Source organism: Chiloscyllium punctatum, chromosome 21 (genome assembly GCF_047496795.1).
Source record: "Chiloscyllium punctatum isolate Juve2018m chromosome 21, sChiPun1.3, whole genome shotgun sequence".
Lineage (NCBI taxonomy): Eukaryota > Metazoa > Chordata > Chondrichthyes > Orectolobiformes > Hemiscylliidae > Chiloscyllium > Chiloscyllium punctatum.
In genome coordinates, this window is record NC_092759.1 from 62,269,153 (window position 1) to 62,341,241 (window position 72,089).

General features: G+C 40.7%; 1 pseudogene; it reads left to right on the top strand.

The window, feature by feature from the left end:
• The first annotated feature begins 11,522 nt into the window (after nucleotides 1-11,522).
• Nucleotides 11,523-29,919, top strand: LOC140492675 (Ig heavy chain C region-like; annotated as a pseudogene).
• The last annotated feature ends 42,170 nt before the right edge of the window (nucleotides 29,920-72,089 follow it).

Here is a 72,089-nt window from a genome sequence, read left to right on the forward strand (position 1 = left end):
TATTCTGAGAATTCTATTTCTGTGTTTATTTACATAAATGCTTAATTGGCTTCAAGGAAGTGGTGATGACAGCAAAGCCAGATGAACAAAGTGATTTGTTGGTAAGATTCAAATCGAAACAAGTATATTTTAAGAATATTGACCATTTGTAGAAGTGAATACAAATTTATGAAGACGAATTGCAACAGATTTTATTTATTGAAAACTTTTATTTTGGTTAAAAATTCAGTGCTGAAAATTCTGCATTTAAACTTCAATGTTGAACTGGATCTACTCTGAATGACCAATGATTTATATTGTAGTCCGTTTAGACGGTGCAACATCACTCAAAGTGTGTGTTAGAACATTCACGTGAAATACTTTACATGAATATCAGGAACTGCCGCAACAATTACATTTAATTGATATAGTTGTTGTGAGGTTTTGTTACACGTATTATTTTCTGTTTAGGGTCAGCGATGAGTCCCTATCCCCAATTGTCCATTGAATAACTTGCTAAAGCCACTTCAGAACACAGTCAATTACTTCCCAGTGGGTCTGGAATCTCATGTCGGCCAGACCATGGAAAGGTGACAGATGCATTGGCATTTGTGCAGCAGCTGTTTATGTATTTTTCCATTGACTCGGGCTACATGGTCACCATTTGGCTTTCTTTCCGATTCCAGGATTTCTTTAAATTCAAATTTCACCCTGGGCAAACGATGGTATTCCAAACCCTGGCCATTCAACATCAAACTGGAGTTCGAGAATACTGGTCTCATGATATCACCACTGTGATCCTAATGTGGGAAATGCACAGAAAGCACAGAAATGCAATAAATCTGACACTTTACTTCATGAACAAAAGTTGGAGTGCAATACTGGCAAGAACTCTCTTGCTGTTCACAGCAACACCACAGGAGACTTTGCATCCAATCATCAATCTTAAATGTGTACCGGACTCTGTCTGAACAGCCTGACTCACCATAATTTGCATTTTTGAATTCTGCAATGACTTATGAAAATGTTAGTCACATATCCCAAGAAGGTGGTCATCAGCTACCTTTTTGAAGGCCTGCCATCTTACTCGGCTAATTATGGTTGATCTTTCTTAAGCTTTATTACAACTAAATGGCTTCTCAGTCGAGACTGTAGTGCTGGAAAAGTACAGCAGGTCAGGCAGCATCCGGAACAGGAGAATCGGCGTTTCAGGCATGAGGCCTTCATTAAGATACCTGATGAAGCTGTTATGCCTGGAACGTTGATTCTCCTGCTCCTTGGATGCTGCCTGACCTGCCGTGCTTTTCCAGCACTACACTCTCAACTCTGATCTCCAGCACCTGCAGTCCTCACTTTCTTAGTCAGGTTCGGCACAGGAAAGGAACTTTTTGTTGAACAGGTAGGCAGGCCAGGTAGGAAAGTCACACATCCTCCTCTGAAAGACAATACTGAACCATGTAACATGTTTCAAAACTTTGGTAGGTCTGTGATTATCATTCATTACCTCAGCATTTTCATTTCATACTCTTTCATTAATTGAAGCTACCATGGTAGAGATTGATTCTGGAACTTTGCTCCAAACCTTTCGATTGCTTATTACATACCCATAATGCCTCCTCAACCACTTTCTCAAACTGTCATGTTAGCTTCAATGATTTTTTTTATTGACTCATGGAACACGGTGGTTGCTTTCAGTTGTCTGTAGGTGTCCTTCAGAAGATGGCAGAAAGCTGCCTTTCTGAAATAACATGTTCCAAAATGGCCTGAGGAAGGGAGTTCCAGATTTTGACCCAGTTACAGTAAAGGATCGATGATATATTTCCATGTCAGGAGTGGTTTAGAGAGGAGCTTAAAGTGGTACTGTTCCCAAGTATCTGCTATTCTTGTCCTTCGAGATGCAAGTGGTAGTGAGAAGGTACTGTCTAAGAAAGTGGCTAAGTTTCTGCTGTGCAGTATTTTAGATAGTGCATACGGCAGGTATGCCTGAAGAAGGGCTTTTGCCCGAAACGTTGATTCTCCTGCTCCTTGGATGCTGCCTAACCTGCTGCGCTTTTCCAGCAACTCATTTTTCAGCATACGGCTGGTACTAAGCATCAGATATGGAGGCAATGGACACTTGTGGATGTGCTGCTGATCAAGTGGGATGCTTTGTCCTGGACAATGCCTAACTTCTTGAGTGCAATTGAAGTTGCTCCTATCCAATCAAGGGGCGAGCTGTGCTATTACTCTCCTGACTTCTGTCTCTTAAATAGTCAATTGGCTTTGCAAGTCAGAAGGATGAGTTACTCGCTGCAGTATTCCTCACCTCTGTCCTGTTGTTACAACCATTGTATTTATATGGAGTGTCCAGCTCAATTTCTAATGAACAATAAAACCCAGGATGCCAATGGTGAGGGATTCAGTAAAGGTAACACTATTGAATGTCAAGGGGTTTTGGTTAGATTCACTCCTATTGTCAATGGTCATTGTCTCGCAGTTTTGTGGTGTGAATGCTATTTGTCACTTGTCAGCTCAAGTCTGGATATTGTCCAGATTTTGTTGCGTTTGAATGTGGACTGAGGAGTCACAGAAAAGGTGCTAGATCAATGCAGATTTCACTTCTGACCTTCTGATGGAGGGAAGGCATTGCTGAAGCAGCTGAACATGATTGGGCCAAGAACACTTTCTTTAGGAACTCCAACAGAGATTTGCTTTGGCTGAGACGACTGACCTCTAACAAGCAGAGCCATCTTCCAATGTGGGAGGTTTGACTGCAGGCAGCAGGGAGGTTGTCAACTGATACCCATTGAATCTAGTTTTGCTCGGCTCCATAATATCACACTCTGTCGAATGTGACTTTAATGTGAAAGGCTGTCACTCTCCCCTCATTTCTGGAATTCAGTTCTTTGTCCATGTTTAAATCAAGTCTGTAATTCAGTCATGAGCGGAGTAGGCCTTGCGTAACCCACATTTTATGTCACGAGCAGGTTATTGCTGAGCTAGTGCTGCTTGATAGCACTGTGGAAAGCACTTTCCTACACCTAACTCATGATTGAGCATGGACTGATGCGGCAGTAATTCACCAGGGTAGTTTGACCTGTTTTCTGTGCCCAGGACATGCCTGGCCTATTTTGCACATTGTCCATGCCAGTGTTGTAGCTGTAGCGGGAGTGCTTGGCTAGCACAAGTCATCAGTATTATTGCCAGAATTTTGTCAGGCTCCATAGCATTTGCAGTAACCAGTGCCACTCGCCCAACAGTGTCTTGATTTCACGTGGAGCGAAGCGAATTCTCTGCTGACAGGTATCTGTAATATTGGTGATCTATGGAAGATGCTGAGATGGATCAGACAATTGGCACATCTGGCTGAAGGTTGCTGTGAATGCTCCAGCCTTACCTTTTGCACTGATGTATTGTTCTTTCCAAAGCAGAGCAAGGGAATATCTGTGGAGCTTATTCCTTCAATGAGTTGTTTAATTATCAACCTTAATTCGCGACTCGATGTGGCAGCACTGTGGGCTCAGACCCCAGCTTCCTGAGTTAATGGTCTAGCCACAATATCGAGGAGAAAGTGAGGACTGCAGATGCTGGAGATCAGAGCTGAAAATGTGTTGCTGGAAAAGTGCAGCAGGTCAGGCAGCATCCAATGAGCAGGAGAATCGACGTTTCGGGCATGAGCCCTTCTTCAGGATTCCTGAAGATCGCTTATCCTTTGTATTTTGTAGATTCCAACAATACATCATATATTCGCTTAAATTGTTAGTCTTGAAAATGCTTTACTTCACAGACTTTAGGATATAATGTTCTGTTTTCAATTCTTCTCTCCGACAGGCAAGGTCATTGATGTCATACTGGCTTTCCTCCTCATTAATTGCAAAACCAAACGTTTTTCACCTCATCTTTTAACTTACTGATCAAAATTGCTCCATTCTTGACTAGACCTTTCATATACGCTGCAAACATCAAAGGATCCAGCACCAAGTCATATAATAAGCCACTGGACACAAGATGTCTTCATAATGACTACCTTCGAACATTACCTTCTGCCAACAAATAAACCTTTGATGCATTTACCAAACTGCACCAGATCCCATGAACCCTTACCTTATTGAAGATGCAAGATCTGGTCAAAAACCTGATAGAAGTCAAGAAGCATTACATTCACTTTTTACACCCGATGTCACATCTCATTGCCTCTCCACAAAACAGAATCAACCACTTCCGATATGATATCACTTCCACAGTGTCAAAAACAAACGGACAGATTGCAGTAGGTCTCAACATTGTATTTAATTCCATTCCCATTTTCCAGAATGAAACAGAAGAGACACAAAATTATTTCAGCTAGAGTAAATTATCTGTCAGAGAGATAAGAAGAGTTACCATGCTGAATTTTATTGCTTAAACTTTACTTTTCCAACTTTTAATGAATGCTGTCTCTTCGATTTACTTATTAACTTCCCTCAAGCTTTCTACTTTTAAACATAGGTTTATGAGCGAAACTACATATTGTCATTTAGCTCCTTTCACCCGATGTTAACTCTTCCTATCTCTCTGACGGATAATTTACTCTAGCTGAAATAATCTTGTGTCTCTTCTGTTTCATTCTGGAAAATGGGAATGGAATTGAATACAATGTTGAGACCAACAGCAATCTTTCCGTTTGTTCTTGACCCTGTCAGTGTGTGTTCACCCTCAGAGGTAGGAAGAAAGTTTGTGCTGATAATACGGAAAGTAGTGCCTGATGTATCATTCTCAGCTGGCGTGCAACTTCCTGTTTCTATGTGCCAGCAGCCAGCCACACATCTCACTCCTGATCAGAAAATAAACCCAGGGGATGCAATCTGGCGGAAACATCTGCCAATGTGGCCTATGTCAGGACACAGAGTGTGAAGCGATCACATTGAAGTGACATCTGCAAATCGACATTTCGATCTCTGTTTCATGGTCTGATTCCAGGACGTCATTGGACGAGTCTCTCGACCATCTAACAAGCTCATTCGATTCACTAACGTCTGGAACATATCGATATGCACCTTTTCATGTCTTTGATCTTGTACTCCTTGTTACTCTGTCTTCAGATTTAATGTTCCCAGTTTTTGATTCTGCCTTCGGTATCCATCACCTCCCCAGCCGAATACATGCCTAAATTTTGATCAACTAAACAAATAATACAGTTTTGTACAGACAGGTATGTCGGTGTGTCAGATTAACAGAATCAATATATGGAGAGATCACCTTGTCAGTATCTAACTCTGACCGACATTGAATTCAAATAAACCACAGCACTGTATGGTTTCAAACTTTGCAAATCCTCTCTCTTTGAAAGAGCTTGTTCTAACGGTTAATTATTTTCTTGATTATTTCAGAAACTATGACTAAAAAATCCCTGTTTTTAACAAAGTTTCAAATATTATTAAAAGTTGCAGCACTGGCATTTCCTACAGCGAGCATTGTGGTGTTTAACTGTTCTGGTCAAAATTTGCTTCAAGCAGAAGACCTAATCATTGGTTTCTCTGAGTTCCCAGCCATTGCACTTGCAGTTCCATAATAACTGCAAGCAATTGATAAGCCCCAGAATGAACAGAATGTCCAGGCCCTGCACATATCAAAACGCAATGATGTCGGCCTCGAAGATCTCCGTTTCTTCCTGTCACGCCAACCCAAGCAGTACATGCTCAACCTCAACTACATTTCCTTTCAATCCTCCCACTTCCTCCAAACCAAAGGGGTGGCCATGGACACTTGTATGGACCCCAGCTATGCCTGCCTCTTCGTCAGATATGTGGAACAGTCAATCTTCCACAGCTACACTGGTACCATTGCCCACCTTTACCACCGCTACATTGATGACTGTATCAATGCCACCTCATGCTACCACTAGGAGGTTGAACAGTTCATCAACTTTAATAAGACCTTCCACCCTGACCTAAACTTCAGAGGGACCATCTCGGACACCTCCCTCCCTTTCCTAGACCTCTCCACCTCTATCTCCAGTGACCAACTAAACATTTACTACAAGCCTTCTGACTCCCACAGCTACCTGGACTACACTCCTCCCACCCGACCTCCTGGAAAAATGCCATCCCTTTATTGTAAATTCCTGTGCCTCCACCGCACCTGCTCCCAGGAGGACCAGTTCCACCATAAAACATCCCAGATAACCTCTTTTTTCAAAAATTGCAATTTCCCCTCCCACGTGGTCGACGATGCCCTTGAAAACCATTCCTCCAATCTCAACAGGGAGCCCTCCTGGTCCTCAACTTCCAATGCACCGACCTTGCATACATCATATTATCCTCCGCTGCTTCCACCGCCTGTAAACAGACCCCATCACTCGGGTATATTTCGCTCCCTACGCCTATCCGCATTCCGGTGGCACCATTCCCTCCGCGACTCCCTCATTAGGTCCATGCCCCTCCACCAGCCCACTCCCCACCCCTATCACCTTCCCTTGCTACTACAGGAAGTGCAAAATCTGCGCCCACATCTCCCCCTCACCTCCGACAAGGCCCCAAATGATCCAGAGAAATGTATCTATACTTCCACAAATGTCATCTGCTGTGTCTGTTCCACCTGATGTGGTCTCCTCTACATCAGGGAGACAGGACACTAACTTGCTGATCATTTCAGAGAACATCTCTGGGACACCCATGCCGACCAACTCCACGGCCCCGTGGCTGAACACTTTAACTTCCTCTCCCACTCCACCAAGAACAGATCAGTCATATTCTGTTCATTTCCAATGAAGAAATACGAAATAACCGAGTCTGAATTTGGGATGATATTAACAGGATTTATTTCGAACGAAGCATGGACAGATTATTTTGCCATAACAGGTGGAGAGATTCACTTCCTGAAAAAGCAGCTCAAGTGATATAAGCTGGCACCAAACCGAGTTTGGTCAATACTGAGGCAAGAATACAGCATACAGTCTTGAGTGAAGTAAATAAAGAAACTATCTTAACTTCGGAACAAGATACAGTTTATTAAATATGAACGAATACGCAAGTATTTTAGGATATAATAGAAAAGTGATTTAAAGTATATTGAAATGCAAACAGAGATGTGAATTTGTGTCTCTACATTCATTCTAGCTAAATTAATCATTTCAGAAATGCATTTGTTAAATTTCATGAATCATTCGTTGGTCCATTCACGAACCTTGTTAGGTCCTTGTTAAATTCTGAACCATCGCCTTCCAGGTTCACAGTGGTTGCGAATTTAATGTTACAGCAAATTGTGAAGTTGTGCACTGTATGCCAATATCTTAGTTTAAAATATAAGCAATCACAGCTCCAAACATTTCCAAAATATCACTATGGATCTTCCTTGAATCCAAAAAAAATTGTCCCTTTGATCAAGGATTTCTAAAATTTACTCCCATATCTGTTATGAAGGACGTTTTCAAATAACCTGAAGTGCAAATGGTTCCCATCAGTCTGAATACAGTAACATTTCATGTGTTACCCCACACAAAAAGAAATCAAGCAATATTCACGAGTTGCTCTAAGCAAGTCTATGATGGACTGTTTTATCAAACAAAATCATTTCCAATGTTGTGAGGGCTCGCCTGTCTTCTGTGCAATGGTCTGAATTTTGTGTCTGACTGCAGATGACACTGGCTGATCTGGGTATAAGTACAGTTTGCGCCTTTCACATTGTTAATGTATATTGCTGACTTTAGTTGAATAAAGTGATGTTGTCCCAGGCATCGTCTGGCACCATTAATTAGACCATTAATTTCCAAATCACGAGCTAGACTATCAGGTGGAGTGTATTGTTCTCATTGAAATGAATGCTTGGAATATTTCTGGTATGAAGAGTCTTTGAACGAGACAAAGTAGGAAAGATGAATTTAGAGTAGTAGAAAGTTTTCATGACAGAGAGAGATCACTTCGCCCATCGCACCTGTATCACGTGAAGACAGAGCCTTCCAGCCAACACCCAATTTATAGCATGTTGTCCATAACCCTGCAGGTGATAGCACTGTAAACATTCGGGAACATTGTGTAGGGTCTAATCCATTATCAACATAGATATGATCTCCAATGCTGTAAATCCTGGCTTCTGGGGAAAAAGTAGGGGCAGAACTGTATCAATATTCAAACAGTTGGTACAGCCCTGAGGAGCTAATAGGCCCAATTCTAAACGTTGTTTCTCAGGACATTTTGACAATTCTTGACTTAATATCATTGTAAACTGACATGAAAAAAATGCAGACATGTTCCCCAGAAATGCTGACAGCAACATACCTTTACTCAGCCAAGATCAGCAACATGAATTAAGAAAGTTTAAAAAAAAACTTTCTTTTAACTGATTATCGACAACACGGATTTCACAAAGTGCAAAGTACAGAGGGGAATGGTGGAGGGTTGGGTGTGGGTGATGTTCATTTTCCCTGATGTCTGGTTGCGTTTGTGAGCAACAGCTGAACCTGCGAACCAGATTCAGGATGGTATGGCAGGTATTTCAGCAGATATTGTGTACACGGCATTCTCCCATAAATCAGCAATGACACAAACATTTATTTTTGATGGTGTTTGAAGCCAAAGAAAATTGAAAAATATGGTGGGACAAGTTCCTTTCATTTCTTTGAACTGGTATCAATGGACACTGTCTGTGGACCTGGGGTGGCAGGAGGATCTTAAACAGCAGAATGTGAGGGAACAGAACCAACGTTGGTAATCCAGATAGACTGGAACCTTTATCACTGGAGGGTGAGAGTTCGGGGGGGGCGACCTCATATAAGTTTATCAAGCCATGAGTGGAAAGGTGAATGGCTCTAATTGACATGATTCATACTGGAAATGTACAAAGCTTTCGTTTCAAAAATATCACATATCAATAAACTCCACCTGATAATCTGGCTAGTGATGTGGAAATTAATGGTCTAATTAATGGTGCCAGACGATGCCTGGGACAACACCTCTTTATTCAACTAAAGTCAGCAATATACATCAACAATGTGAAAGGCACAAACTATACTTTTACCCAGATCAGTCAGTTTCATCTGCAGTCAGACACAACTTAAAATTCACACCATTGCACAGAAGATAGACGAGCGCTCACAACAGTGGAAATGATTTTGTTTGATAAAAGAATCCATCATAGACTTCCTCAGAGCAAATCATGTGAACAAACTAGTTTTTTTTATGTGTGTGGGGTAGTGCACGAAATGTTACTTTAATCCGATTGATGTAAACCATTTGCATTTAAGAAGTTATTTGAAAACGTCTATCACAGTAGATACACGAGTAAATTTTACAAATCATTGATCAAAGGGGACAATCTTTTTTGGACTCGAGGAAGATCCATAGTGATATTTTGGAAATGTTTGGAGCTGGGATTGTTTTCAATTTTTGACTAAGGCATTGGCGAATTTTCCCTATGGTGGGGGATTTCAACAATAGGGAACATGTTTTTACAATGAGAGGAGAAAAATTTAAAAAAAACATATCAGAGACAACTTTTTACACAGAGAATGGTTTTTGTGTGGGATGATCTTACAACCTTCAGAAGACATTTGGATAAGTAAATGAATATCAAATGTTTGGAAGGATATGGGCCAAGTGCACACAGGTGGGATTAGTTTAGTTTGGGATTATGACTGGCATGGACTGGTTGGACCGAAGGGTCTGTAATCATGCTGTATCACTACATGACTCTGACTATTTATCAATTTTTCTCAATATTAAACAGTGCTGTAGTGATCCTCGAATGAACTGTTGATGTTAGGGTTGTGTCTGAGACTCTGCGAATATTTCCTTCAATGAGAGGAGGGACTAGTTCTCCAAGTTACATAACTGAAAAATAAACTTTCCTCCAGCATTGTTGCTGAGTCGATTTGTTTCTGAGGAGGCGGTGGTTATGGTTTGCAGTTTGCTTTCCACCAACTGGTCAACAGTGAGACAAAATATCTTTGATCCACTGCAGAAACTCCACCTGCTTCCAGTAAATGAAACTGGGAACTCAAGGACCTTTTCTGCAGTCAGTTTAATTGCTGCCAACTATTGTATCTGGCATATTAAAGGGAAAATGAATAAACTAAAGTAAAATCCTACCAAACAAACGATATTTTCCCATTTACTCAAAATGGATACATTTCACTTGGCATTTCTTCTTTAAAAAGGAAAGTCACTAAATACAGCATTCACTGTGTGACTGTCAGAAAACAGGACATTGAAGGCAGTGACGTTCTGGTTAGTTCAGCCTGTTATTGAGTATCTTTAAAGCTCCTGAATATGAAGTTAATAGATCCAAAATCCCACATTGCAGTAATATTTGTTATCATCTCAAAGTAAATTAGCAACATTGAATTGGTTCAAACTCACAACACTTGTTACACCATTCTCGGATTCATGCATCTCATTAAAACTGAGTGTAACAGCGAAATTTTACTGATTTTCATGAGTTATCTGCCCCTTTCAGAGCTATCAGTGAGCAGAGACATGTACTGTTTATAACCTACATCCGTGGTAATGATTATTGTAATACTCTCTAATTTAACCAAACATTCCTGATGTACCCAGACTGTTAGATATGGATCTATGGACTGTTCATTAGATGCTCTTTCAAAAGTTTACCTCGGTATTATGTATCACTGCCAACTCACTTTTTGTTTCTCAGGCACACAGCTTTCCTTTATTATGCATTTTAGGGTCGGAGCAATTTGAAAAAAACGATGCAGGGAGAGACATTCTGCAATGTAAGGAGGTGCTTCTAATCTCCGGGTCCAAACTGTTTAGTGACACACACTCACCTTCTGAACATAATCACTTTAGACATGCTCCATATTATGTTGCCTAAACTGAATTTAGAAACGCAGATTAGAAATGGTATCTTATTTTGTAAAGTGAGAGGGAGAGAGACTTTGAGTGACAGCAAAAATAAAGTCACTAATTTTGTTGGTTAATACTATTATTGAAGTTCTTTTTAGCTTTATCTGCTTGTGGTGGAATGTAGAATTAAAGGGAGTTAACTTCTAATTGAATATTCTAAATATAATCACTTTGGACACGCTCTGTGTTCAGTGGTCTAAATTGAATTTTGAAATGTTTAGTATGAATTACATATTATTTTGTAGTGGGACAGAGACTGGCAGTATCTTGGGAAAACAAGCTCAATTGTTTTACTAGCTGGTAATATGTTTGAACTTTGATTTTAGTTTTATCTGCTTGTGAATGAATGTAGAAATAAAGGGAGCTAACATCCAAATGAATTTGTTTTTTTTTAAACAAAATACTTGCAACTATCATGTGAAACAGACCTGAAGCTACTCAATTTTACTTCCACCATTTAAATAAAAACACTCCCAACGAAGCTATTCAGCAAAATAAATATCCCAAGATGTGTATATGTCCATGTTTCAGCGTAACCTCGTAAATACATGATCCCATGTGTTCGGGCTGAGACCAGGATCCAGTCTGAGCCTCCAGCAGGAAACCAAGAGGCGGAAGCTGTAAACCTGCCCTTTCCGATGGCCATATAAATCCTGGGCACTAGACCGTAATTCAACACTCCTGGATCGGCCCTGTTTAGAAAGATCTTGACAGAACCGCTTCCCACAAGTTATCAGAATGATTGCGTCTACAATTTTTCTCAGTTTATTCCTTACTTTCTTATCATGTGAGTGTTTTTTGTTCAAGTCTTGTCTTTGTCACTGTCTCAATGTTAGTCTACCGCAGGAATGTAAAAGACTCAGCCATCATTTAATCTGTATTAATGCTCATGGTTTATTTGTTTTCTTTTCTAAAGGTGTCCAGTCGGAGGTTGTTTTGACCCAGCCAGAGGCAGAAACTGCCCGTCCCGGAGGCAGCCTGAAACTGACCTGTAAAACCAGAGGCTTCGATCTTAGCAGCTACGGCATGTACTGGGTCCGACAGGTTCCCGGACAGGGTCTGGAGTGGCTGGTTAGCTACTATAGTTCATCCAGCAGTAACTATGCACCAGCGATTAAGAATCGATTTACTGCGTCCAAAGACAATTCAAACAACATTTTCGCGTTGGACATGGAGAACCTGAAGATCGAAGACACCGCCATCTATTACTGTGCAAGAGACCACAGCAAGAGGAACCAGGCTGGACCCGTTCAAAAACAGCTCGACGGAACATTTTGTCAATTCCATCATAAACTGACGGTCAGTACGAGTTTTAAATGCAATTATACCAACTGCGATCTGAAGCAGACCTCAGGCTGCCTCTTACAAAACTATCAAAGAGGAAATGTACCATTTAAACTAGCAAACTGGTGACACAATGGGACAATGTTTTGGGCATGTCATATGTACTGCTAACACTTCCATCAATTAAATGCTCGGATAAAATGTTAGTTTTAATATATCTGACAGCTCAAGAAATCACTGCTAATTGTTATGTCAACTATGGCATTAATTCTAAACATGATCAGTACTAAATGGCTCTTTCAAATGAAAATTGAGACCTAGAGTAAAGAACAGAGAATGAGTGTACTGTTCTACATCATTGTGATACTACAGTGGGTACAACTGGGGTGACACTGCAATTATGATCAATACAAAAACCTATTCAGCCTCCACTGTTTGAAACTAGTCAGTGATTACTTCTACAAACTGCCTTAACTTGCACTGCAGTATTAGTTCTGTGCGGTTTAATGCCAGTATCATTATTTAATTTGTAAAAGTGTTGGGTAATTATCAATACACCGTTGGGAATTTTGAGAATCAGCTCATGTGTTACTCTGTGAAGGATAAAACAGTATTAAAGTTTATCAAGAATGATCAGAATTCACAAGCGCAATTATGTGATGAAGATTTATCGTGACTTTATTTTGCCTGTGGTTCTGAAAATTTAAAATGATGGTAGATTTTTGATTTGTTTTATGCAGAGCTAGTTATTGTGTGACCCAGTCCAGAGAATGTAACACTGTGACTATCTTGAATACTGGGGCCAAGGGACCATGGTGACAGTGACTTCAGGTAAGAACTTTGAACTTTCCTAGTGACTTTTTAAAAACTTTCTATTCATGTGACTAATTTCTGAATTAATTGAAACTCAGATGCTGTGCTGAGTTTGGTTTGGGTCGGATTGATTTTTGTTCACACTGATTATACACTTCAGTTAAGGCTCAGCAAATAGTTAAAATGGTGATGATAGAGTCAGTTGCTCAGTGTATCTCTTTTTTTGATCAGATGGGCATTCTGTGTGGCTGGGTTACTTGAAACACCTAATGTCTCTTAATCTGTCAGCTATAAATAATGTTTAATGTTAGTGACCCCCTGACTGTGAGTTTTATTATCAACAACAAACGCTAAGAATTCAAAGATGTTCAAGATATTACCAAACATGATTAAAATATGCTAAAATATCATTATTCATTTCTTGATTATATGTTCTTACCATGATTATATTTTCTCATTTATTTTGTTATTTTTGTTGATGACAAGCAGGTTAGAAACTCATACAATTTTCTTGCGGTGCTATATTGCATTAGATCTGAGTTTGTTTTACATGATTTTGTTGAATTGAGTTGCTTGGAGTTTGGCTTTGCTTTAGTTGATTCAGTTTGAAATGTGTTAATTGTATTCTGACTTTGATTTTACTCGGTTTTGTTGAATTGTGTTGATTGGCTTTTGAAATTGTTTTATTTGATTCTGTTGAATTGAATTGGTTGGATTCTGATTATCTTTCATTTAAATCTGTTGTTTTGAGTTGATTGGATTCTGATTTTATTTTCCTTGATTCTGTTGAATTGAGTTGATTGAATTCTTATTCAGTTTGTGAAATTGATCAGCGTTTTCATGCTTTCTGTAATTGGTGTTTTCTTTCTGGTGAGGAGATTGACTCTCTGGATTACTGTTCATTACCAATATTTATGAAGTTCTTTTGCTTTTCATTAATCATTTCTGCATTTGTTAAACTTATATGACACATTTTTCTCTGCTTGATTGAAAACATTACATCCATTTGTAACTGAATACCAACTTAAGGAAGAAACCCGGAAGTGTGAGAAATGAAAAAAACGAGTTTTTAATATATTGACTTTTTAAAAAAAACTCAGTACTAATTGTAAACTAGCTGAATTTTGTTTTGAGTAGCCTCATTCAAAATAAAATTTGGGACTAAAATCTGAAACGACAGAATTGATCAGATTATGTAATTGAAACTAACTTAAAATTATAATGTGGTAATATTTGTCCATTCAAGTAATTTTGTTTTGACCATGAATTGATTAATCAATATATGCCTTCAACCGCTCTACTGTACTTTGCACAAGATTGTCATGATCAAGAAGGGTGTGCAGGTTGGAAATAAATTGAACTGTTGCCAGAAACGTTACAGCTTTAAGTGTTAAGTCCTCTCACAAACAAGGTTGTTGTTTTGACTTGTTATTTCAATTCAATGTAATCATTAGTTTGCTGGATTCTGAGCAGCTTTGTTAGACTTCAATTTGTTTTTTTTTATGTGAGGTTACATCATGTTCTTGGTTCTGTTGAAAATGTTTGCAGAGCTGGTTCTGCTGCAAACACACCGTGTTGTGATCTGGTGATTATTGCTCTGTTGAACAGGGACTGTGCTTGGGTAATATTAAATGTGTTATATTTGGGAAACCGTTTCTGGTTTCATTAATTGTTTTTGCAATGTTTACACGGTTGGTGACAGTGAACCGCTTCAGGTTCCTCATTCAATGCAGTCAGCATGCGAGTTGAAATTTCATAAAGCCTACTATTAAGTGAAAGGCAAATTGCAAAGGTTTTAGAAATGAAGGGAAAACAGATACCTTCGGGCGCCATTTTTACTTCAAATAAATAATTAAGTATTAATCTAATCCATGCTTTACAATCCAAATTTAGAACTCCACTATCTAGGTCAATCACAAGGTCTGTCTTTAAACAGTTTACAAGTCATAGAGAAATAGAAATAGCATTTCAAAAGTCTAATGTTCTAATAGTCCTTGCTCTTGAGCAAAAATGCCATGACTGTGTTATAATTGATCAAGAAACACCTTTCAATTCCGCTGTACACTACATACATATTTTTTCTGGCTGGAAAAGATCATTGGCAAAGACCATTTGGAAATTCTGCTCAATTCTATGAAGAACAGATCAGTTTCATTGCTTTGATCAGTTTCACACGTAACTTGAGTTAATTCATTGTTATGTCCCTGATTAATCTGGATTTGCAGGATAAAAATAAGACATTAACTGAATTATTTAATCTGCACAGTGCTTTAGGTGTTCCCAATCTGTGCATTTTAAACAAATATTTACATTTTACAACAAAACATCAACTGAAGAGTCATTCTTTCGGAAACAACTGCTATAGTGAATTATGTGACCAAGGCCAAATTTTGAATTAATTAAAATAATCCACCCATGAACTCGCAGGGCAGCATGGTGGCTCAGTGGTTGGCACTGCTGCCTCACAGCTCCAGGGTCCCAAATTCGATTCCACCCTCGGGTGACTGCCTGTGTGGAGTTTGCACATTCTCCTTGTGTCTGCGTGGGTTTCCTTCGGGCGCTCTGGTTTCCTACCACAATCCAAAAGATGGGCAAGTCAGGTGATTGTGTAATTTAGCACAGCCATAGTGTTCAGGGATGTCTAGGTTAGGGTGCATTAGTCAGGGGTAAATATAAATTCGGGGGAATGGGTCTGGGTGGGCTACTTACTGTTCAGAGGGTCAGTGTGGAATTGTTGAGCCAAATGGCTTGTTTCCATACGGTAGGAACTCTACTCTTAAAACCATGGGAATACTTGCTGCAAACGCAGAGAATTCATTTTACATCGATGTGTTCAGACGTATGCAGAGTTCACAAATTTGCAGAAGACATGAACTAGAGGATAACAGTTCACATTGTTTATTCAGACACTGAAAATAGAGTAATATTTATTTTAATTAATACTTGACCGATTTATTGCAATGTAGTGATCGGAAGGAAACTGCTCGCATTAGTTAAGTGTGACAATCATTTGGATTAGATTTCCTGCAGTATGTATCGGGCCATTCGGCCCAACAAGTCCACACCGACCGTTTGAAGAGGAACCCACCCAGACCCATTCCCCTACCCTATATTTACCCCTGACTAATGCACCTAACACTATGGACAATATAGCATGACCAGTTCACCTGACATGCACATCTTTGGATTGTGGGAGGAACTCCACACAGACACAGGGGAGATTGTGTAAACTCCACATAGGAAGTCACCCGAGGCTGGAACCGAGCCTGGGTACCTGGATCTGTGAGGCAGCAGTGCCCACATTTACTTAGACATCTGTTAAAGCGGGCAACTCCAGACAGAAGCATGTTTTCAATTCATATCTTTTTAAACATTTTCGTTCATTAAAAGCAGTTAACAAGAAAATGACCTTGCCCTGATTCCTTCAACAGAAATGCTTTCCACACTGGAATGCAGTATTGACTTGATGCAGTGCATGCAAAATCTCCACAGTTCAAGGAACGTTTTAAGAATATGTAAAAATAATTTAGAGAATAATTCATTTCCTCCAGATCTGTGCTTTAATTGGTGATATTTCCCACCTCAATAATTTTGTTAAATACAGTGACTTATTAAGTTTATTAACTCAGTGGTTATTTATGTTCATTGTGAACACATTCTTGTTCACATTAATCCACTGGTTAGTTCCTCGGATGAATGGTCAATTACAGTGACGTGAGGAGTTGAGCAATGTATCCTCTAGGATTAAGTCTGTTGTACAGTTTGTTTCAGTGCTATCTCTGACTAACTTGTCAACGGTCCTGGCCATTTGTAAGTTATCCAGTTCGGATCCCTGAATCTCAGACAGTTCAATTTCATCTCGCGCTTCAAAACCACTTTTATAGGCCAGAAATACAATATTCGATTAGGTGCCTCAGAATTGAGAGCCCTGACTATGTTGTTCTAAGCAGAACGAACGTTTCAGGAACAAAAGGCAGTTAGCAAGAGTTTTGAAATTGGTTGTTGGCAACAAGAGATATTTGATTGAGCGAGGCAGATGGAAATATGCTGTATATATTCTTTTATGCCTCAGTTATGCAGGACATATTTAGTGGCACAATGTAGAATCAGAATTTTTTTGCATCTTTTTATTTGAAAACCTATTATCAGCTTTTAATGTCACTGGCAACGGTCATATTACACTTCAAAACATTTTAATCTTTTTCAAACGAAGTAGACGGTCTGGTGCAGCAACATTCACAGGGGGAAAGAGGAAGGGAGTTCGAGTTTGGAATCCAGTGACAGTGAATTGATGGCAATGCAATTCCTAGTTTTATTCCTCTGTAATTCCCATAGAGTTTGAACAATTTGGAGCTGCTGTCAAAATATTCTTGGATAAATGTTGAAATGTTACTTTCATTGTACAAACATTCTGGAACAATCCCTGGTTGTTGGAAGGTGTTAATAACTAACATGGTTTATGTACTGTCAGAACAGGTGGGCTTTGTTCTCTGTGATAGTGTCGAGCTCATTGTGTTCAGGTCTGTTGTGATGTTGTATAGTGTTCCTGATTCTGTGCCAGGTGGCCTGTGTTCACTTACAACCTGTTAGAGAGGTATGTAACACCATCTCTTATCAGGTTACTTCAGTGCAAGAAAGCAGATTGAGATGTTTGGGTGTTTGTTGGAATTCCACTCACAGAGGCCAGTGAAATGTATTCAATCGCTGTCCTGACTTGTGTCTCTTAGATATTAAACAGAATTTTGGCAGTTAGCAGCCTTTTCCAGATAAATATTTGTTCACAAGCGTTTGGGCATCGCTAGATGGTGTTAATGGAGTAAGTGCTCACTTTATATTAAACCAGTGCTGTCGCTGAATTTGATTGTTCAGTACGGTGGGCGTTCCGCTAAATCCAACACTTGCAGCAGATGGAGATAGCTTTTCAGTTGGTCTTCAATTGCTATCTCCGAACATCCAGTACCTCTGCTAAGAATCCTTTTTCCAACAGGAGTCAAGACAACGTAATCACTGTTTATCTCAACAGGTGTGAGCTCTTGTGCCAAAACCATGAAAACAATTTGGTGAAGAGGGGGTCTCTGGATGCGAAAGGTTAACCTTGCCTTCTCTCCACAGGACCTGCTGAGTTTCTTCAGAAATTTCTGTCTTTTATTTTGGTTTTCTAGCATTTAAAGTTTGTTGTTTCATTGAAAAAAGTTCTGTTCGATTAAACACGTTCTTCAGAGAAAAGATGCATTTGAACAAATTGCGAACGTTCAGAGATATTAAATATCGGAGAATCATTGAATTTGAGCTCCCTGATCTCGAGCTGGAGTTTCACAAAAAACTATTATGAAGTAACAACCCACTCCAGAGTGCAGTGGCTGCTGTAATTGGGTGGAAGTTATTTTGATCACTCAAATAGAAAATGTCAATGATCTCGTTCCAAATAATCAACAGAATTTTTTTAAAGCATGTGTGAAACAAGTAATTTGTTGAAATATTTTAATAAAAAGTATTCACCGCCAGTGCTAGCTTAATGAATGACACAATGTAGGAGCAATGAAGGTAGGAGCAAGAGGAGGGCACTCAGCCCCTCAAGCTGTTCCACCACTTACTTAGATCATAGAGCGTCTGTGAGCTAAATCCGCAGGTCTCCTTTTGGCTAAAACTCTTTAACACCTTTGATTAACAAGCAAAAACTATCCCAGATTTACTGATTCAGTAAACAAAGGGAGACACCATTTCTGAAAGACATTGCTGTGAGTACTGTGAAACAATGAGGCTGGAATTAATTGCTAATGAAAGTAAACTTAAAATCTCTGACTATTTCCAATTGAAACATCCCAATCATCATATTTCATTAATTTAACACTATACTTCCCTGGAATAAAGAAATATAATGTGTGATTGCCTTGCTAAAAATGAGGGATGCTTGATTCCTATTATATGATTAAGACATAGCTCTGTTCCTTCAGTGAAAACACAGTCACATCACACAAAAGGAAAAAATGTCATCTTGTATAGACACACAAGTGCCTCAAATAATTTACAATTCTTCCAGTGGTTGTTTGAATCTCTAGACCGGTGTGGAAGTGTCAGACTTTTTATATCGCCTTGAGAAACCAGTTATCATCAGTCTATTTGAATTGCTGAAGTTTGTGTGGTATTAGCACATTCACAGCGCTGGTAGGAAGTGAGTCCCATGGCTGTGATTGAGGAAAAGGAAACGGGCAGGGAAATAGTTGAGAGTCAAGTTGAAGTCTGATTTGGAGGAAAGCTTTCAGGAGAAGCATTTACATACATGTGCGCCCTTATCTTCAAGGATCACAATTTTGGAACATGCTGCTGAAGGGACATGACAGCATGCAAAATGGAAGCTGAAGAAGGCACCTCGACCCCTCTAGAAGGCTATTCCATTCATGGGATCATCATGAATCTTGCTGCTCACCAATCTTCCCAACACTCGATAGCATTGAACCTAATTGTTTACTATTCAGCAAAAGAATGGTGAACCTTTGGAATTCTCCACAACAGAAATTGATTGAGGACAAAAAATTAAATGATTTCAATAAGGAGATAGATTCCTTCAATCCTTAAAAAAATGCTACAGATATGTGGGAGAAAGGGAAACAGGCTACAATATTGGTTGAAAGCCATGAAAACTTTGAATGGGACATGGTTTGTAAGTTTGCATGTAATGCCAACATTGGTGGTATAATTGGCAGTGAAAGTTATCTAAACGTACAATGACATCTTCTTCAGCTGGGCCAATGGGCTGAGGAGTCGCAGATGGAGTTTAATTTAAATGAATACGACGTGTTGCTTTTTGAGAAGATAAATCAGGTCACAACTTAGAGTTAATGGTAAGGCACTGGATAGTGATGTTTAAACACAGGGCCCTGAGGGTCCAGACTCATAGTGTCTTACAGAGTTAATGGTAGGGCACTGGATAGTGATGTTTAAACACAGGGCCCTGAGGGTCCAGACTCATTGTGTCTTACAGAGTTAATGGTACGGCACTGGGTAGTGATGTTGAACACTGAGTAACCTGAGGGTTCAGACTCTTAGATTCTTGAAAGCGTTGTCTCAAGTACCTAGTGTGTTGAAGGTGTTTTGCACATGTACCTTCATTGGTCAGAGCACTGAGTGCAGGAGTTAGGGCTTCATGTTGTAACTGTCCAGAGGAAGTGGTAAATGCAGAGATAGGTCCAACATTTAGAAGACATTTGAACAGCTACAGGAACAGGATAGGTCTGGATGGATATGGGCCAAAGGCAGGCAAGTGGAATTAGTTTAATTTGGGAACTCTGGTCAGCATGGATGAGCTGGACCAAAGGAATTGTTTCTGTGCTGTACGACTTTATGACTCACTGACTTTATGGTGGAGTAGGCTCAAAGTTGGAAGGTGGTGAGCAAGTGAGGGGCTAGATTGGGCATGTGGGAGAGTTTGGGCTGGTAGGCTGTGAGGTGTTGGCTGGCTGCTGGGTAAGCTTGCATGCACTCTGTCTGGCAAGGTGGCATCAAGGTAAATGGTAATGGTCACAGGATTATTTGTTCAAATTGTGCTTAAAGGTGACGGGTAGTTTGAGCTGAAATGCAGGAGGTCTGTCTTTGCCAGACAGGTTTATGGAGAGGTGGGCAGGATGCCAGGCTGGTTAGTGAAGAGGTGGGCAGAGTGCCAGGATGTTTCGGGTGGAAGGTCATTGTAATGAAGTGACAGGTGGACGTGTTGTCAAAATGCAAAGCTCAGAGTCTGGCAAAATGGTAGGTTGTAAAGCACAGATGCGAAAGGAGCTCGGATGCAATGTGCTCAGGTTGACTTGGTTAAGATGTAAGGTCAGTGATCAAGGGCTGAGGTCATGTCTTGGGTAGTGGGCTTTTGTCAGAGGTTGTGAAAATGATGGTGCCAGGTCCAGTCAGGGCCAGATTCACCATGGGCCAGGTGCAGGGCGGCAGGAGTGTAAATGAGTGAAAGGAATTGAGATCATATGTCCATCTGGAATATAGAATACAGAACATTACAGTGCAGTACAGGCCCTTCAGCCCTCGATGTTGCGCTGACCTGTGGAACCAATCTGAAGCCTATCTATCCGACCCTTTTCCATTTTCATCCATGTTTATCCAATGACCTTTTAAATGCCCTTAAAGTTGGCGAGTGTACTATTGTTGCAGGCAGTGCGCTCCATGCCCCTACTCCTCTCTGAGTAAAGAAACAACCTCTGACATCTGTCATCTATGTCCTGTCCTGCTAGCCATCACTATTCAAGGAAAAAGACTTTCACTGTCCACCCTCTGTTTATCTTTTATGTCTCAATTAAGTCACCTCTCAACCTTCTTCTCTCAAACAAACACAGCCTCAAGACCCTCATCCTTTTCTCATTAAACCTTCCCGCCATACCAAACAATGTCCTGGTAAACCTCCTCTGAACTCTTCCAAAGCTTCCACATTCTCTCTATAATGTGGTGACCAGAACAGTACACAATACTCCTAAGTACGGCCCCACCAGAGTTTTGTCCAGCTGCAGCCTAATCTCGTGGTTCTGAAACTCAGTCCCTCTATCGATGAAAGCCAACACAGAGTATGCCTTCTAAATAACTCTTATCAAACTGGCTGGCAACTGTTAGGGATCTATGTACATGGACACCGAGATCTCTCTTCTCAGCTATACTACCAATATGGATTGCCTTGGATGTGTTTTGTGTGATAGGGGTTGTGTGTTCCGGGCATGAATGGGTAGGGTTTGTCAATGTGAGTGGAAATTTAGGTCTAGACAGAGTAAGTGCAGTGGTTAGTCTGAAAGATGAGGTTTGGTGGTGAACTGCGTGTCAATTTGATAGTTATTAAAGTTAAAGATTACCAGTTCATTTCTCAAATCATATTTACGTAAATACTCAGCTGTAACACTCCAAAGTCTCTGAACCTTAATGGTACTCCATTTTTCAGAGGCCTCCAGAATTCAGATAATTGTAAATTAGATGTTTCAACTTCCAGACAATTGGCATGAGTTCAGCCGTGACAGCCCTCCTCCCAGTCCCAGTGCTCAGCTCCTGCCTGTGCTGCTGCTGCAGTGACCTTCCTCCCACAGAGAACATTCTGCCTTGCATTGATAAGTGAGGAAGGCTCACTAGACCTGATTTCCAAGTATGGGGACAGCAAACACGCGGGGACACAACTTTAAAGTGAGGGGAGATATGTATAAGACAGATGTCAGAGTTAGTTTCTTTACTCATTGAGTAGTAAGGGAATGGAATGCTTTGCCTGCAACGGTAGTAGATTCGCCAAGATTAAGTCATCATTGGACAGGCTTGGATGCTGCCTGAACTGCTGTGCTCTTCCAGCACCACTAATCCAGAATCTGGTTTCCAGCATCTGTAGACATTGTTTTTACCTAGGGATACAGACATACATGGAATAGTGTAGGTGGGATGGGCTTCAGATTAGTATGACAGGGTGGCGCAACATCGAGGGCCAAAGGGCCTGTATTGCACTGTAATGTTCTATGTTCTATGATTCACTCTGATTTCTCTCCGAGGGTACTGCCAGCGGTTGGGTATTTCCCAGCAGCACGGTACCAAGTGGGGCAGCACGCTGGTTCCGTGGTTAGCACTGCTGCCTCACAGTGCTAGGGACTCGGGTTCCATTCCAGCCTCGGGTGACTGTCTGCGTGGAGTTGGCACTTTCTCCCCATGTCTGTGTGCGTTTCCTCCCACAGTCCAAAGATGTGCAAGCTGGGGGAATTGCAAATGTTGTGTTCAGTGATTGGGAGGTTAGGTGCATTAGTCAGGGTTAACTGCAGCATAATAGGGTATGGGAATAGGTCTGGATGGGTTACTTTTCAGAGGGTGAGTGTGGACTTGTTGGGCCAAATGGCCTGTTTGCACACAGTGTAGAATTTCAATGAATCTGCATTTCCTTAGTTTGCATTTTGTGAAAGTTCTCTGCTCTTAACAGCAATCCAGTAAAAGTGTCAGTTGGTGAGATCTTCAAAGTTACTGGGGTGGGATCAGGATGTTCTTCTTCCTAAATTATATGGCAATGGTCAAGGTCGAGGGCATGTTTCTAAAGAAGGAACCAATGATCATGATCAGCAACTGGTATTAAACAAAAATAAACTCCAGTTATGCTGTAGACTCAGTGGGAGCATACTGGCAAACGTTTACAGCTGAGGATACATTTGAGTAACTGATAAGGTCAAATGGACAGAAACTAACATGCTCAATTGGTCATTCTATTGTAGAGACACCATCTCCCCCCACGCTTTATGGCCTGGTCTCCTCCTGTCAGGAGCACGACACCAGTTCTGCGACCTTTGGTTGTTTGGCGATGGACTATTCCCCTGACGTCACCAAGGTAACCTGGAAGAAAGGTGGGGAGTTAATCACGACTGGATTTAAGACTTATCCATCAGTGAGAAACAAGAACGGAACCTACACCCTGAGCAGCCAGTTAACCCTGCCCGGGTCAGCGGCAGATTGCCCCAGCAAAATCTACTGTGAGGTTCAACACAGTGGGTCACACAAGAGCAAAGAAATCCCATGTCCAGGTACGTGTTGTGGGAACTGAGATAAACAGAGCATCTGGGATTAATATGAAGAAGGCATTATTTATAACCGTTTTCACAGAATCACCTTATACAGCACAGGAAAAAGGCCCTTTGAACCATCCAGTTCACGCCTACCAATCACAGCCACCTAACTATTCCAGTCTCATGTGCCAGCACATGATCCATTGCCTTGTTTGACTTGCCCTTGCAAGGATGCATCGCAGTACTTCATACTTATTATGAGGGGCTCAGTCTCTACATGACTTATAGGTGCTGAGCTCCAGGCTAACACCACCCTCTGTTTGATTTTGTTTTCCCCTGAGATCCACTTGGAAGCTCCTGGCCTTACCTTCACCCTGTGCCCCTGAGCCATTGATCAATCCATCAAGGGGAAAGGTTTCAACCAGTTTACCCTGTCTGTGCCTAAAATAATTCTAGACATCATGATAATCTTCTCCCTAATTCTCCTCTGCTCCAAGGAAAACCCCTGTCTATCTAAACTAGTTTCATAACTAAAACCCTCCAACCCAGGCAAGATCCTGGCAAATCTCATCAATACTGCCTTCAGTGTAATCACATTCCTTCGATAACATGCACACAACGCTTCAGTATGGCCTAACCAGTGTTCTCTTAAGTTCCAGTTTCATCTCCCTACTCTTCATTGTCAATGTCTCGGCTCATAAAAGAAAATATCCTCTCACCTTTTTAGCCTCTTTATCCAGATGACACAGTACGATAGGGTATCGGTGGGTACATGCACCAAAGATCCTCAGGCCTTTCCAGGGTTCCACCATTCAAAACGTCATATCTCACAGATTCTTCTGCCAAATTACATCACCTTACATTTATTCAGAATAATTTCCATTTGCAACGTCACTTCACATACAACAAACCCTTTTATATCCTCCTGCAATCTAAAGCCATTGTGCTCATGATTACCAACATGACAGTTTTCATTTCATCTGTGAATTCACTGGTTAATCCTCCTAAATTTGAGTCTTAATCATTGTAATGTAAGAGAAATAACAAGGAAATCAAACCAATCCCTCCAGAGCACCAGGAGACATAGATTTCCAGTCACGCAGACACCCGATGACTATTATCCCCTGCTCCCACCACTCAGCGAGTTCTCGATCCAATCTGACAAATTAACTCCGATCCCATTGGCTCTGATTATTTCAATCATCTGGACATCGAGTTATCTCTCTGAAAACTACTATCAAATTCTTACACATGACTTCCTCACAATAAAATCGTGCTGAAAATTGTTGATTTATCTTCCAAATGAAGACTAATTTCACTTCTCAATAGTTTCCGTACCACTGAGATGAGCTTGACAGAACTGTGTTTTCATTATTTATACCTTCCTTCGTCCTGCATGACAGTGCAACGTTGGCTGATCTACACTCACTTGGCACAACTGCTGTGGCCAGAAATTATTGTCAGGGACCCAACTATTTCATCCTTTGCATCGTTCAACAGCTCGGTATACTTTTCATCTGCCCTGGAAATATAACCAATTTTCATTCAGCAAGACAACACAGAACATCACGTCATATGTCCTAATTTCTGAAAACTTCATCCCAACACCCCTCCATGTTTTCTGTCCCCACATTGTCCCTCTTACTAGTGAACACTGGCACAACACGTTCGTTTTGACCACAACCTAATCCTACAGCTCCACTCCAATAATACACTTAATGGAAATTACTGTTTCCAGAATAATTCTTTTATTATGAATGAGCCTGTAACTTTTAAAAATATTTTCCTTTATTTTGACTGCTATTATTTTCTCATGGTCCCTTTTGCTCTTCTAATTCCTCTGTCTTTCAAACTCCCCCTTGCATGTTCTATACTCCATACTAATTCCTATTGTTTTGAGATTTCAGTTTAGACTGGAAGCTTCCCTTGTTTCTCTTTATCTCACCCTCCATTCCCTTTGTTGTCCAGAGCCCACTGCATTCTTGGTCCCACTCAGTGGCTTCCTGGGAAATGTCCTCCCTGTGATTTTCTTATCTCTCTCTTAAATGTGTCACACTGCTCTGACTCAGATTTACCAATAAGTGTCAGCTTCCAGTCCACTCTGGTCAAGTCATTACCTGATCTTACTAAAATTGTCCTTCCCCTTTCCAGAACTTTGGGCCAATTTCTATTCCTTTGCAGTACAATCTGAAATCCAACTGATTTACGATCACTGTCTGCAAAGTACTCCACCATTGAGGTTTTACCCACTGGGTCGACTTCATTCCCTAAAGTTAAGTCCAGGTTCACCCCTCTATTGCAAGGTTTGGATTAAAATTCTCAGTATTAAACACATACTTTGTTAAAATATTCTCCTGGGGGCATTTTTAGAATTCTGCTCCCTCTAAATTTTTGACAAAATGAATATCCAAGCCTATGCTGAGGAAGTTAATAACCTCTTTTCTCATTCCCCGATTTAATTTACATTTCTCTGAAATTTGCCCATGTATCTGCACTTGGTCTTTTGGACCTATAGTAAGGTCTATCGTGCTCTCCCAGTAGTTATGTTTGCTGTATTTTGGTTTTGAAGTACTATCCATTTGCCTTTTGTTCGAGGAGGTATCCATGATTTCATTTCTCTTTACAGCCTAAACTACTCTTGTCAGAATTGCAACAGAAGCAACATTCTGTACCCCACACCCCCGCTCCCATCCTTTTCCATCTTCCCCTGTCTCGCCTGAAGGCACTAAATCCTGGAATGTTGAATAGCCACTCCTGCCCCGCTCTCAATATGTCTCCGTGATAGCAACCGCATCATTTCCTCATTTATGCCGGTAATTCATCTGCCTTGTTCATCAGACTCTGTCATTAAAACGAAAACCATCCAACGTTGCTATCTCCCTTCTGATGTTACCGGCCTACCGTTTCTCTGCCTCCTTGACTCCCTTGCAGTGTCCTATAATTTTAGCCTTTCACATTGTCCTGCTGATCTTTCTGTGTGGATCCCAGCTTCTCCAGCACTCTGCACAATTATGATTCTTGTATCAATTAACCACAAGAAACCTTGATATATGAGAACTGATTGTATTTGTTCTGAAATTCATCAGATAATTTATGCGATGTGTTTCCTAATGATCTAGGTATTCTCCCACCAACTCTTCTCGTAACTGTGAGCTCCAGTGAAGAAATCGCAAGCAGCAAGTTTGCAACCGTCGTCTGTTCAATCATCGATTTCCATCCGAAGTCAATCTCCGTGAGTTGGTTGAAAAATGGCCGACGCTTGGATTCTGGCTTCTTCATGTCTCCCGTGTGTGAGGCAAACGGGAACTTCTCGGTGACGAGTCGGCTGATGGTCCCTTATGGTGAATGGTTCAACAGCACAGTCTATACCTGCCAGGTCACTCATGGAGAGAACATTCAAAGTAAAAACATCACCGCACTCCAGGGTAAGAGACACACACTGAGAGAGCTACAAATCATTCGGAACTCAGATGTGAATCAAACATGCTCATTTATCAGGCGTAGTAAACAGTACGGTACAGCTTCTCGTTTCCCAACATGCCACATATCGCATTTCAGTTTGAGTGTTACATTAGCATTGCTCATGACTCAACATTTTGGCAAGTCAGAAAAACATGTTTCCTCTCTGTTGAAGATAGATATATAGACAGTGAGCTTTGTTAAATAGTTTATTGCCTGACCATGCTGGGAGAGGCGTTCAGAGGGCTGCTTCAAGGATAAGTTTGGGGGTGGAGGGGGATATTGGAGAGATATCTGATTGAAACATAGAAAATACTGAGAGACTGAGGTCGGGTGAACGTGGAATAGATGTTTTGACTGGTAGTCCTGACTAGGACCCAAGGGCACAGTCTCAGGGTCAAAGGGGCACCGTTTAGAACTGAGATGTGAGGAGAAATTTCTTCAGCCAGAAAGTGATGAGGCTGTGGAACTTGTTGCTGCAGAGGGCTGTGGAGGCCAGGCCATTGTGTGTATTCAAGCCAGAGATAGATCGGCTCTTGTTTAGAGAAGACAGTAGAATGGCTATAGCCCGAAACGTCGATTTTCCTGCTCGTCGGATGCTGCCTGACCTGTTGTGCTTTTCCAGCATCATTCTGATCTAAACTCTGGATTGGCCGTACAGCCTTATTCTGATCCTCTATCTTTTGATGTTGTGGTCTCAAAAAGACGTGGTTAAAATATGCAGTGACCCTTACTTGAAAATAAATCAAAATGCGTTCAATGCTTTATTCCCTGCTCAGGAATGACCTGTTGGCCTTGGACATTGTACAACATCGATTTTTATCTGGTACTGAGCTCTTTAACTTCATTTATGGGATCAGACCACAGACCAATTGGGTATCACATCAACTGGGATAAACGTGATCTCACTGAGCTTCTTTAAGATGGTCTCTGTAATTAGTGGATGAGGCAGGAGAATAAATTCTGGTAAGAACGGTCCAATAGGGATGAATGAACGAGGAACTCGAGACAGGCTGATTTAGCCTGGTTTGGGGTAGCGATGTTTACATAGTGAGTAGTGGATGTCTATAAAATTAGTGCACATTTCCATCGCGTTTGTAGATTAATTTAAGACGCTTTTGTTTGTTTTTTTCTCCCCTGCTCTATGAAGAAATTATAAAACGCACCTTAGTAAATAAAGTGAAAGTACAGACCAGTTATGAACAAACTGAATGGAGGGAAAGACTTAAGGAGATGGGTGTCCTTTTCGATATCCAATGCTGTACTCAATGTCTTGTTTTCCGATCTACTCCAAACACAGCTCACGAGGAACAATGGCATAAGTTAGAGAATGACATCACACCAATAACGCAAAGTATTTTTGATCACGTTAAATATAATGAACAGAATTTCCATGGCTGTTCACCCCTCCTGTAACACTTTAGAACTCTGCAAAGAGAATAATTATTATTTATTATAATTTGTCTAAAATGTAGGATGTGATTTGGCAGTCAGCATGACCAACAGCATTTGCACCTATGGGTTATGAACATGGAAATGAACTCATTATATTGAGATTACTCTTGTCACAAGTATCAATAGATGGTTTTAAGTGAGAGACAGACTCTGAAAGAAAGGTAATTCCATGGGTTACATGATGGTATCTTCGATTATTTTATTTTTTTTCAGGTTTCACTTGTTACAAGGCCAGTGTTCTTTAGGAGTAATTACACAGGGTATGTTATAGGTAATCACAAATGCTTTCACAAATCAAAATACATCAACAACAGTAAGCATCGTTTCAACAATAGTTGGAGTTGCCATTTTGAAGGTGGTGTCTTCACCCTGTGAAGAAGTAATCTAAAGATTGGCGGTTTGTATCATAAAGGGGCATTTTTCATTGACTTTGATTTTTGTTTCATAGAAGATACCAAGTGCCACCCTAACACCGTTAAAATCCTCCCACCGCCAGTAGAACAAGTCTTACTGGAGGCGACGGTGACGTTAACCTGCGTTGTGTCCAATTTTCCTTCTGGAGTCAACGTGACCTGGAAACAAGAAAAGAAGCCTCTGAAAACAGAGATTGCTGACTAGCCTGGACAGAATCCCGACAGCGTGATCAGCAAATTAGACATTTCTACTGAAGCCTGGCTGAGTGGTATTACTTTTGAATGTGTAGTGTACCATCAGAATCTACCGACTCCGCGGCGAGACTCCATCCACAAGGAGAAAGGTGAGCGGTGAGATTAAAACACAAAGGATCCCATGTGTAATCCAGATCCAGTTACATCAATGTCAGGCTTTGATTGGTAATGAACAGACACCATTGGGAGTATTAATGGTGCATCTGAAGGCAGGATAGTTAGGTAGCTGATTAAGAAAAAGATGGACCAAAGGATTTTGTATTCTGATTAAGTCAGATAAAGTGGGAAGAAGCCTGGGTTTTGACGTCACCATCATCAATGAAAGTTGGACAGAATGTCCTTGTTGTGGGCTGGAAACATGGAGGCAACTTTCACATTAAACTCTACTTTTTTAACTGGACAGAATGTGTACCATTCTGCTCCTTTCGTCAACGGAATTGAATAAATCCCAAATTAAACATGGTATATTTTAATATTTAGTGAAATTGTAATATTGGTTCAGGATTTTTTTGGTTGATTTATTTTTGTCTCAAATATTCTGCAGTGATTAATCCGCTGGAGCCATCAGTGTCGGTCCTCCTGCCACCAACAGAAGAAATCTCCGCTCAGAGGTTTCTCTCCCTCACCTGTTTAGTGAGAGGTTTCTCCCCCCGAGAGATCTTCGTCAAGTGGACAAACAATGACAAGCCGGTGAATCCCAGTAACTACAAGAACACTGTGGTGATGGCGGAGAGTGACAACATCTCCTTCTTCATGTACAGCCTGTTATCCATTACAGCGGAGGAGTGGGCCAGCGGTGCTTCTTACTCCTGTGTGGTGGGGCATGAAGCGATTCCACTGAAGATCATCAACAGAACAGTCGATAAATCCAGCGGTAAACCGAGTTTTGTAAATATTTCGCTTGCACTGATGGACACTGTTAATTCATGTCAATAAAAATCTCAAAGTTGCATTTAATATTTCAACAGAAGTAATAGAAGTGTTTTTTTTCCCTCCAGTTGTGAGTTAAATACTGAATTAATTGTTTCCCACCCTGACTTCCATTCCATCTGTGTAGTTAAAGTGGATTATTAACAGGTCTAGGACAAGTGTCTTGTGCAGTTAATGTTCTCTGCTCAGATACACCCTGGGTCAGAGACAGAGTAAAGCTCACTCATTGCATGATTCCGCCAAATACCTTATCCATCCTAAATCCCTCTGTGACAAAATCTGACAATGTCCATTTTATGTCAAGGGTAGAGCACGAGTTATGAACTTGGTGTTCTTGATTCCCCCGATTGGACACTCTTACAAAATTCATGTCAATTTTAAACTGCCACATTGCACCAATTGGAAAAGTAAATTTAAGACACGTTAAAATTAAATTTGATTGGAACATACCAATCGTAAATAGTGCAGAACAGTTTGAATGTAACCTTTGTTTCTGGGGAACTGCCAGGGATCTTGCACCAGTGCATGAGTTGACAGAATGTATCTTCACTTTCACACCAAACAGAATCAACAGATAAGTTGTTGTGAAGCAGAGGGGAGGGGAATGATGAATGGTCTGTCCTCTTGCTCCCTGTGAAGAGTTTTCATGGAAGATGTCCTCTGTAATGTAACCCAGTTACTAACAGGAACCGTCAGCTTCTTTCTTACTGTCCAAAGATTTAACATTTCCATGCAAAATAATACCTTTGAAGCATGTTGGACACGCTTGGCTCTGTTAACAAATGATTAACATTGATTCCCATAATCCAAAATTGGTGTTTGCATCGTCCCGGTTTGTATTCCATAGGTTTGTCTCAGTTTTCTGGAGCACATGGGATCAATTCTGGTATTCGAATACCTGATATCATTTTGTTTCACATACAGAACACAAGTAGACATTTTCTAATACATATATTCAGAAATGTTATCTCTGCGGCAGTGGGGATTTGAACTCGACTTTTCTCTCAGAGACAGAAATTCTATCATTGCAAAAGAAGTGTTGCTCAGAAAACACTTATCTCTCCATGACGATGGGAAATGTTTCCTACAACACCAAGGTCAGATCTAATTATGGGCAATCCATTAAAATTCGAACAATAAATTAGAATAATAAAAATTGCAGTCTGGTATAAGAACAGATACAGAGAGATGATCACAAATACACTCGTAATGACACATATACGAGCTCTCACCTAAAGACACATATTTATTTGCACACTCAAATGTGCATATAGATAAGATGTTACACATGCATACTCACACATACCCACACATGCAAATGGCACTTGAACACTCTCTAAGCTCATACAAAAACTCACATACACCGAATGAAAATCATTTGCACAAATGAACAGGGGTACTCACACATAACCATGAGAAACATAGACACACGGTAACACACAAATACATTTACATTCATAAAGCACAATGCGTACAGACATACACGCATGAACACAGATACAAATTCCGAAAAATGTCCTCCCACTTGTCAACTCACACAGGCACATAAGTGCACAGAGATAAATATTAATATCATAATTTTCCCATTTTCAGACTCACAAACATACAATGACAGAGGCAGCTTAATTAGTTATTTTTAAACCACATTGATCAGCATGGATACAATATCACACGTACACACAAATTCAGAGTCTCACATGCAGACACACAAGTGCATAGATCAACAAATAGAGGGGTGTTTATTAAATAAGGATAATGGGCACAAGCATCAGCAAGCATCCACAAACAGTAACACAAACAAGCTTCTCAGGAGATGGTTTGGGAAAGATTGTCACACAAGCAAACATCATCATATAAATATAAACATCCATCAAAGCATAACATTGCACGCTAACATTTATTAAGCAAAAACATGAAAATAACCTAATGTAGGTAGGATCTGAAACGGACACATAAGCAAACATTTTAGATAGCACTAATGAAAAGTGAACACTCACAAAGACATTGCAAGATAAGCATGGGGCAGCAACGAAGTGGCATATTAGCGTGATGATGCTTACACAATGTGAAAAGACCAAAATTTAGGTACACAAACACATGAGCACACCAGCAGTAAAGGAACAGGAATATGTTTATTCATGCACAGACTCCAACATGGGCAAGAGTGAAGTAAGAGACTCTCATAACCACATACACAAACATTAAAGGAAAACCAAACGCACCAAGCAGTAGATCAAATAAATTAAGGGACACATATACAAACACTTATTCCTAAATGTACAGATCCTACAAACAAAAATATGAAGCAATGTCCTGACTGTGATGTCACTTATATTCATGATTTGCCAAGCAATTGGTCACCAATACATAAAGATGATAATCACATTTGAACTTTTATTCAGTGATGGCCACAATTTTCAACTAAAGTGCTGTCACAGCCTATATTTAAAATATAATGATTCAATTAAAATAATCATTAGTTATCAGCATTCCTCAAATAATAATATCCTTAAATAATAGATTGAAAGAAAAATAATTTAAAACGTTCTGACATGGACAATGAAGAAAGAACATGTGCAGTTAGTCTTTGTAATTTATTGCTGAGAGTCAATAATGCCCTAATAGATACAGATAAGAGTCACATTTGAGAAATACCTGACTGCTTTATGAAGATGTAATGGTCTCTAATTACATGACTTGGATGCAGATAGATCGATTTGGATCAATAAACAATCTAAATGCATTCTCTCGGCTTTATATTCATAGATTCAATAGATCGCACTTGGATTGAAGACTATGAGGATGATAACAGCAACATCTGGACAACTGCTTTCACATTCATCACCTTGTTCTTCCTGAGTATTTTCTACAGCGCTGCCGTCACTCTGGTGAAGGTGAGAATAATCACACCTTTCTCATGCCAAGCAGCCCAATATGTTTTGTGAAATCTCTAAGTGTGCCATTGAATAAACATTAAGTCTGAAAGTCCCTGATCATAAATATCTGCATCATTGCTTTATCTCTCTTTTCCAGGTTAAATGAATGAATTGTGGACCCCCTTGATTTTCCTGATCTGCTTATCAAGGTCTCTGAATTCCCAATCTACAATCTGTCCTGTTGCTGACTCTAACAGTGAGATTACTTCAGTTTATCAGCGTGTAACTGAGACAATTATTGATGGATTTTCCTTTTTACTTTGATATCTTTGAGATAGTTGTGGTTGGAAGAATTTGTACCTTCCCAGTTGTTTGAAGCCCATTTCTTTTGCTTTTATTAGTTCCTTACTCAGAATGGTTGCCTACCCTTTCTGATGAGCCTTTGTATTCCCTTTCTTGTGACTGTTACTGATGTAACCCTTTCTGATGAGCCTTAGTACTCCCTTTCTTGTGACTGTTACTGATGTAACCCTTTCTGATGAGCCTTTGTATTCCCTTTCTTGTGACTGTTACTGATGTACAGAAAATTCCCAGCTCACAGCGCATGTGCTCTCATCCCAATGTGGCATCCAGCCATTATATTCACTTCTGTTAGCTTTTACATCAACTTTTTGGATAAAAATGCTTTCTGAAATGGTTAATAAATCTCGAATGAATATGCACTAACCTTGAGTTTACTTAATTCTTTCTTCAAGGCCAGTCAGTAATTTTCCCACATCCTACTCCTTTCCCAGCCAAATGCTTTCACTTGTTCTGTTTGGTTGTGTTTCATCCAGTCATTTAGTTTAATGCTGCGCTACCATGCAGCCCACTAATGTGAATACATCTATCACACGATATACCTGATGGAACACTCCAGAGGCAGAATGATTAGAGAACATTTCCTCTTATGCACAAAGGGTCACGACCTCGGGTCATCTAATGATACAAATGAGGAGCTTTGCTCCACCAGAAGCCTATAAAAGGCAGGCAAAGGAGTTTGAAACTTTACTCTACACCGTCTAAACTAAAAGTACTCCTAATGTGGGGACAGCCTGGGTTAGTAATGCAGACATCGCCACCTAAAGTGCCCAACGAAACATTCATCAGCCAAAAATGTCAACGTTCAGTCAGGTATTCAGACACAACATGTGCACAATCCAAGGGCGGATTCTCAGGACTGGAGTTTTTCTCACACCTAAATCTCATGGAGCACAATTCCTGGGGTCTATTTGACACACCACACCTGTCAAATCCCAGGGAATGAGACTGAGATCTATCTGAAACAGGGATATTACTGAACAGCAACCTTCACAAATAATAAATCAGAGGTCGATGTTGATCAGGCAAGGCAGAACTCATGAGTACTTGAAATATTCAGCCATTGGGATCTATGTGACGCAAGACGGAATTGAGAACCAATCAGAGCAACTGTTCACAGAGTCTGGAAACTATCAGCAGAGGAGAACAGTCCCAATTTCTCAGAGTTGGTGAGGTGTATCATCCTGGGAATAGTGTTGTGAATCAGTCACGCACTCAATCTCATAAATTCGCATCTTTTCAAAAACGTGGCACCGGAAACAAGATGCAACATTCCAGGTGAGACAAGAGACTGTTTTATTTGAGTTTAATATAATTGCTTTGTGTTTGTTCTCTGCAGCGTTATTGATGAAGTCGGGATTATTTGCTCTTCTGTCCATGTGCCATGGTACATTCCCTGATTTGTGCACATACACACGGGGGATCCTCTGCTCCTTCACCCCTTTGGGTTTACACCCTTACTATTGTAAGTTCCTCTGAGTTCATCACAAAACAAAGAAGCACGTCACACCTCCCTGAGACTGAGATCTATCTGACACACCGATATTAATGAATAACAATCCTCAAAAACGATAAATCACAGGTTGATTTCGATCAGGGAAAGCAGAGATGAGAAGTTTTGGAAACCCTGCTGCTTTCCATGTCCTGTCCCACAACCCTCTGTCAAACATGATGCCCTTAGCTGTTCTTCCAATATCCTAACATTTTACCTTAAATTGATATTAATATTTTTCTGTAATTTTGCATTATATACCAAAGCACAGGGTCAACCAACAAGGACCCTAAACACTGAACTCTGAGAACGCACACGATAAGGCAACCTACATTCTGAAACGGCAAACCCCCGTTAACAAATGGTTGACAAGTAAAAAACAGCGGCTGAGATTAAGTTGAACTCATCAAAATAAAAGGAAAGTCCTCTGGAGGTACAGCAGTGCAGGCAAGACCTGGGCAGACAGAATGGAGATCGGTTTGTAAAATTCTTGTTTATATCCAGAATTTTCCTTCCACACAATGTAACCTTTTATTTGCCATCACCCAAATCATCCATGGTATCTTTATTTTCAGCTATGAACCATCACCAGTAAATTAAATAATTTATGTTCAAAGCCACTCCCACCATCAAAGGTACGGCAGAAATAGGAAGAGTTAGAAGGAGATTGGAGTCAATTTTTCTTATGGTGAAATATAAGTGCTGTTCTAACACAAGGTATTTCTGAGGAATGGTCCAGTGAAGCTATGTGGATGGGACTCATAAATAAGAAGGGCATGATTACTTTGATGCAATTGTAATAGTCCCCCCAGGAGTCAGAGTGAAATTGAGTAACAAATATGTTGAAAGATCTTATTTATATGTAAAAATAATAGGATTATAACAATCGCAAATTTTAAACTTCCAAATATACAGTGGGTCAGCCATGGTCTTACGAGCTTGGATGGTGAGGAATTTGGTAAGTGCTAAAGTCAATTTTCTTCATTAAAATGCAGATGTAACTATCACAGAAGAAGCCAACCTGACCTACGCTTGTGATACAAGGCAGGGCAAGTGACTGAATGGTTAGTAGGGGAGCTTTTTGTGGCCGGGGTCATAATTCGATTAGTTGTAAAATATCCATGGAAAGGATTGGCATTATATATAAGTTAAAATTCTTAATTGGACTAGGGCAAATTTTGATAGTATGAGACAAAAACTTTCAAGGGTTGATTGGAGTAGACTGTTTGCAGCTCAAGGGACGGCTGGCAAGAGTGAAGCTTTCAGAAGTGAGATAACGAGAGTTCGGAGGCGTGATGTTCCTGTTAGTGTGAAGATAAGGCTGGTAAGAGGAGGGAACACTGAAGGAATAAAGATATTGAGGGTCTGGTTCAGATTAAGAATGAATCATATATTAGATATAGATAAATGAGATCAAGTGAATCTCAAAGAGTACAAGAGATGCAGGGACATTCTAAAGAGGGAAATGAGGAGGGCAAGAAAGGAAAATGAGATAGCCTTGGGAGATAATGTTGAAGATAATCCAAAGAGATTCGACTAGTACATTAAGAGCAAAGGGGTAGATCATAGACTCATAGAGATTTACAACTTGGAAACAGGTCTTTCAGTCTCACTTGCCCATGCTGACCAGATATTCTAAACTAATCTAGTCCCATTTGCCAGTACTTGGCCTATATCCCTCTAAACCCTTCCTTTTCGTATACACACTCAGATGCCTTTTATATGTTGAAATTGCACCAGCCTCCACCGCTTCCTCTGGCAGTTCATTCTGTACACACCATCCTCTGCATGAACATGTTACTCCTTAGGTACTTTCAACTTTTTCCCCTCTCACACTAAACTCACGAGTATAGGTTTAGGTAAGACTCCACCCACCTCAGGGAAAAAACTTTGTCTATTCACCCTATCCATGCCTCTGATGATTTTATAAACATTTATAAAGTCACGCCTCAGTCTCCAACGCTCCAGAGAAATCAGCCCCAGCCTATTCAGCCTCTCCCTATATAACTCTACATGGCTGTGAATATGTATAAGCCTAGAGGGATGGCTTCATAAATCATGTTACATTTTATATAAATACTGTTTTTTAAAATTATAATTTAGCTTAAAATGGAGGATAGGTGCCTTTTCAATTTCATACCAGTAGCACAGAAAGACCTGAGGAAATAAACTGCAACAAAAAAAATGCAGAAAAAGTTATTGCACTACGGATAATCTCACCATATCATTCACGTAAAAAATAATTCCCTGTTTGACCTTGCAGTTAATAGAGTCTATTAATTAGTCCTGTGTTTGTAATAATTTTCATCTATCTGTCATTCTACATTTAGTTGTTATAGTTAACGTGTGGATTACTGCACCTCTCTAAAAATTCAAAACAAAATAAAGTAAAACTGCAAATTAAATATTGTATCTAATTACGACAAAAAAATTAGCAATTCAATGATACCAAATTGGAAAGGAATGTTGAAATGTTGCCAATTCTGAGGACTACAAGAGGTTGCAAGCGATCATTAATTAATTTACGGTATGTTCAAATAATTAGCAAATGAAGATCCACACAGATAAACGTAAGGTGTTACATCTTGGTCGGAATAATGTGCAGGTCATTTATTCAAAGATGCATGTCTAAGTGAGGGAGACAAACAAAGGGATTTCAGACAATTACATCAGTCACTAACAATTTCACCACAGGTTCCAAAGGCCATAAAAATGCAAACAAAGCTCTAAGTCTTATCTCTAAAGGGATAGATTTGAAAGTAGGGTCCCTGTAAAAATTTGGTTGACTATAATTAAGAGTATTGCCTGCAGTTCCAGTTGACATATTATAGAATGTATGAGAAAGAGTGAAGAGAAGATTTATAAAAATGCTGCACAAGTTTCTGGCTGTGCATATCAAGGAAGAATTGTTGTGCTGTTCACTTCTCTCTTGAAAAGAAGGCTGACAGTTCTAAAATTATGAAAGGTTTTGAAGGAGAAGATACAGAGAAAACATTTCACTTTGGGATAGAACATGACTAGAGGCTGTCAATATAAGGCAGTACCTCAAGAAATCCAAAAGGGAATTCAGAAGAAACCTCTTCACTGAAAGAATGATGAGAACGGGGAATATGTGACCAGACGGAATAATTGAGATCAATAGTTTAGACGTATTTCAAGGAAACTAGGTGAGCACTTGGAAGGGATGGGAATAGAGAATTACAATGGGTGATTTAGATGAGGAAAGATGTGAAACACCTTGAGTGGAACATAAGCACTGGCATGGACTGATTGTGCCAAATGGTCTGTTTTTCCTCTGTAACCCTATGTAGAAAATCACCATTGTATGAAACAAAAAGTGTATTTAGAATAGCTAGAAAAAAATATAAAGTTTCTCACAAAAAAGTCTCGAGTATTCAGCAGTGAATGTAAATGATTTTATCACATGGCCACACTTCACTATTTGCTTAATAGCACTAAAAAGCATTAATCACAATACTCTTACTAGGAGTAGGAGTAACCCATTGTTCATGCACCAATTGGGGGATCTTAATGACTTATTATTGGCCAACCTGGTCATGGGAATGTTGTGAACACTCTAGCCCTCACGGCTTCTTTCACTCACATACTCTGATTTCCAGTTCCCGAAATGATCGCTACCATGGACAGGAGACTGTTCCAGTATGCAGATGGGATACCCTGTTGTGAGCCATGAGGTACTTCATTAGGAGGGACATCCTGCAGGCGTGATTCTAGGATGCAGGAGGAGGTCTCCCACGCAATAGAGGACCCACCTACTGCTAATAAACTACCAGTACTGGCGGGAACAGACGCTACATTGAGCACCTGAGTGGTCATCCTTTCCCTAATTTGGGATCAATAAAATACTACGGAGGTGGAATTATGAGAGCCACTGAAACTCCTTCCTTCCCTTGTCATCTTCCACCGTATTATCCACCTAATGACCTTGCTGCCTGTCCCTTGAGGCCTGATAGACCCCAGTCACATTCCAATATTCAAGAACATGTGCAGGTCAGGTGAATTGGCCATGCTAAATTGCCCGTAGTGTTAGGTAAGGGGTAGATGTAGATGTAGGGGTATGGGTGGGTTACGCTTCGGCGGGGCGGTGTGGACTTGTTGGGCCGAAGGGCCTGTTTCTACACTGTAAGTAATCTAATCTAATCTAATCTAATGTAATCTAATCTAATCTAATCTAATCTAAGTAATCTAATCTAACATGAAGAGCTGGAAAACTGGTCAAAATTGATAAAGCTTAACACAAACAGTCTTGGCCTGACTGTCAAATTCTAAAGTGTAGCTTGCGATGAGTTCAATAAAAATGGCAGAAGTACAGAAACAACCGCTTCCATCCATCAGAAACAAATGTCTCTGAATGGGAACGGGGTGGTCCGCTATTTGGAATGGAGCAGTGCATTTGAAGAGTTAATGAGGAGCAGCGATGTTATGTGACGGATGTGCGCACAGTTTGAAGCTGTTTGCTGATTCAGTTTTGCTAAAGGTTTGTCAGATACATTCCAATTAAATCTGCCAAAAGTGGACATTATTACTCACATTTATGAGATACTTTAACGTAGAACATAGAAAAGTACAGGGCAGAACAGGCCCTCTGACCCACGACAGTGTGCCGAGTTTTAATCCTAATGTAAAATTTAAAACAACCTACACATCCCTCAACTCACTGCTAACCATGTGCATGTCCAGCAGTCACTTAAATGTCCCTAATGACTCTGCTTCCGCCACCACTGCCGGCAATGTATTCCATGCATTCACACCTCTCTGTGTAAATAACCTACTCTAACGTCTCCTCTATACCTTTTTCCTAATATCTTAAAACTATGACCCCCTCGTTCCTGTCCATCCTGCCCTGCGGAAAATTCTCTAGCTTTGATTTTATCTATTCCTCTCATTATTTTGGACACCTCAATCAGGTCTCCTCGCTTCCTCCTTCTCTCCCGAGAGAAAAGTCTAAGCTTATTCAAACTTTCTTCATAAGGCAATCCCTCCACTCCAGTCAGCATCCTGGTAAGCCTTCTTTGCACCCTCTCCAAAGCCTGTATATACTTCTTATAGGAGGGTGACCAGAACTGGACACAATATTCCAATCGTGGTCTCACCAGGAACATGTGGAGCTGTAGCAAAACCTCGCGGCTCTCAAACTCGATTTCCCTGTAAATGAAAGCCTAAACATCATATGCTTTCTTAACAACCCTATCCATTTGGGTGGCAACTTTGAGGGATCTATGTACTTGCACACCCAGATCCCTCTGTTCCTCCACACTGCCAAGAATCCTGTCTTTAACCCTATATTCAGCATTTGAGTTCGACCTTCCAAACTGGAAAAGGATGCACGGAAAGCCAAACAGGAGAAGGTTGTTGGCATGTATCAGTAGAGTTTGGACCAATGACCAGAAACATGAAACTGCCTTTTAAGTAAGCTTTCAAAGAGAGAATGAGTAAAGAGGGCATCTGAGGAAGTTTATCAGTAGGGTACAGCTAATTAAGGGGACTTGACCATACTCGTGGACAAAAAGATATTTCGCAATCAGAGAACCAAAAGAACAGAGTGTGTATATAAAAAGTACAAGAGACAGCATGGATCAAGGCCTTGAAGAATTTACAGACATACATAAGTTTAAACTCAATACATTAGATGATAATGAGCCAGTTAAGTTCTCAGCCTTTTCTCTATAAGCGCCAGTTTAAACTTACCAGCCTTGTCCAGGCCAGCAGTAAATGGGATGTTCATTTGCATTGTGCACATCTCCTGATTTCACAAGATGTCTTAGTTTCGTAAATGCAATAGAATGTATTTTCCACCGGTTTAGCAATTCATTAAATTGAAGTTAACATAAATAAACAACTTTCCAAAGCTGTCTTTCAACAGCCAGACTGATACAATATTCAAAGAGGATCTGCATGTTCAAAGTGGGCTGGTCAGGGGGTTAAATTATTTCAAATTCGAAAACTAGATTCCACTTTCAACATGGGAATCGACGTTTCGGATATAAGCCCGTCTTCAGAAGGGCTTACGCCCGAAACGTCGATTCTCCTGTTCCTTGGATGCTGCCTGACCTGCTGTGCTTTTCCAGCAACACATTTCCAGAATCTACAGTCCTCACTTTCTCCTCCATTTTAATCATTTCAGCCGGATGTTGGATCCTCCATCAGCAAAAAGTTCCCATTTTCAAACAGTTGTTTGCAAATACAGAAATTGGGTATTGCTGTAAAATAGGACATACTTTATTTTTTAGTCTTGCATGCATCAGCATAGCTGCAAGGATTTTGATGTAAAGGGAAACAACAGTTTACACTGAACAGGAAAAGAGATCTGCTGCTTTGGAAAGTGCACAATGATTGATCGAGATGGCCCCAATGGAAATGGGCTTGTCAGAGGGGGACGGACAGTTAACAGCTAAACTTTATTAAATTTTCAATTGGCAGGTTGCCTGAGTGGTCAAGGTATTGCCTTGCCAAATGAATCAGAGAATGGCCATCACCAATTTAGTCGAATCACAACCAGCATTGGCAGTTAACTGCCAATCATCACCTGGTCCATTCTCCATGCCTTTACCAATCAGCACTCATTACCCAGACAGATTAAATGTCTTCTCCCTTCCCATTGGTATTCTTGAGCGTGTCCTGATAAGTACAATACTAAAGACTTAAATTTTAAAAAAAATCTTTATTTTCATCAATACTCAAATTTCCACGTTGTACCAGCTGGCAGAGGTGAAACTTAACTCTAATGTATCAGGCCTACAATGAACTGGTAGAGTTCTGCACTGGCCTCAGAGGAAAACCAGCAACAATGTACTTCTGGAGAGAGAAGAATGGCATTACTTTGCCTTTGATCCTTTTACAGTAAGAATTTCAAAGTCATTGAGGAACAGAAATAAATAGAAACAAACCACACACAGTACACTATTATTTAATGTAATAGAGAGAAATTCTGCACGAGCAGAAAAACCAATTGTTATTCTGAATAGTGAATGTGGCACCAAAAGCACCCTTGTGATAATGACAGTTGGAAAATCTAGCCCACATTGGTTTGTAGCAGTTATCGAGTTGGTCATTCTATTATGAGCCCTACTCAGTTCCGACACCAGTATGTGACCATAGATTCAGATTGTTTTTAAAGGCAGATATCAATATGCAGTTGCACAGTGGCAGGAGCACGGCTCTCCTATGGACAGCACTAAAGAGATCTCACACCCATTTGCTCTTTAATAAAGAAATGGGGCAAACCTCAGAGATAGGGAAATGTAAATAAATGAACCACTAACAAGATTTCATCCAATTCCATAGTAACTGATACCTGATCAACAAATTCAGCTGCCACTTGAAAGGATGCAAGAAGCCCCAAAAGGGGATATTCCAAATTTCACTTGATTCTGTGTCACATTATTGCAGGAGAGCTTTGTAGTTGCCTCCTAGCAGACATTATTTGTTTCCACAAACCACATAGGTTTGACAGAGAAGCATTGATTCTGATCAGAGACCAGAACCGAATAGTGCAGAACCACATCATAACTCATCTTGAGAAGCTGTGTCAATCGGTGCTTGGGTTTACAGTGCCTCTGTATTCTGAGCTTCCGTCCCAATCTCTCCCTGTTTCCTAGTTTTTCTGATAAGTTGCAGTTCCAGACAGTGTGCATTTCATCATTGTCCCAGATTATAAAGGTTTCAGTCTCAGTGAGTTCACCAGTATAGCGCCTTGGGTAAATCAGCAGGGGCCCCACTGAAAAGGCTTTTAAATCCTGAGGTACATAGAACAGCACATAGTTATCCCTGTTAAATGACCTAATAACCGTTAACAACATTATATTTGATCTGCTATATTTTCCATTACTGATTGCAATGAATCTACCTCATGGGATACAGAAACTCACCAATGTGAGTAAAAACCTCTTAAATTTTGGGCAAAACCCAGGCTATTGACTTAAGAGAATAAACTCCACACAATAATGCAAAAAAGAAAAGCAGATTGAAGTCAAATGATGCACAGGTTTGATGAAGAGCAAAACGCTCTCTACCCGCGCAGGAAGACAGTAGAAAAGTTGTGCATTTATATAACATCTTAATGCAATCTCAGAGTATCCTATACATCTACTTCCAGACCTCTAAAACAAGTGCAGAACCCCTGGGGCCACTGTCAACTACATGTTATCAAACCCAGGGAGTCATAGATAGAAATATCAGCATTATACCCATGTAACAGTTTAAAATGTGTGTTTAATACTTCCACTTGAGTAACTAACAAAATTGTTTCGAGGTATGAACAATGAACGAGGATAGGTCACTTGGCCCTTCGAGCCTGCTCCACCATTCAATAAGATCCTGACTGACCCGATTTGAACACGCTTATAAAACATTCAGCTGACAATATCCCACTTCAGCTTCTCTCATTCTATCATTTTAGTATATTCCACTGCACATCTATTCTAACCTGGAGAGTATTTTTCCTGCTGTTAATCACTGATCCACACTGTACTCCTTTCCTCATTCTCAAATTGAAGGAGCCTATAATGCACTGCTCTTTTCCTCAGCCTATTCTTTAGACAAGATAAAATAGATTGGAATAGACTCCACTGTTTGCTGGTACTTGACACAATGAGAACTATTGAAATATTTCAATACACTCCTTTGGTGAAATATATAATTTGTTTTAAATGTTTAAAACTGGTTCAATTCGTTTTATATTTGCATTGAATGGTATATTAGTTTCATCCAGATGTTAGTACAAAGTGAAATATTATAGCACTGTGCTTTGTCTCATTCTCCTTTGGTCGAAGTTGGAAAGGAGTTTTTTCTTACAGCATAGAGTGAAGAGAATAAAAAATGAACAGCAAAGTTGAGTAACAATACATCCAGGTTCTGACAAATCAATTTTCAATCAGAGATATTCTATACAATAACCGAAGTACTTTTGATCATGTAGTCACATGTCAGAAAAGTGATATTTAATTTGTGTGCCATGAGAAAACCAGGAAGGAGATGATGACTGGATCATCTGCTCATCGGGATTGAGCAATAAATATTGGCCGGGACACCAAGTATAATCTCCTCACGTTAGATCAAAATAATAAGGGTCCCTTTAGCGGGCAGAGTGGCTTTGGTTTAATCCTCATATACGTCTGATGTGTCGGATTATCTCAGGACAGCACTGCTGTGGAAGTATCAATTAGTCTATTTTAACCCTGAGGGTAGATCTTGAACCCTGAACGTTCCGACTTAAAGATCAGCACACTACTCAGTGACACCTGAGCAAAACACAACACTCTGACAAGTGGCTTATTACTTACATCCCCAGGGATTAATGAAGCAATTCAGGGCAATTGCATCGATTCTGTATGAGATGCCAAACAGGCCTCTTATCGTCGACTGGTAGTCTCCCTACCCTCGATCAGTAGCTTAAGTTCCCAGGTTAGACTGAGTAGGCTTATCTTCCTGTCCCACCGACTCCAGAAGTGCATCATACATCGATGGGCATTTTAATTTTAAATAAAGGAAAACTTCTTCAACCAATGGGCTGTTGTCATTTGGAAAGTGCATCATGTGTAATTAGGAATCAGCACTTTGGGTCACCTTTGCTGATTCCCTGTGTGTTCTACGGGAGTCATTAATTTCTATCTCTGTCCACCGTTACAGCTACAAAAAGTCCTCTAATATCTCTCCTCAATAGGTCATTCTTCCCTTTTGATTATGGGCAGTGAGCACTCAGTCCTATCTCTTCCTTAGCAACAAATGGCTACCTTGCTTCCAGCCTGCTATCAGCAAGAGGTTAACTTGCACTGTCAAAGTGTGGCAATACTGAGAACAACCCACCCCATATTGAACCAGACTAAGATCACAAGATGTAGCACAAGTCAGTGTTTATGTCCAGAATTAGATAATCAGGAAGGATGTTCTCCACGGCTGGGGAGTCCAGAACCAGGGCTCACGCTCTAAGGATACTGGCTCGGGCATTTTGGACTGAGATGAGGAAACCTTTCTTCACCCTGACAGTGGTGACTCTTTGGAATTCACTGTCATAGAAATTGAGTGAGTCCAAAACGTAATAGTGTTTTTTTCTGGCTAAAGGGATCAAAGCTTACAGAAAGAATGATGGAACAGGGTACTGAGTTGAATAATCAGCCATCGTCATTTTGAACAGCAGTGCATGCTTAAGGGGCTGAATGTCTTACTGCTCCACCTATTCTGTGACCATTCTGTGGCTTGAAGAGATGTGTTTTGTTCAAAAGCTATTTTGATAGGAAAACAAAAGAGAATGTGGTACTGGTTACAACACAGAGTGACGAAATAATTTCAGATGATTGTTAATTGGTCTCCTCAAATTAAATTGAACAATGAGGAAGTTCTGGGAAACTGGGATAAACTGCTGAGTTCCCTTCCAGATGAAAATCGAAATGACCCAAAATAAATAGTTTAATCACATGGGGAGATATGTGGGAATAAGCTGGGAATTACTAATCTCACTACACATAATATTGATTGAGGAAATGCTGTTCCAATCAAATAACATCCTACAGATTTAACCTTTTAAGGTTGGCACAGGTTCAGAAAGAGACTGAACACTTGCTGAAAAACAATATAATCAAAATCTGTCGTCCTGAATAGAGCTCACTGACATCAGTGGTACCAAAGCCAGATAATATCCAATGATTATGTGAGGACCTATGCATAATCCATGCAGTAACTAAATCTGATACATGCCCTAAATCAAGTTTGGAAGACCATATTGAGAAGATGGGACTAGCAATTTATATTTCTCTGTACGACTTACTCAAAGGATCCCTTCAGCTACTTCTATTCAAAAAGGTGAAGACAATTTCGGCTTTCGTGACAGCAAAATGCACTGTACAGTTTACAGCCATGTCATGTGGTATGAAGAATATGCCAGCTACATTTTAAAGACTAACCAATGACGCAATTTCTTCGTTCCCCAATTGCGTGGTACACATTGATGACCTGGTTTTCAGTCACACATGGATGGAAAACTTGCAGAATTTCTCAAAATTATTCACTTGACTTTGAGAGGCAGGCTTGGTGATAAACCTGGCTGACAGCGAACTCAAGAAAACACAAATCACTCTCCTGGACCATGTTATTGAACATGGACAGGTGTCCTCATCGACCAAAAGAGCAGTACGACTACAAAACAATCTTGATTATCCACATTAGACAGGTGGGGATAACTAATTGTTCCGATAACTAATTGTTCAGATAACACATTGCTCGAATAACTGATCAGATTGCAAACAAAGGACCTTGAGATCTTGTTCGGATAATCTGAAATTTGGATAATTGACGTTCGTATATCAGAGGTTGTTCTGCATTTGGTAGTACTACAAGTGGGTTTTATCAAAAAGTTGTAGGGAGTCTTAGCAGTATGGCTGCTTCACTCACTGAATTGCGTAGAAATACAGGAAGTTTCAATGGATGGAAAACTGTCAGAAGGCATTTGTCAGCCTGAAAGTTGTGTTAACTACTGCCCCAATATTAGCGACCACTAATAACCCAAAGCTATTCAATAAAGTTATCGATGCAAGTGATAGAAGTGTTGGTGCTATACTCTTACAGAAAGCATCAAGAAGATAAAAAGACTTATCAGTTATTTCTTAGGAAGCTAAACATTCATCAACAGGAATATTTGACAGGTCAGGCAACATCCAAGGAGCAGGAGAGTCAATGTTTCGGGCATAAGCCCCTCTCTTGTGATCATAGCATGGGTCATGTATGGGGAGGATTGTTCTCTGTATTGCCACACTTTGACAGTGCAAGTTAACCTCTTGTTGAGAGCCGGCTGGAAGCAAGGTAGCCATTTGCTGCCAAACAAAAGATAGAGCTGAGTGCTCACTGCCCACATTCAAAGGGGAAGACTGACCCATTGAGGAGAGATATTAGAGGATTTTTGTAGCTGTAACGGTGGACACTGATAGAAATTACTGACTATTGCTTATGGCCGAAACGTCGATTCCCCTGCTCCTTGGATGCTGCCTGACCTGCTGTGCTTTTGCAGCAACACATTTTTCATCTCTAATCTCCAGACTCTGCCGTCCTCAATTTCTCCGAGGAACATTTAAAGTTGAGAAAGAGACCTTGAGTTTGGTATTGGCGTTACAACATTTGTCAGTAATGTATCTGAGACAACCATACATATTGATCATAATCCTTGAAAGTTTTTTGGAAAAATTCAAGGACAAACAATGTAGACTGGTTTTCGGGGCATGTCTTCATGAGAAAGTCTCTATATTATTTTGCAGGATATTCTGACTCTCCAGCAATTTCTCTCATGGTGTTAGATTCCACATTAAAAATACAATTTAGCCACATGACAAATCAAACTTACTTTTTTGTCACTTTTTTTTCTGTAGAATTGAGTCTATAATTTTTTTGAATGCTCTGTCTGTTAAATTGCAATTGATCAATAACCACAAAATTAAAAGCAAACTAAAATAGTGTCTGGGTCTATAATTTATTGCCAGACATTAAAAAAGCAGAAGTCTCACAATGCTGCATTTCAAGCCTTGATCAACTAATTTAATGAAACAAGGTCATACTCCAATCAGCATGATCGGGATGAATGACAGAGCAGGCTCGAAGGATTGCATGGCCTGCTCCTGCCCTATTTTCTACATTTCTAAACTGGATTAAATATCCAAGGAAACTGAAGATTCAGAATTATGAGCCTTCATCAGTTGATTTATGTAAACAGGTTACATATTAGATATTTAGTCAGCATATAAATTTAGTCCATATGATCTCCCAGTATTGTTGCTTGAGCTGTGATTACACTTCATTAGAAACTTTCCCACCACTAAGATGAATCTGGTTGCTGGATTTATACAGACAATTTTGAACAAAAGTATTTTAAATGTTGTGATTCTCCTGTCTCTGATTCCATGCCTCTATTTGAACAGGATTCGGTTGTTGTGGATATTCCCACTGCAGCTTCAATGTTACTTTCCTCTGTATCCTCAGGTGTCTCCAATTTAGCTGTTATCAGTTACCAACACTCAATGATGATCAGCCTTCCTCATTGAAAAAGAAAGAGCTGGATATGCTCAATAGGTCACAGGACTCGGACCTGCTTTGATTCTCCAGTAGTTTCATTTTTGTTTCAGATTTCCAGCATCTAAAATTTTGTTTTATTTTAGCCTTTCTAAAATTCTGTCAAACTTCATCTCATCCAAGTCTCAACTACATTTTGTTTCACCATGAACTGGACATCAACATTGTCTTCATAATATCTCAGCCAGGCCCCTGCCCCTATGACGTTTAAACAGGAGATGAATGATAATTGGCCCCACTCATTCCTTTGCTACCCTTTCACTGTTTGTGACTAATCATGACTTTTGGATTCCCTTTTAAAGTTAGCTGCCAGTCTCCCTTACTCTTTATTTCCCCTCTGAACAGTCTATATTTAGCATTGTCCTCACTGGGGTTAACAATAATCCATATCCTTTGCAATATCATGCAGTGAATTAGAGGACTGTTTTTGCCACCATTTCCTGCTTGTGGAAATGTTAAGCTGTACTGTACAGCTGAAGCTGAACATTGCCTAGATTTGTGCTCAAATGTCCTTGCACAAATGCTCTCTTGCCACATTGAACTCAGCCCTCCTCCAACTCAAAATTATTCTGGATTGTTCCTTGCTCATTTTAAACACAAGCTAAAATCTTTTGATACAATGATCAATGCTTTCTTAAATGATCCCGGTCTAATATTTAATGCATTTTATGCATATTGTGTGCATGCACACAAATTATGAAGTTGGCAGTGCAGATTGAAGATATCATTAGGATTCTGAATATTAGAAATAGGACCGTCAAATGCAAAATAAGGAAATTATGACAAATAGTTATAAACAGTCCTGCTTTTCCCACATGTTTAGTATTTATGCAGCACGCTTCAGGAAGGGATCAGAGAAGGTGCACAAAAGATACACAAAAATGGTACCAGAGATGAGCAACTGGAGAACTATGTGGATAGTTTGAAGAAGCTCGGGCTGCTCTTTCTGGAGAACAGAAGATGAAGAAGACATTTTAAAAGTGTTTAAAATTATGAAGGATTTGGTTAGAGTAGAGTAAAAGGGGAGGAGAATACATTTGGATTGGTTACTCTGTGGAGGGTTGGTGTGGACTTGTTGGGCCAAGTGACCTGTTTCCATACTGTACGGATTCTATTTTAAAAAGGCTTGAGAAGAAAAGGACACCGATTTAAGATGATCAGCAAATAAAACAACGGTTACAAGGAATTTTTTTTTAAAAAAAACAGCATAGTTCGGAAACTGGACTGTTCTGCCTAATAGTGTAGTGGTGGAGGCAGCTTCAACTGAGGTCGTCAAAAGAAATCTACGATTTTCATACGGAGATGTTTTGTAGTATCACATAGTAAAAGGACTCGGGAGTGAACACAGGCAAGTTCCTCTTTGAGAGCTCATCAAATCATTGCATCCGCGTTGTTACCACTGATCATTTGTATAACATTGCACAGTCTACCAGCTCACCAGTTATTTCCTAATGGTTTGTCATATTCTGAAATAATGACTTAGTCAGTCATGCATGAAACTAAACTTACTTTGCAATTACTTCACTTGATCCAGGAGACCCTACATTCCCATTTTCCTCACTGTTTGCACTGACAATGTTTCCAGAACTGCAATTAATCGAAGAGCACAAATTATGTAATTTGCTATCAGTAAACTTATTCAGAATCAAGTCCAAAGTAATTTAACCAAAAAAAATCGCAGACTTGCGATTCAATATTCCAAGCCTGATCGATTAGTTTTCTTAGGTTAGTTAATGACTGCAAATTTAATAAATCACATTATTTTGCCATAGCGATAATAACAGAACAGAGATATCCATACAAAGTCAGAGTCTGGTGTAACAGACTTTTTGCTGATCGTTGTTCTGTTCAGAAATAGAGATTATAGACAGGAAAGGTCATTTCAGTGTGAGGCTAATAAGTTGCTGCAGTTCATTCCGTAGAGTGTAAATGCTAGGTAGCCCAACATCATAGCTCAGTGATGGTGAAGGGAGTGGAAATTTGGTTCATTCGTTCTTTTGCCAGTCAATCAAAATGCTCTCTCTTTGATCATATTGAGCTTCTTGACTATTATTGCAAATAAACCAATCACCAGGTGAGCAGTGAAAATTCCAATGCTCCCGATTTTAGCCTTGTAATGGTGAAGCTAATGAGGGGGTAATGACAAAGCAGTATACCTTGAATCCCAGTCTTGTAATCTTGTTAATGTAACTAGTTATTGATGCCTTCACCACCCATCCCCCTGGAGTGTATTGACAATGCTGTTCTATGATCTAAAAAATGTTGCTGGGACTTTATTTGTTTTCAAGATGCATCCTAAACCATCTTGGCCCTGTTGTTATGGGGTCCTTTTGACTTCCACAGGATCTCGACAGTACAATACAATGAGGGAATGCTGGGGTTGGGGTATGGAAGAGACAGTACAAAGTGAAAAGAAGAGAAAACCATTTATTTAGTATGTCACCATTGTTTATAGCTATTTCTGGTCTATGCAAGACCTTCATACTTAAAGACAAGCAAAATTCAACCGACCATTGAAAAACTTTGGATATTTTATGCTGATTCAAGATTGGTTTTTCGAAATAAGCCAAGCATTTCTGAACCAGTCAAGCAGCTGTTTTCTGTGATTGTTCTCATCTGTGTTGGTGTTCACCACACTGCTATGGTATGCCTTCATGAGGCAATCCTGACATAATCTTACAACAACTGCCAGCACTTCCTTTTCACATTATTGGATCCCTAATATAGCAGATTTAAATCTGACATTAGACCAAACTTACTTGCCAATTTGTTCCCTTTAGTTTCTGACAAACTTAGGTTTCCACCTAATTCACAGTGTGAGGTGTCAACATTTTCACAGCTGTAACTGGTCATAAATTACCAGTTAAATCATTTTAAATATGTGCATGATCACAAAATTAATGTTTGGCATTTCTTATTGACATCGAGAGTTTTGGCTGTGAGGGTAGGAGTTGGTGGGTCGGGAGTAAAGAGGTCAAATAAAGTCTTGTCTGCACTTGGACAGAGGGACAACATCCCAAATGCAAGGATTCAAGTTTAACGTCCTTATCTCTCAAAAAGTAACTCAAGGTCTTTATACACTATTGCTAATTTAATCCTTACAAGCACAATTTGTAGCTCAATGTTTGATTCAGAATCCGAATATAGTAATTTCTTATTATTCAAATTCATTGAATGGTCATGTCATATTAGTCAGTATTGGTTGTTTTGTTGAAAAGAGAATTTTATTCCTTGTCCTTTCTTGCTCCTTCACCCGTTTGGAGTTGACTGAAAGACCTGACCATAATAAACCCGGGAGTAATTACAGATATCTGACCCAGAGCACTGTAATGACCTCAGTTTTTAGTCTTCTATTCATTGATAATGTCAGTGAAACAGTGTGGATGTGATGCTGCCTGTATTGAATTCACCATGAAAGCACTTTATAAGCTTGATTCAAACAAATGACTATTACCAGGGAATGTGCCTGACTCTGTGGATACACATGGCCTCTGGCCAACTTAAATTATAAAAAGTGCGAAGCATTCAATGGCGACATTGTATGGGAAATAGACCAAGGTGAGGAGACCAGGAGCTGGTCCCAATCCATAGCCATATTTCTTCAAATGTCACCGAACTCTGGAGACCTTGGTGATGATTTTGGAGGTAGTGTGGAATCGAGGGTGGGGGAGTGAGGATGAGGAGGAAAGAGAAACAAAAAGAAGCGATGAGGTGGGATGAAGGAAAGGAACACAATTCTTCAGTGTTTTCACTATAGCTCCGATGTCCAGAAACAGAACCTCAATATTGATCAGCAAGCAATTTCCCATCTCAGCATTTAGGGTGGTGGTACTACTGTTTAAGGCAACTCTGTCACTAACCTTAAATTCCTTGGGAGGCAGTCTAGCAGCCTCTTTAATGTAGCTGCTGTTGTCTGAACTGGCATTCGTTGTATTGCAAAAAACACTTTGAAGGAATCAATGGTTCTTCAACATTCCCTTTTCACATTCTTGTATTCCAAATGAAGCATAATTAAACCACATCAAAATCAGATCAAATCAAACTTGCTTCATCATGTCTGGCAAACTTTGATTCCCATCTTCCTGAAGATCAAAAGGCTCTATTGAGCTGATACAGCATATTTTTAAAAAGAGAGTAATGTAAATATTGGGAGGGGCAGTGGTCTGGAATGGTGGGTTTTGCTATAGCACAGAGATGTTGTCAAGAGGAAGTTCCTCCAGAAATCTTACAGAAATTAATGGTCTCCAGAAATTCCTGTTTATATTAGAATAGATAGTGTAGACAGTCAGAGACTTTTTCCCCGGATGCAAAAGAGTGTTATGTGGGGACATAAATTTAAGGTGAATGGTGGATGGTATAGGGGGGATGTCAGGGGTAGGTTCTTTACCCAGAGAGTGGTGGGGGCATGGAGTGCGCTGCCTGTGGGAGTGGCAGAGTCAGAATCATTGGTGACCTTTAAGCGGCAATTGGATAGGTACATGGATAGGTACTTAAGCTAGGGCAAATGTTCAGCACAACATCGTGGGCCAAAGGGCCGGTTCTGTGCTGTATTGATCTATGTTCTATTATATTCTGTTCAAAAAGGCCACTTTCAAAAGATATGACTGCAATATATGCTGACATTTTTTTCAACTTCCACAGAGGTTTGCAGGACACCTTAGTCTGTTCTTTTTGAAGAGATGGGGTGAGGGGAGGTGGCCAATGTAATAGTAACTGGATGCAGACAGTGTGGTAGTCAATGTGTTTTCAATATGTTTAGCCTCATTGTACAGTCCAGTGCTTTGAAGTGAACAACTGAAGGCCTGAACATTGAAGGGCTGGAAATGATTATTGAAAGACTTTGTATTAATGCATTATTCACTCAATTATTCACTAGCTTTTAACTGGGAGGTGGTCGAATTTGGAAAATGGCAGTAGGGAGTCTGGCACCTTCTCATTGCTAAGCCATGCTGACATAGACCAGTTTTCTTTGACATCTTGACTCTGCATGATCTCTCAGTCCTGCCTCCCTCATATCCCTGATTGTACCCACCTTTGCAGCCTCAGCAATGATCAGTATGAACAGTAGGGCTCAGCAATGTGTCCCTCTTACTGGAGTAGCAACTCTTGAAATTAAGCTGCACTGTCAACTGATGAGTAACCCTGGCAGGAATCTCTTCATTTTAGATTAGAATGGAGCTGGAAAAGCACAGCAGGTCAGGCAGCATCTGAGGAGCAGGAAAATCACCATTTCGGGCAAAAGCCCTTCATCAATGAAGACCCTCTTCATTGGTCACTGCTGGCAATATACCATCCTTAGCATCCGCCAAAACTCTAGGTTTCAGTCCCAGCATTAGGTCTGCAGCATTCACTGCAAGCTTCCACCTAAAATGTCTTTTTACAAGATTAACGATAGAGCAAAGATTATATGCCAGTCAATAATTTCTTTAATGTAAAAAAACAAACTGTGGAAGTTGACAATCTGAAAAAAATACAAAGTTGCTGGAGAAACTCAACATATTTTGCAGCATCTGTGGAGAGAAAGCAGAGTTCACCTTGAGTCAAGTGACTCTTCTTCAGAGAGGTCTGAAGTTCTGAACATGAGTCATTCAACTAAAAACATTAACTATGCTTTCACTCCACAGATGCAGCCAGGCCTGCTAGCTATTAGTAGACAGTCACACATTGTATCCAGCTTATTTTTCAATGACCCTCTTAGTTTCTGGAGAACCAGAATCACCAGCTCCCTTGCACTTTCAGCAGTTGATGTTTTCAGAGCTGCAAATGGTCATCAAGTGCCATTAAGTCAATTTTAGCAAACATTTACATTCAGAATAAAAACACTTGAATAGGAGTGTCAGGATTTCAAGCCACTGACAGGCAGGCTGGAACATGGAAATGAATGATGTTACAAACCTATTTCTTCACAGTTGCACAGTCCAGAAAAGTCTCAAATAAAGAACTTAGGGGCAATTAGAGAAGGGCAACTAACTGTCCAATTTCTCCAGTGAAGAGCTTTGGATACTGGTTCTAATACAGAATTGACTTTTTCTCATCAATGGGTATTGGCTCAGCAATTGCAAACATTAATGGTGGCACAGAAAGATTTGCCACTCTGATTTCAACATCAGCTCTTTGGATTGGGCCATTTCATTCTAGGGATAGTGACCCAGCAATATCTTCTTGGTCATGCCACATCAGCAACATTCTGCCCTTGGTGCTGCAATCCATCACAGCAGCGCTGGCTCCAGCTCTCAGTCCAAGCAGCAGGACTCCACCACAATTCACAACATTATTACTGCAAAAGTCTTGTTTAAGTAAAAAAACACCACAATCTAACTTCTAGGAAAAATACACACTTGGGAGGCAGAGCCCAGCAGTTTCCACAATGTGCTAACTGTGGCCTGGAACAGCGTATTTGGAATTGTTCTTGCATGTATGCAGAAGGAAATACCTACATAACTTCACAAGAATTGCTGGTTCTGCAGCAATAGCCTTTATTCCAAATACAATATTATTCAGGTGTTAAATTGCACTTTGGATCCAACTGACACTTCCATTTCTTCAGTTGTTCCTGACAACTATAGGATTATTTCCATTGCAGTTTGGATTGTTACACCTACTATGCCTGCAATTCATGATAAAAGATACATGAAGTTATTTAAATGAGCATTTGCCTCCATCCCACAATTTTGTGCCAGCTGTTTGGAAGACTGAAGATTCGGGATTCAGGACAGCAGCTTGCATTCAGCCGTTTGAGTGAAACTGGCCACATTCCAGATGGGTGACTGCAATAAATGTTCATGAATCAGTTACATCACACTGTAAATGTTTGCTATAAATTCTGTGTGTTAGGATTGAGCCCTCCACTATCACCTGATGAAGGAGCGACCCTGCGAAAGCTAGCGTGCTTCCAAATAAACCTGTTGGACTATGACCTGGTGTTTTGTATGTTTAGCAATAAATGATGAATTTGTTCTTCAAAACCTTTGTTGCTGGTGATAATGATTAGAGATAAAAATGAGATAGCAAGTTCTTGAATGTATTCATATTAAGAGTTTAGAAACTTCAATAGTAAAATGTAAGCAAACTTACAATGAAGTGTCTTCGATGTTCTCTCCTGATTTTTGAAACAAAATTCTGAATCCCTAATTCTAATGCAGATAACAGAGAGACAGTAATGCAAATGCTCTTGCCTGCAGTGGTCTTCCCTGTGCTGCTGTGTGATGTTTCCTGAAAAGTCCACAGAAAGTGATTTACTTCCTAATTTGTGTCCTCTGAATGAAGCAAAACATTAATCACATATTGTTTTCAAACTTACTTTTTTCATGATAGATTTTGGAGTGTACAGTTTTTCATCGACATTGTACTTTGGATTGTTAGGTGATCTGCAAATAGTCAGAAAAGTGCTATGCAGGCATTTTAAGCGTACATCTACATCCAAACTAAAATCATCATAAACGTGAAGAATTGAGTAAATATTTCAAAAGATTGACAGCTAGTTTTATAAAACTGGTTCAAGATTTATTAGCTCAAAACCCTTATTAACTGTTGGCAAGACAAGCTAATGAGGCTGGAGTGTGGAAGCAAACAAAGGGAGATACGATGCAACCAATTCATTTTTTCAAAACTTTATACTTGTTGCAGCGTCTCAAAATATCTCAACTGAAGAGCTCCAGGCCCAAATGGAGACTAGGCAACCAATTTTCCAATATCTCCAACGAAGACCTTTGGTACTGTCTCCACATGCAGGGCTGCATTTTCCATGTCAACTGGCATTTGCCAAGATTCTCATGAGTCAGGCCAAGCGGAGGGGAATTCAGCAGCAAAGCCCAACTCCCTTCTGCCCCATTATATTATCCTGTCCGTGGGTGGACAAATGAAGTCACCAATTGAGAGCCACTCGCACAGTGGGCCGTGGCCTGCAAATCTCTTGAGTACAGGTTCAGCAATATCCACCACTACTGGTAGCAAAGGACAGGTCACTGCTTTGTCTTCATTCTGTTGTTGCTGTTAGCTCCTGGGATCATGCCATTTCAATAATGGCTTGTGACCAGGCAGCATCTTCTGTACTATCTACTGTCAGTACCATGCCACCCTTGGCACTGCCAACCATCACGATTGACTCCAGCTCTCAGTTCAACCAGCAGGGCTTCACCAAAATTCATAAAATGATGACTGCAAAAGTCTCCTGTAAGAAAGAACACTATCTTCCACTTCTGGATGGAATACATCTTTTGAGGGTTAAAGCTGACTGTGGTAACTAGGGCCTGCTACATGGTTCCTGGATGTAGAAGGAAATATCTACATAACTTCACAGGAACTGCTTCTTCTCCAGCATTTGCCTTGGAAAATATAATATCAAATGAAGTACGAATTACACAAAAGATCAAACATATTTTCCAGTTATTGCAAACAATCTTGGAGAATTATATTTTCCATATCCCTTGCAGTTTGGATTGTCAACCTTACCATGCCTGTAACTGATCAGACAAGATAAATTAAATCCTGAAGTTAGCATTTGCCTCCAGCTACTATTGAGTGCCAGCTGTTTGAATGGCTGAAGACTCTGGATACAGTCCTGCAGCTTGCGTTCAGCTGCTTTTGTTCAACTTCTTACAATACAGATGGATACTGCAATCAATACTGATTTTATTCTTCAACCCCTTTCATAGGTTTGATGAACATTATAGCCGGTGATAAGGGTGAGAGTGTGATGGGATACGTATTTCTTGAATATACTCATTTTAAGAGACTAAAATGAGGAGGGATAAGTTACTCAAATTTGGAAGTAATTTTGAATTCAAGCTTCCTTGATGTCCTCTCCTAAAACTGTCTGTTTTGTAAAAAACTCTCCGACCCAAAGAATAATGTCGATAATGGAGAGGCAGTATGTGATTGCTATGGTCGGGAATGGTATTCTCTGCATTGCTGTGTGCTGTTATCATGAGGAGTCTCTACGTTATCTTACTGTAACTGTTAGTCCACTAGCAATTTACTGTTGTTGTTGCATTGTTGTGGCATGTTCTCAGACAGAAGCCCCTCCACAGAACTTACGAGAAGTGACACTAATTTTCTTTAACATTGTTGTGTTCTAGATGAATCTTAATTAAGTCACACATTGGACTAAAACTTTCTTTGTGATCACTGTAAGAGGAAACATCTTGTTTCAATTAATTTGTCTCTTCCTCTCCTAACCACAAACTGACAAAAGCCTAGACTATCTGAATTCCCTTTGTATGACAAGTCATTCTGTAAGTATTATTCTGGTAAGCATTCTCCGAATTGCCTCCAATGTATTTACTTCCTTCCATAAACAGGGTGACCGATAAGAATCACAAAGAAAGTGATCACAAAGAAAGTTTTAGTCCAATGTGTGACTTAATTAAGATTCATCTAGACTTAATTAAGATTCATGACTGGAATCTCTTCACAATTTCCATATCGGCAATTAGTGTTATAGCACAAATTAAGTGATTTTAAACAAACACTTGAAAAATTCAACCATTGATAAAGCTCTGAAGATGAAGGATTTCAGCATTGTAAACTTTGTTGGATCTTTACATTGAAACTCCAATTTGTCAGTTTAATCAACCTGCCACATCCCATACAAACAGGGATGAGTTAGATATTCAACATGAGTATGTCTCATTAATTGTAACGTTAAAACCACATTCCTGCCTACCCTGAAAATCTTTCACCATCCCTGCCTCAACAATAAACAATTTATTTATGCCTTTAAAATATTCCATAGCTCTGCTTTAATAACGTGTCAGAGTTTCCACATTTTGAGAGAAAACAAATCATCTCGATGTGTTTCAAATGGGCAACCACTGACATTTAGACAGCAATCCTTCATTCTCGTCTCTTCTGTAAGAGGAAACATCTTGTTTCAATTAATTTGTCTCTTCCTCTCCTAACCACAAACTGACAAAAGCCTAGACTATCTGAATTCCCTTTGTATGACAAGTCATTCTGTAAGTATTATTCTGGTAAGCATTCTCCGAATTGCCTCCAATGTATTTACTTCCTTCCATAAACAGGGTGACCGATAAGAATTAGAGCATTCAAGATACAAGCTCAACAGTGCTCTCTACTTTTGTGTTTAAATTGCCCCACGATAAAAGGAAAACATTTATTTGCTTTCCTAGTTACGTACTGCTAGCACTTTGTGATTCAGGTAATGTTACACTCTGATCCCACTGCATCTCACAGCTATGGAATCTCCCTCTATTTTAAAAAAAATGTTTTTCTTCCAGTCAAAGTGGACAATTTCACTTTTATCCACGTAAAGCTCTATTTGTCAGGGCTTTGACTACTCACTTAACCTATATTTCTCTATAGCACCCCAATGTCCTCTGAAGTTATTTTTTAACCTTTTTTTGTCATGTCAGCTTTATATTAATTCCTTCGTGAGTCATGGACTGTGAGTCAATACTTGGAAAATTTGAGCAGATACAGATTTGTTTTAAATAGCTGCTCAAGTTATATGATCCTAACCATTCTGAACTCCGGATAATTCTCAGTTCCAAACACCGAAGTAGTGAACATTCATGTAAAAAAGGCTGAACACCTGAATATAATCAGAGTATGCCAAAATAACAATAAGATTCTTGTCAGCCCCCCTCTCTCTCTGTCTCTCTCTCTCTCACACACACACACACACACACACACAATGGATATGTGAAAATCATGAAATGTAAGATGTATGTAAGGCAAATGGATACTATAAACTTCCACTGTACTATGTCAACCTTTTAGCAAAACAACAATGGTTGACTCAGACCCGTGGCCTGTGCCTCTTGCTTGATGTGGGAGCTTAGGAACGTGGCTGACGCTCCTGACTCTTACACTTGCAAGAAGTGTGTCCAGCTGCAGATCTTGTTTAACCACATGACGACTCTGGAGCTGCGGCTGGACTCACTATGGAGCATCCGTAATGCTGAGTATGCCATGGTGACCGAAAGACAGAAAAAGAGTAAGAAGACAGTTCAGGTGTCCCCTGCCGTCATCTCCCTCCAATACAGGTATACCGTTTGCATGCTGTTGGGGGAGATTACTTACCAGAGGAGGGCAGCAGTTGCATGGTTCATGGCATTGTGGCAGGCACTGCTGTTCAGAAGGGCGGTAAAACGACTCGTAGGACCATTGTCACAGGGAATTCTCTTGTGAAGGGAGTAGATAGGCGGTTCTGAGGCCGGAATGGGACGTTTGGATGGTATGTTGCCTCACAGGTGCTCAGGTCAGGTATGCCACCGATCAGCTGCAGAGCGTTCTAAAAGGGAGGGTGAACAGCGAATTGTCTTGGTGCTTATAGACACCAACGATATAAGTAGAAAATGAGATGAGGTCCTCAAAGAAGAATTCAGGGAGCTAGGAGGGAAATTAAATAGGAGGACCTCAAAGATAGTGATCTTGGGATTACTACCATTGCCACGTGCTAGCCAGCATAGAAATTTAAAAAAAAGACAGGTTGAACACATGGCTTGAGAGATGGTGTAGAAAGGAGGGGCTCAATTTGTTGGACATTGGAACCAGTTCTGGGGCAGGTGGGACTATTACAAAATGGACGGTGTTCATCTGAACCAGACTGGAACCAATGTCCTTAGTGGGTTTTTTGCTACTGCATTTGGGAATATTTAAACTAATGTGGCAGGAGACTGGGAACCAGAAGAGAAAACAAGTAGGCAGTGATGTGCAGACTGTAAGAATTATGAAGATTGCATTCATAAAGGGAAGAGTAGACAAAGCACAAAAAAACTGGTAGCCTAAAATGCATCTACTTTAATGCAAGGAGTATCGTGTGAAAGGCAGATGAACTTAGGGCTTGGATTGGTGTCTGGGAGTATCATGTCATTGCAATCACAGAGGCTTGGTTGAAGGAAGGGCATGAAGATTGGCAATTAAACATCCCTGGATAAAAGACGCTTCAAACAGGACAGGGAGGGAAGTAAAAGGGGGTGGTGGAGTTGCTTTGCTGGTCAAGGACGATATCACGGCTGTGCTAAAGGAGCACACTATGGAAGTCTTGGGTAGTGAGGCATTATGGGTGGAGCAGAGAAATTAGAAGGGTGCAGTTACACTGTTGGGGCTGTATTACAGGCCTCCCAACAGTGAGCATGTGGTAGAAGAACAAACAGATTATGGAAATATGTCGAGGCCATAGGGTAGTGGTAATGGGAGATATTAAATTTCCCAACATTGACTGGGATATACTTAGTGTCAGAAGTCTGGATGGGGTAGAATTTGTAAGAAATGTCCAGGAGAGTTTTCTACTGCAGTATGTCAATAGTCCAACGAGGGAAGAGGCCATATTGCGCCTGGTACTGGGGAACAAGGACAGGTGGTAGAAGTTGCAGTGGGGGATTTCTTTGGGAACAGTGACCACAATTCTGTAAGTTTTAGAATACTTATTGATAAAGAAGAGAGTTGTCCTAAGGGAAGAGTACTAAACTGAGCCAAGTCCAAATTAAATCAAAATTCGGCAGAAGCTCAGAAATGTGGAATGGACACAGCTATTTGAAGGGAAGTCCACATTTGAGACGAGGGAGGCTTTGAAAGATAGGTTAAAGATAGTGAAGGATAGGCATGTCCCGTTGAAGGCAAAGGATAGGAAGTGCAACATTCGTGAACCGTGGATGACAGGAGAAATTCTATGACGAGCAAAGAGGAAAAGGGAAGCATACATAAGGCCAAGGCAGCTAAGAACAGAACGGGCCCTGGAAGAATATCAGAAAAGTAGGACAAGCCTTAAACGAGGAATCAAGCGGGCTTAAATGGGTTATGGAATATCTTTAGTGAGCGGAATTAAGGAGAATCACTAAGCATTTTATTCTTATACAAGAAGCAAGAGAAAGGAGAAAGGATTGGTCCAATAAACTAGAGAAAGGATTGGTCCGCTAAAGGATAACAAAGGAAGGCTGTGTGTCAAACCTGAGAGAATGGGTGTGATTCTGAATGATTACTTTCCATCAGTGTTCACTGAGGAGAGTAACATGATGAATGTTGAAATTAGAGATAGAAGTTTGATTAGTCTTGATCACGCTGACATAAGTGGCGAAGACGTGTTGGGTAGGCTAGTAGTTATTAAGGTGGACAAATCCCCAGGACCAGATGGGATTTATCCCACGTTGCTGAGGGACGCGAGAGGGGAAATAGCTGGGGCCCTGACAGATATCTTTGTGGAATCCTTACATACAGGTGAGGTGCTGGAGGATTGGAGTGTAGCTTATGTTGTCCCCCTATACAAGAAGGGTAGTAGGGATATTCTGGGTATCCAAAGACGAGTGTGCATGATGTCAGTGGTGGGAAAGTTGCTGGAGAAGATACTGAGGGATAGGATCTACTTATATTTAGAAAAGAATGGGTTTACAGCGATAGGCAAAATGGTTTTGTGCAGGGGAGATCGTGCCTTACCAACTTATTTGAGTTCTTTGAGGAAGTGAGCAATTTGCTAGATGAAAGAAGGGCTGTACATGTCATATACATGGATTTTAGTAAGGCGTTTGATAAGATTCCCCATGGTAGACTAATGGAGAAATTGAAGTCATATGGTGTGCATATGAAGTCATAGGTGGATAAAAAATGGTTGAGAAACAGGAGACAGCGAGGAGTATTTAAAGGGAGTTTCTCGAAATGGTGAAAGGTGACCAGTGGTGATCCACAGGGGTCACTATTGGGGCAACTGTTGTTTTTAATATAAATAAATGATCTGGAAGAGGACACTTTTGGTATGATCAGCAAGTTTGCAGGTGACACAAAGATTGTTGGAGTAGCAGAACGCATAAGGTACTGTCAGAGAATGCAGGAGGATATAGATAGACTGGAGATTTGGGCGGAAAGTGGCAGATGGTTTTCAATCCAGACAAATGTGAGGTTATGCTTGTAGGCAAGACTAATTCTAGAGCGAAGTATACAATGAATGGAAGAGCCTTGAGAAAAGTTGTTGGGCAGAGAGATCTGGGAGTGCAGGTCCATGGTACTCTGAAGGTTGCTGCACAGATGGATAGAGTAGTCAAGAAGGTATATGGTTTGCTTGCCTCCATTGGATGGCATATTGAGTATACGAGCTGGCAAGTCATTTTAAAATTGTACAAGACACTGGTTCAGCCGCACTTAGAATACTGTATACAGTTCTGGTCGCCACATTATCAAAAGGATATAGACGCCTTTTGGAAGGTGCAAAGAAGGATTACGAGGATGGAAGGTGCTAGCTATGAAGACAGGTTGAGTAGGTTAGGGTTATTTTCATTAATAAAAAGGAGATTGAGGGGGGACCTGATTGAGGTTTACAAAATCGTGAAGGGTTTAGACAGGGTGGATAGACACAAGCTTTTTCCCAGTGTGAAGGATTCAATAACGAGAGGTCACGCTTTCAAGGTGAGTGGTGGAAAGATTAATGGGGATACATGTGGCAAGTACTTCACTCAGAGGGTGGTGGCCGTTTGGAATGCGTTGCCAGCTGAGGTGGTAGAGGCAGGCATGGTAGATTCATTTAAGATGCGTATGGACAGATGCAGTAGATGGAGAACAGAGGGATACAGATGCTTAGGAATTGACCGACAGGTTTAGACAGTACATTTGGATGGGCTCAGGCTTGAAGGGCCGAAGGGCCTGTTCCTGGACTGTACATTTTCTTTCTTCTTTTTTTATTAACATATACTTTCCTTTTCATGTTGTATTTATTAGAAGGTCCGATGTTAGGAAGTGCTTTTGCCAAAAAGGACCAGAATGTCCTTGATCACGCGTCATGAACAGAATTCATGCAGGGCATCCAGGAAATGAAATGCCAGCCTTCATTACAAAATGAATCATATGTAGGAGTTGTGGAGAGTTGTTGAGGCTATTGTGGACAGATTTTCTGACCTTTATAAATCGGTGATCTCCTTGTTACAGAGGCAGTGCAAAGCTGTTTTATCAGAATAATCTCTGGGATTATGGTAACATGAAGAGAGTGTGAAGGAAATTGATGTTTAATTTGCAGGACCGTGAGAGAATAGGAGTTGGCTGCATTGAACCTTGAAGATTATGGACAAACACACAAAACTTCCAGAGAAAAACATTGATGGCATGGGAACTTACATTTTGCCCATGATACATGCTTCTTTTTAGTTTATGTACCTCTGTGAAGCTCCTATGTTGGTTGGGAGAGAGCTTCAGGCTCTAAATTAACTCTCATTGCCTCAATGTGCAGTTGGTGTGTGACCCTGCACTGAAAGTCACATTGTTCACAAATCTGTCAGCAGCTGCAATGCCTAAAAGATTTATTGTTCCCAACAGCTTCCGACCTCCACTGGGAATACCGGTCTGCCTTCTTGGTGATGTCCACCCTCCTCCCTGTCAACGAACCATATTAATGTATCTACTGTGTACAATTAGCAATGGAGCCAGGAGGAACGACATAGAGCAGTCTATCCGTGCAGTCTCTGTTTCATTGGTTTGTCTTGTTTGGTCATAGATAACATCGTCTGATTTCTGTACAAGGGGCTTGAGCGGCTGAATGGCCACCTCATGATGGCATGGGAGATGCTCAAGAACCTGACTGGGCAAACTGTGTTTCCTGTTTAACAGCTCATGTGTTTGACTGGGCTCCTTATCTCCTGTGTAATAGTCAGGAGAGAATGAATGGGATATCCCTATTCTTATCCAATAACATTGATGGGCAGAATGACCTCCTCACATTCCTGTGAAGTGAGCTTGAGGTGCTGAATAAGCACCTTTATTTTCTCTGGTAATGCACAGTATCCAGCAGGACTGTTACATGAATGTTACCGACATTTCAACAGCACTGAATGTTGTCCGGGTCTTCCTGCACATGGACACAGGCTGCTTCAGGAGGTGAGGGGGGGGGGGCACATTGTTCTAAACCTTACATGATGTTCAGTCACCATCTCCACTTCTGAGATTCTGATGGGGGGAAGACACCGAGGCACAAATGAGGATGGTTGTGCTGTGGATCTCCCGCAGAGATGTCCCGAGACTGAGGTGGTACATGTCGAAGAACCACAAACATCTTTGTGCTGAATCACTCCAACCTGTGGGGAGGTTACACTTCATTTCCATTATGTTCAATTTTCTTCAGGTTACTTGATACCATCCTCAGTTAAACACTGCCTTGTTATCAGGGCCAGTCACCTGGTTTTTATATATTTTGTTGATGTCAATAGGTCATGGTGTATAGTTGCAGGGTTTTTTGTATTCTCACAAAGGGGATAGACCGTCGGGACTTCACTATTCCACAGAGGAAGGGGAGATAGATCTTTGAGGTTGTTGGAAGACAGGGATGGATGGATGGTTGGAACGGCAGACACTCCAGGAGTTGGGGCTTAGAGCAGATCAGCCATGATCATATTGAAGGGAAAGGCAGACCGTAGGAGCTAAATGACCTACTCCTGCTTCTCATGTTCTTGAATTCTGTTATTGGAAGGTTCATCGTTTGTATTTTCCTGGAAGCCCTGTGAAGGAATGTTGTAGTCAAAGAGACCAGAGGATTTTGTGAGCAATTTCTGGGTACAGTATGTGGTCATTATTCACTATGAATCTGGGTCAACAACATGACAATTAAATGGAGACAGGGGAACTTCTGTAAAGAGACAGGAGGGAACTGTTTCACAGTAACACCAACTCTTTTTCAAAAGAACGTTTTTCAATCCACACTAAATCATTTTGACTGTATTCAGGGGCTAAATGGTCACCTCGGTTTCTGTGCACCAGGTAGTAGAAGTAAGTGGTCTCCAACTGCTCGTGAATGGCCGATTGAGGGGCTGAATGGAATGTGGCGAAGTAGGACTGAGGAACAGGAGTGGGCCCCTGCACTACCAGGCACTAAGGTTGTGGCTGATCAGATTGTGGTCTCGGCCCCACGTTCCTATCTGTAGTTCATTATCCTTGATTCACATGCCCGTCAAATATTTAACTAACACACCTTTAAATAAATACAAACACACAGGTACCACAAACCTGTGGGTAGGAGGAATTCCCACTCAAATGGCCTTTTGAGGATTTCTCCTTATTCCTGTTCCTACCGAGGTTAGAGAGTCATTGCTTCTTTTTCTAGTCACACTCCTCTAGACATTATGACAAATAATCAGTGTAACTAAGTGTGTGATATGGTAAATGATATCCGTCTCAGACTGGGTCAGGTTCAGTGTTAGGAACAAGTCAGATAGGTTTCTTAAATTTGTGAAAATAACTAATCTAAAACCAAAGCAAAATTACTCGAATTATGATGGATACATAAATGCAATACAATTTGAACATCGACAATATATACATCAACATTTATTTTTCAATAAATCGGAGACACAGAAACATGCTTCCGAAGACACACGCACACGCATGCAAGCATACACATGTCTGAAGGCAAACAGAAAAAAATGGAACTCTGTAGAATATTAATTCGAAAGAGCTTTGTCCAAATAACAGTTAATTTCAGAATAAAGCAAAATTGAGAGAGTTTCAAATGTTATTCTGCCTATGAAGTGATTCTGCCTCACGGAAGCCGCTAGCACTGGGGTTTCCTCATGGAACAGTTTGATTTGCCTAAATTCCCTTTGCTGCAGGCAGTGGAGAGATTCCAAGGAATCCTCAACAGGAACAGTCAAAGAGTGCTAAAGATGGCTGATTGGTTTTCAGCTCTCATATGTTGCTGTAGAGAAGTACAAGTAGAGACGGAGAAATGGCTGTTGTTTCTACGACAGTTTGCATTTGCTCCCTCCCTGATCTGAAACATGTAATAATGTGACCCAAACACCAACCTGGACTCGGTAAGGTCTGGGTCAACATTCTCCTGATTAAATTACTCCATCCCCGTTACCTGCTCCATTTAGGAATGATTTGTAATTTATAATTTGAAGGTATATTTATATGTGTCTACATAATTTTTGTGCAATAAATTCATGTCTTCATAGTACCTGTGTTAAAATGAGTATGTTGTTTTCTAAAATTAAATCCATAGTTTTATTCTCCCATCCCTCAGATACGGCCCAATACACTCTCCTCAGGGTCTTATATGGTTCAATATAATCATTCTCATTCTCAGGTCTGAAGTACTCTGACCTTGTAGAGGCCATGAGGGCCATGGATGCGGGATCAGCCAAGGTTATTTTCCGAGGCTGGAGGAGTCCAAACCAGAGGGCAAAGACTTAAAGTGAGAGGGGAAAATTAAAAAGATACCTGAGTGGTATCTTTATCACATAGAGGGTAGTGCGTGAATGGGACGAGCTGGCAGTTAAAGTGGTGGAGGCTGGTACAATTACAACAGTTAAGAGGCAGTGGATGGGTATATGAATAAGAAGGGTTTAGAGAGTTATGGGTCTAATGTTGGTAAATGGTTTTACATCAGATTGGAATATCTGGTCGGTGCAAATGAGCTGGACTGAAGGGTCTGTTTCCGTGCTGTATGACACTATGGTTCTATCAGGCCTTCATTCTAACAAGGAGTAAAGTGAAGCATCTGTTAAAAGCTTCCAAGACAATTGCATATTTTTTCTCTTTCAATTTCAAGGTTCATTACTACATATAATACATTTGATGTAGTCTCAGCATTGTCATGTACAGATACAGTAAAACATCCCGGTGATTATACCCGATAGCCTTTGCATGAAACAAAGCTATCATTCAATATACTTCCCTAATTACTTGCTGAATCTGCTGACTAGGTTTATATGGCTTATGTACCGAGACACACACATCCCTCCGTACCAATGCGTTCTGCGATGTTCTCTCCATTTAAGTAGGTTACTGTTATTTTATCTGTTTTACAGAGCACTGACTTCCCTTAGCCCTTGTTATACTAGTTTCTGCCAAATTTACTCACTAACCCCTCCTGTCCGTATCCCATTGCAGAGGCTCCATATCCTATTAAATGACTGTCTTGGTAAATGAGCTAAATGAACTCCAATCCAATCAGTCACCTCATCCAAGTCATTGGTATAGATCGTAAATTGTTGGTAATGTCACATTGATTCCTGAGGCATTCCACCAAGTTACAACTTTGCAACCTGAATATAAACATTTATCCTGAATGTTTGTTCCCTGATAGTTTACCAGGTTTCCCCTGTTGCTGGGTAGCAAGCTAGAAAGGTAGGATGGCCTCATCCTACACTGTGTAATGTACTTAGCTGGCTGAATAACCTCAATCTATTCCAGTGTTAATCCTTAGAGGGCAGAATGGTCTCCGTCTGTCTCATTATAACGATGCTGACTGGCTAAATGGGATCTTTCTTTACCTCTGTAACATTATTGAGTGGTTGAGAAAACATATCGGTTAGGGCAGCAGCTGGCCGTTCAGCCCCTTGCACCTGCTGCACCATTCAGAATGTGCATTGTTGATGTGATTGTTACTAAACATCCCTTTCCTGTCTGTACCCAATAAACATGGATTCTCTTGTACATCAAAGATCTATGGAACTGAACCTTGCTACTTCGGCATGAGAACACCACATATTACACAACCCTAAACAGAAAGGAACATCCCTGTCTCAGTCAGAAATGGGAATCTCCTTATTCTCAAAATATGTCCCCTTCAAAGTAATCACCACTCTTTTGATATAAAAGGAGACAACAATTAGAAACAGATATTGATCACTCAGCACCTCAAGCCTGTCCACTTTCTCATTAACTCTCCTAAATCACATACTTACCAAATGAGCCTCCACTGACGTTGTGGAAAGACGATTCCAGGCACCACATGATCATATGAGCAATGACCCTGGAGCAGAATTAGGCTATTCAGCCCATTTTTGTCTACCAAGACATTTGATCGCGGCAAAAATATTTCTCAACCCCATTCTCCTGCCTTCTCCAACTGACCATTGATAACTTATTAATAAAACGTATATATCTCGGTATTAAAGACAGTGTGTGCCTGTATGTGGGGTTATGTTCGTGTGTTTGTGTGTAAACATCCATGTCTGTGTGCGTACCTCTGTGTGCATATGTTATGTATGTTAGTGTCAGTATCTCAGTTTGTGTGTACCTCTGTCTGCATCTCTGTGCAAAGTTGTTTTTGAAGTAAATGTCATGAAATTGGAATCAAAGTCTCCCTCCTCCACTGTCTCTGTCTGTCCCTATTGTTCGCAGAGTTCATAGAATTCCTAAAGTGTGTAAACAGACCCTTCGACCCAAAACATCCACACTGACCCTTCGAAGAGTAACCCACCCAGACACGTTTAATTACTATCCTATGTTTACTCACCACTAATGGCCCTAACCTATACATCCCTGGGCACTATGGACAATTTAGCATGGCCTATCCACCTAATATCCACAACTTTGGTCTGTGGGTGGAAAGAGGAGAGTCTGGTGGAAACCGTCGTAGACATGGGGAGAATGTGAAACTCCACACAGACAATCGCCCGAGGGTGGAATCGAGCCCGGGTGCCTGGCGCTGTGAGGCAGCCATGCTCGCCTCTGAGTTTAGTGATTAGATTCATACAATACTATCCTTTGCTGGCCTCCCCACACCACTGCATCAATAGCAGAGTTTTCTCCTCTCTCAGAAGATAACAAATCCTTTACTGTGTATCTCCCAAATTGCACGGCCGTTTGATTTTTCAATAATATCTTTGGAAGCATACAGCAGTTTTGTCCGATACTGAGCAATGTTTTTTCTGCGTCATTAGCAACACTACTGGACCTTTTTCAGGACTTTTCAATACTTACTCACGTAAGTTTTTAGCATTGCAAGTCACGGAGTGAGAAATTAATTCATCTGATCTCCTGACAAAGTGGTTCACTCAGAGAGGAGCATTTCCATTCTGACAGGCCCAAGTATATTTGCAACCTTCCATCTACCAGCATTGTGTGTGCGAGCCTGCTCGTGTTTGCGTGTATGTATGTATTCATGGTGCTGTCAGTTTGGATCATACTATGAGCTCTCTCACTCTCTCTCCCTCCCAGTCTGAATCCTCGAGGGTTGTCACTCTCTGCCGCTGTCACTGCAGTCGGGTGGGGAGGCCAGCTGAGGGAGAGATTGTTTCATTTTCAGCACCACAGAGACGGTCAGACCTGCACTTACATACAGATACTCAGAGTCAAATACAGACACACAGTTCCGGGTGGTAGTGGAGAGATGGATACTGGGCACTCCACAACGCGGCTTGTCCCTTTCTGTCCTATTCCAGGCTGCTTCTCTTGGAATACGAGAAATGGAGGGAGGGAGTGAAGGTAGGAGTGGGGGTCCCTGCTGTTTGTGCTGGTATGGGTGGTGGGGGGTGGAGAGGGTGATGTGTCAAGAGGGAGTCAGTCCATAGTATTGTATCCAAAAAGTGTTATTAATGACAGAGGTATGGTGGAGAGGAAAGAGAGAGAGAGGAAGGTGCTGTTTGCAGCAGTGAGAGTGGTGGAGCATGAGCCTTGTTCGGGGGTCAGTGCTATAACAGACATACAATGAGTGTGAGGGAGCAGGAGAATATGGTGAGCCTCACCCTGACAGAGCGGGGAAGGTTATTGATGCTTGTCCTGTATTGCTGGACATTTCCTCAGACCGCAGATACTGCACTGAGCTGGGTGGGGAGCTCAGACCATGCTCGGTGGGTCTGGTGATGTGGCGCCTTCTGGGAAGAGAATGGCCCCGTCTGAACTAGCCCATCCACCAGGACCTCCGTGTCCCTGTCGACAAACCGTTGTGTAATTGTTCCTTACCTGCCATCTCGGGGTAAACTGTGCAGGGCTGCTCCTAACAGAGAAAGCTCAACTGTGTGCCCATTGGCCTTTTAAAGATGGCACCAGTGTCAGGGTTCACGGAATATCCAGGGGCATCTGGGCGATGGTGAGTACCTCCAGCCATGATGGGTGGGAGAATCGGACTGGCATTTAATGAGTGGGACACCATGTGGTAGGGTGGGTAGTTAATGAGATGCATTCGATAAGATAGCACCAGGAAACTAGCTCAGCCTCGTACAGACAATCCCTCTGTCACACTCTATAAAAATGGCACTGAGACAAATTATTGTTAGAATCAACCAAATGAATCGAAGACTGTGCTGATCCCATAACCGTTTATAATGCTGCAGCTGCTTGTCCAATGCTCTCCATCACAGGGAAGGATCTAAACATCACATTACCCTTGGAAATAAGGCAGTGGAGAGGGAGTGGTTGAGGTATCAGTGGGGGAGCACTTTATGGTAAGCCATCATAGTTCTATTAGTTTCAAAATAGAGATGGAAAAGGATGAACCAGGTCTAAAACTTAAAGTTCTAAATTGTTGAAAAGCCAATTTTGATGATATTCAAGAATTTTCTAAAGTCGATTGGGGCTGATAATCACAGAGAAGGGGGACAATTGAGAAGAGAGTAGCCTTCGAAAATGACACATCAGGAGGACAGAGACATTACATCCCTGTTAGGGTGAAGAGTAAGGCTGGTATGTGTAAGGAATGCTGGAGGATTGGAGAACTTGCGGTTCTGGTAACGGATAAGAAGGAAGGATATGTCAGATATAGACAGCAGGAATTGAGATTCTTTTTCTTAATTCATTCACGGGATGAGGGCGTCCCTGACTAGGCAAGCAACTATTACTCATACCTAATTGCCTAGAGGGCAGTTAACAGACAAACACTTTGTTATGGTTGGGGAGTCACATGTAGGCCAGACCAGTTAAGGATGGCAGTTTGTTTCCTTAAAGGGTCTCAGTGAACCAGATGGATTTTTCCGACAATCGGAATGGTCATCATTGGCCTCTTAATTCCTGATTTAAAGTGAATCACTAGAAGAGTCTGAAGGCAACAAGAAAATACTTAAGAGGGAAATTGGGAGCATAAAAAGTTTACATGTGATAGCTTCGGCAAATAGAGTTAAGGAGAATCCAAAGGAATTCTACAAATATATCAAGGACGAAGAGGAATTGTGGAGAGAATAGGACATCCTTAAACATCAGCAAGGCTGCCCATGTGCAGAACCACAGGAAATGGGGGAGGTACTGAACGAATATTTTGGATCAGTATTTACTGTGCAGGATGATATGGAAGCTAGAGTATTTGGGAAATAAGTAGTGACATCTTGGAAAGTGTCTGTATTTCAGAGGAGCTGCTGGAGATCTTAAAACATGCAAAGGAAGGAAAATGTGTTGGCTTTTATTAGATGTACGCTATACTTTGTGGGAAGCTTGGGGAAGTGAATGCTGGGCTCCGTGCTATCATCAATAGCGACAGGTAAAGTGCCAGAAGACTGGAGGTTGGCTAACGTGGTGCCATTACGTGAAGGATTGAAGAAGGGTAATAGGAAAAACCAGTGACCCTGACGTGAGTGATGGGTAAGTTGTTGGAGAGGATTACAAGGCATTGGATTTTCACGCATTTTGAAAGGTAATGACTGATTAGGGATAGTCAACATGGCTTTGAACAAGTAATATTGTATCTCACTGGTCTGACAGATATTTTTGAAGAAGTGTCTAAAAAGATTAATTGAGATAGAGAGGTGTACATTGTCGATTATGGGCACCAGTAAGGCGTTGAATAACATTGTACATGGTCATCTGTTTCACAAGGTTGGTTCATATGAAATATATGGAGAACTAGCCATTTGGATACAAAAATTGACTCAAAGTTCGGAGACCGAGGGTGGTGGTAGAGGGTTGCAATATCCTGGCAAAGGTTTGCAATGTTCCCGGTGTTATGCAGATAGTCCAGTTTATGGAGTAGTCCACTAGCACGGTCTGCATAACTCTCCATCTTAGCCGCTACCTTACCCCAGTTTATGGTGTCTGGGCTGATTCTGTAAAGAAGATTCAAAATTTGAGGCAATGGACCATTCCAGCTGATCTGGCAATGTCTTTCAATGTGTGCATTCTTGTGATTGGACTCACCATTGTCATATTTATCCCGTTATTCCAATCCCTCCATCTCTTTATCCACACTTTCACCAAGTTGTCAGTTAATTAGTTCTTTATTTGTTTTTTCTGTGTCTTTCCCTGGCTTTGGCTTTTCACTCCCTCATGTATCGAGTGCTGGTATGGCGAAGCTCATAAACATTGAAACGGTGTGTGTCAGTTTGTTGTTCATTTCTCGATATGTCCCATGTGGTGCTTCATGGACAGGGGTGTTCCAGGAGCTTTGACACATTTCATTGAAATTTGGAACGCCTCTGTTTGTCTCTCTCAATTGATTGTGCGATCAGGAACACGAGGAAGACCCTTAAGAATAATTGTAAAGGATCAGGCATCTAACTTGTAACTGAGGGGCTTGTGATTGACTCCTGTTATTGAAAAGTTAGTGGGGTGGCTGGGGATGGTTTGCTGGATATGTGCTGTGAGCTGCCTCAGACATTCAGGGAGACCTGCGGATTTGGTGACCCAACTCTGGATGGAGCATGGGGACTGTAGTTATAGTATCTTGGTGGGTAACATAAACAACAAATGGAGCAGAGGCTGCAGAGAGGGGAAGCTCTGAAACCACGGAG